This window comes from Triticum aestivum, chromosome 1D (genome assembly GCF_018294505.1).
Source record: "Triticum aestivum cultivar Chinese Spring chromosome 1D, IWGSC CS RefSeq v2.1, whole genome shotgun sequence".
Classification (NCBI taxonomy): domain Eukaryota; kingdom Viridiplantae; phylum Streptophyta; class Magnoliopsida; order Poales; family Poaceae; genus Triticum; species Triticum aestivum.
Genome location: NC_057796.1, coordinates 187,839,800 through 187,911,888, shown reverse-complemented (window position 1 = coordinate 187,911,888; position 72,089 = coordinate 187,839,800). Strand labels below are relative to the sequence as shown.

Here is a 72,089-nt window from a genome sequence, read left to right as displayed (position 1 = left end):
AACTTTTTTCAATCTTCATCTCTATTTAGGCACTAACACATGGAGAAAAAGGTATAACCAATCGATGGTTCAAGAAGCACCGGGATTTTCTCAGATCTCACGACATTCGTTTGAATACAGTAACACTGCAAGGATATGCATCCAACAATGCAAACACTAGCTTTGTCACATTCTTCATGTTGAATGCGAGGGCACTATTGTCCGTGAGGATTAATTTTTTCAACAAGAAATTTCTTACGGCTGCAGGTGTTGAACAACATAAAAAGAAGTTTCCTGTGGACCTAAGGGCTTCTGATCGTGCTCGGCTTCTATTTACAATAGCTTGTCATCCTGGACTAGTAGAATCTCTGGCCGTTGATCTTAATTTTATGGATCAGACCGATCCATTTGATTGTGACTGCCGAAAACTTTGGTTGAGTTAGATGTCATTGTCCTGTTCAATCTGGATTTTGTCTAAACCTGATGAGCAATTAACCCTCGTGCTTTTGTACTGTTTGTTAGCTGGAGTTAGATATTGTAGCCCTTCTCAAGTCGGCTTTGACCCATATTTTCTTTCATACTGGGCTAATGGCTTTCCATTTCTTTAATTAAGAGATAAATATTATAAGCATTCACAACATAGGTAAAGAACATCACTCTCGTGGGATCCTTCAGATCTTTGTTCATTACAGAACCGCAAGTTTTTAGTGCCCACCAGCACCCACAAACTTATTTTCAGCTTGCACACCAAGGGTTGTAATTCTTAATAAGAAAATTTGCATGGTAGTCACAGATTTGGATTTATCATTTGGGACCCACGAGGAAAAAGCCTATCCAGGGCGGTGCCGACTCGATAGTAAACATTGAGAAACCTGGTTTCAAAATTACTGTAAATCCAAAACTCGCCTCAAAATCATGAAACTTGGCATGGTGTTATGTCATAGCACCAACATGTTGTGGTAAAAAATTAGTCCAGTTTGGGACAAGTTTTGGTACAATCTTCTTACAAACCAAAGCCATTCTAATTATTGTGGTAATTTCTAGCTTATTTCTCTTTTTATTGGTTAACTCGTCAAATACTTTTTATATATAATAGATGTGTGTGTCCGTCTAGTGCACACACGTTGATCTATCTAACTGTTTCAGTTTGTTGTGGCTAATCGCAAATAGTTCATCCATGTGAAGTGTATGCCATCAATCGCAGACACTTTGATCTGGCTGACCCGTTTCTGTTATGTTGCATAGTCGCAAACAGTTAATCCTTCTGAAGCGTATGCCCTCAATCACACACACCTTGATCTGGCTATCCGTTTCTTTTGTCTTGACTAATCACAAACAGTTCATCCGAGTGAACTGTATGCTCTATATCGCACACGCCTTCATCACGCTACCCATTTCTTTTGTTTCGCCTCATCGCAACAGTTCATTGGACTGAACCGTATGCCCTGGATCGCACACGCAACTAAAATCTGAACCATGTTTGATGGCTCCGCCATCGCAAATGTTTGGCACCTTTTTTGACGGTTCTTTTACACCACCGTTTGCGATTATTGCATCACACACACTTTCGTCGAAGGGTCTCTGATCGTAGTGTCGTGTTAGCAGCATCCTGCAGTACTGCAAGGGGAGCCAAAGAATATTTGAAGGTATTAGCAGCTGAGTTGTCAATTCAACCACACCTGGAGATTAATTATCTGCAGCAAAGTGATCAGTAGCAAAGTAGTTTGATAGTTTTGATAGTAGTGACAACAGCAATAGTAACAGTAATAGTGATAGCGGTAATTTTGTAGCAAGTGTAAAAGTGATGATAGTAGTAGTAACTTAGCAGCAATAATATAAAATAAATTCGTAGGCATTGGATCGGTGACTTGTTGGATGATATTCATCATGTGACAGTTATAACCTAGGGCGATACGGCACTAGCTCCAGTTCATCGATATAATGTAGGCATTATTCCGTAAATAGTCATACATGCTTTATTAAAAGAACTTGTATGACATCTTTTGTCCTACCCTCCCGTGGCAGCGGGGTCCATATTGGAAACTAAGGGATATTAAGGCCTCCTTTTAATAGAGAACAGGAACAAAGCATTAACACATAGTGCATACATGAACTCCTCAAACTACGGTCATCACCGGGAGTGGGCCCGGCTGTTGTCACTCCGGGGTTGTCGGATCATAACACGTAGTAGGTGACTATAACTTGCAAGATCAGATCTAAAACATGGATATAATGATGAATTCATAAACGGTTCTGATATGAGTTCATGGCACCCGGGCCCAAAGTGACAAGCATTAAGCATAGCAAAGTCATAGCAACATCAATCTAAGAACATAGTGGATACTAGGGATCAAGCCCTAACAAAACTAACTCGATTACATGATGAATCTCATCCAACTCCTCACCGACCAGCGAGCCTACAAAGGAATTACTCACTCCTAGTGGGGAGCATCATGGAATTGGCAATGGAGATGGGTTAGTGATGACGAAGAACGAAGATCCCCCTCTCCGGAGCCCCAAACGGACTCTAGATATGCTCTCCTGAGGAAGAACAGGGCTTGGTGGCGGCTCTGTCTCATGGATCGCGATAATTCTTTCTCCCTGATTTTTTTCTCCGAAAATAGGAATTTATAGCGTCGGTTTCAGGGTCAGCGGGGCCACCAGGTGGGTACAACCCACCTGGGCGTGCCAGGAGAGGGGGTGCACCCTGGTGGGTTGTGCCCACCTAGGGGCCCCTCTCCGGTAGGTCTTGGCTGCAGAAATTATTATTTATTATATAAAAATTCATCGTGAAGTTTCATTCCGTTTCGAGAACTTTTATTTCTGCACAAAAACAACACCATGGTAGTTCTGCTGAAAACAGCGTCAGTCTGGGGTTAGTTTCATTCAAATCATGCAAATTAGAGTCCAAAACAATAGGAAAAGTGTGAGAAAAAGTAGATACGTTGGAGACGTATCAACTCCCCCAAGCTTAAACCTTTGCTTGTCCTCAAGCAATTCAGTTGATAAACTGAAAGTGAGAAAGAAAAACTTTTACGAACTGTTTTGCTCTTGTTTGCATAAATAAGATTAAACAGCACCCAGGTTTTCAGCCAGCATTATAACTAACCATGTCGACAATAACTCTTAAAGATTATAATGACTCATATCAATGACATAATCAGCTAGTGAGCAATAATAAGATATCTCAAACGGCAACAAGTTGTCAAAACAACCATGATATAATATGACAATAGTGGTATCTCGGTAGCCCTTTCTGAGACCACAAAACATAAATGCAGAGCACCTCCACAGTTCAAGCAGCGGCTAAACATTGTAATTCATGGTAGAAAAGATCCAGTCATGATGCACCCAACATTAGCTACACACAATGCATAAATCATGACAGCTGTGCTCTACTCAGTTTCTGGCGCTTGTTTTAGAAGGTGGTGACACAACATAAAATTAAATAGATAGTCCCTTCATAGAGGGAAGTAGTGATTTGCAGAGGTGCCAGAGCTCAATTTTTAAAACAGAGATAAATGATATTTTGAGACATGCACCCTTCTCATTCACTTCACGACCATCAGTTATCAACATCTTCCATGCTAAGCACGCTAGTGGCAGTTCCCAAGCGATAAAAGTAAAGGTTTTGACTCCATTGGGAGTTTTTGTTTGATTATTTCAGAGATGAACTCTTTTTCATGTTTGCAGTTTGGGACTGGGCATCCCTATTACCGCCCTTTTCTCGTGCAGTGGCGAGTGAATAAACACTCGGCCTGAGAATAACCCGCTTAGCATGGAAGATACCGACCACCTCCTGCCGCTCCATGAACGATCCAGGCACACAAAACGGGTAAATTTTTAGAAGTTTTTAGAGGTGGCACATGCAAATTTACTTAGGACGGTAGGGTAATACCGTATATAGGTAAGTATGGTGGACTCATCTGGAATAACTTTGGGTTCAAGGTTTTTGATGTACTAGCAGAATTCCCACTTAGTACGGGCGAAAGCTAGCAATTTAGATTGAGAAGCGGCCAGCTAGAGAGCAACAACGATCATAACCATGCATTATGCGTAAGTAACATTGGACACTAGCATGAGTAGGATATGAACACCATGAACATAAATATCATAGAGGCTATGTTGGTTTTGATTCAACTACATGCATGAACATGTGCCAAGTCAAGCCACTCGAACATTCAGAGGAGGATACCATATCATCATTCTACATCACAATCATTTTAACGCTGTGTTGATATCCAAGATAAATCATTATCAACTCCCAGCTACTTATGCATGGCATGAGAAACTATAATCTCTAATTGTCATTGCAAACATGTTTAATCATAATGGGCTGAAGCATGGATACTAGGTTAAACATATTTACATAGACAGAACAAGTCGAGTTCATACCAGTTACTCTCTGCCACGGCCAGCTCATCAAATGTCATCATTATTGCCTTTCACTTGCACGACCGAACGATATGAAAATAATAATAGTGCAAGAGTGCCATGGACTAAGCTGGAATATGCAAACATTTTATTCAATAGGAGAAGACAAGGTAAAATGGGCTCTTTATTAGTTCAACAACTATTCATATGAGAGCCACTCAACATTTTCATCGTGGTCTTCTCCTTGGTATAACTCAAATAAAAAGAAAAGAAATTTAGAGAAACACACTGAAATATTTTTGGAGTTTTTGGTTTTCTTCAACAAGCAAATAAAAAGCAAAAATGAGAAAAACTATTTACACGGGAAAGCTCCCAACAAGCAAAAGAAGAATAAGGAAATCTTTTTGGGTTTTCTATTTAGTACTACTACTAAGCATGCATAGAAAGTAAATTACTACAACTAATTTTTTGGTTTTTCTAAAGTTTTTCAAACACACAAGAAGAAAGCAAGAAAATAAATCTAAGCATGGATGATACAATGAAAAAGTGTGAGCACCGACAAATGGAATAAATGAACATGAATGTAAAGTCGGTGGAAACACGTACTCCCCCAAGCTTAGGCTTTTGGCCTAGCTTGGTAGTCGATCAGTAGCCTGGAGGGTAGTAGTCGGCGTGGTAGCTCACGGAGGCTCTTGGTGCGGACGCCTCGGCCCGCCGTGTTGCCTCTACTGCTGCGTTGTGAGCTCGGGCCTCGCTCTCAAGAACAAAATATATTCCCTTGATGTGATAATCAAAAAGAGCAGGCGCAGGCAAATATGTTTGCACAGCAGATGTTTGGTTAAACAAAAGACTATAAGTGAAGTTATTAGCCCTTCCCTTGAGAATCTTATGGTCTTTTAAGGTGTTAAAATCTAAATGTTGTGTGGGTAGGATAGGATCAAAGGGCGGAGGTGAAGCACCCAGCCCTTGTGCTAAACACGTGGCATAAATTCCACCATAGAACCAGCCACTATTAGCGTTGTGTTGAAGTCTGCGTACAACAATGGCTGCAAGGTTATAATTCCTTTCACCAGTGAGAGCGGTGCGAATGAGGCTCAAGTCTAGCGCACAAAGTATGCTACAGTCTTGCTTGCCTACTATGCATTTCCCGTTAAATAATGCAAAATACTGAATTGTGGGAAAGTGAATGCTCTTTATTCTTCCTTGTCTCACACCCCTATTTTCACAGTAACAAAGGCTAGTCAAGAAAGACTCGAACTCGGCCGTGGGTGGCTCATCAAGAGAGCCCCAAAATGGAAGTTTGCAGTTATGAGCAAAATTCTCTAGTGACATGGTAAATGGACTATCATAAAGCATAAACGGCACCCTAGACTCACGGGGAAAGAATTTGAACTCTTTGACAAATGATTCAGTGAGAAGTTGGCGTTGTTCACACTTATCTAAAAGGTAGGGACCGAGACCGGCATTGTGAACATATTGCTCAAATTTCTCCTTAATGCCCACACACATCATATATTCATCGCAAGGCCATAAGCATGTTTTGGTGGTGGCATCTCGTGTGGAACTTTCACTTGGTTCAACATAAGACCGGCAAGCAGAACTGTCACTAGAGGATGCTCCCGAGGATCGTCTCCTCGAAGAACTCCTTCCAAATAGGTTCATCATGTCCGCGTACAATTTTCAAGCAACAATCCCCCGAAACAGTTTCGGAAATGGAGCTTCGAGCAAAGAGATCAAAATCTGCGGGTTTGAGCTCAAAACACGGGAGAGAGAGCAAAGGAGATTTTTTTTCTGGAGATAAGTGATGATGTGGGCTAAAGAGATAAGTGAGGGGGCCCACATGGGGACCACAACCCACCAGGGCGTGCCTGGGGGTCCTGGCGCGCCGAGGTGGGCTGTGCTCACCTGGTGCACCTCCCTCTGGTATTATTTGCGCCAGAAATTCATAAATATTCGGAAAAATTCGTATTAAATTTTCAGGGCATTCTGAGAACTTTTATTTTTGGGTCATTTTTTATTGCATGGGAAATTCAAAAAACAGACAAAACATAGCATTTTATTTTATTTAACTAATAAAAACAGAAAACAAAAAGTAACGACAGAAGGTAGTGCTTACTAAATTCATCAACTTCATACCGCTCAAAAATGATTCATTAATAAGGTTGATCAGGTCTTATTAACAACCACTTTCGATTAGCATGAAACCGAAGAACTTTCATAAATCACTAAGTTACCTCAATGGGGATGTGAATGTCCCCAACAATAAGCATTTCATATTTCTTTTTGACAGTAGGTAGAGGTATTTGAAAACTTCCAATAGTGATTGTCGGAGATTTTTTCAATAACATTAATACCATTCACTTGGAATTGTTTCTTCGGAAAGTGCACCGTATGCTCATTACCATTGATATGAAAAGTGACCTTGCTTTTATTGCAATCAATGACAACCCCTGTAGTATTCAAGAAGGGTCTACCAAGGATAATCGACATGTTGTCGTCCTCAGGCATCTCAAGTATAACAAAGTCAGTCAAAATAGTAACATTAGCAATAACAACGGGCACATCCTCACATATACCGATAGGTATGGCAGTTGATTTATCAGCCATTTGCAAAGATATTTCAGTAGGTGTGAGTTTATTCAAGTCAAGTCTTTTATATAAAGGCAAAGGCATAACAGTAACACCAGCTCCTAAATCACACAAAGCAGTTTTCACATAATTCTTTTTGATAGAGCAAGGTATAGTTGGTATTCCCGGATCTCCAAGTTTTTTAGGTACTCCATCTTTGAAAGTATAATTAGCAAGCATAGTGGAGATTTCAACTTCTGGTATTTTTCTCTTATTTGCGATGATGCCTTTCATATACTTTGCATAAGGAGGCATTTTCACGATATCAGTCAAGCGAGTACGCAAAAAGACTGGCCTCAGCATTTCAGCAAAGCATTCGAATTATTCATCATCTTTCTTTTTAGTTGACTTGGGTGGAAAAGGCATAGGTTTTTGAACCCACGGTTCTCTTTCTTTACCGTGTTTTCTAGAAACAAAATCTCTTTTATCATACCTTTTATTCTTAGGTTGTGGGTTATCAAGATCAACAGGTGGTTCTATCTCAACATCATTATCTGGTTCTTTACCATTGTTTGGTTGAGTGTCTTCATGAACCTCATCATTATCACTAGGTGAGTGTTCATTACCGGACTGAGTTTCAGCATCTGAGATGGAAGTTTCATTTTCATTATCAGGAGGTTTTTCTATTTCAGGTTCACTAGAAGTATGCAAAGTCCTATCATTTTTTTTTCTTTCTAGAAGGACTAGGTGCACTAGTGTTAGCTCTTTGTGAATCTTGTTCAATCCTTTTTGGGTGTCCCTCAGGATAAAGTGGTTCCTGAGTCATTTTACCTCCTCTAGTTGCAACTCTAACAGCAAAGTCATGCATATTATGATCCATTTCATCAAGCAATTCTCTTTGTGATTTAGCAACTTGTTTTAACTGAGTTTGAACCATAGAAGCATGTTTTCCAACACCTCTAACATCATTTGAGATTCTAAATAACAAGTCACTCAAGCGAGCCATCATATCAGAATTATATTTCAATTGTTTCATAACATTTGCATTGAAGTGATCTTGTTTTCTAATGTAGTTTTCAAACTCATAAAGGCATTGACTAGGATGCATATTGTGAGAGTTATCATTATCATTGAACTTCATAAGAGAATTTACCTCTACCACCTTAGGCAGTGGTGGTGTATTAAGCCCATGTATTTCCTCAATAGGAGGCAAATTTTTAACATCCTCAGCTTTAATACCTTTTTCCTTCAAAGATTTCTTTGCCTCTTGCATATCTTCAGGACTGAGATATAATATACCCCTGTTCTTCGGAGTGGGTTTAGGCGGTGGTTCAGGAATAGTCCAATCATCATAATTTTTCAAGATATTATTCAATAATTCTTCAGCTTGTCCAACAGTTCGTTCCCTAAAAACACAACCAGCACAACTATCTAGGAAGTCCCTAGAAGCATCGGTTTGTCCATTATAGAAGATATCAAGTATTTCATTTTTATTAAGAGGATGATCAGGCAAAGCATTAAGAAACTGGAAAAGCCTCCCCCAAGCTTGTGGGAGACTCTCTTCTTTAGTTTGCACAAAGTTAAATATTTCCTGTAAGGCAGCATGTTTCTTATGAGCAGGAAAATATTTTTCAGAGAAGTAATAAATCATATCTTGGGGACTACGCACACAACCAGGAGCAAGAGTATTGTGCCAAGCTTTAGCATCACCCTTTAATGAGAAAGGAAATAATTTGAGAATAAAGTAATAGCGAGTTTTCTCATCATGAGTAAAAAGGGTGGCTATATCATTCAACTTAGTAAGATATGCCACAACAGTTTCAGTTTCATAACCATGGAAAGGATCAGATTCAACCAAAGTAATTAACTCTGGGTCGACAGAGAATTCATAATCCTTATCATCAATAAAGATAGGTGAAGTAGCAAACTTAGGATCACATTTCATTCTAGCATTCAGAGATTTTTCTTTGTACTCCCTCCGTCCGGGAAAAGTTGTCTCTGTGGTCATTTTACAAAAAAAAACTCCGTAAAGTCCCGACACAACCCGCACTCCCCGCTCGTCACCCCCGAGCTCGAGCTCCCCTGCTCGTCTCCCCCGCGTCAGAGCTCCCATCCTCTGCTCCCCCGCGCCGGAGCTCCCCCCTCTACTCCCCCGCACAGCTCTCCCGTGTCTCGCCGGAGCTCCCCCGCCCCACACCGCCATCGCGTTGCTTCCCCCTCCTCGCTCCTCTCCTCGTTCCCCATGGTAGACCACAGCGAGGAGAAGGCTTGATTTTTTCGATCTGCTCTCTAATGGCGGCATCCTTCCCCGAGGGCGGCAAGCCAGAGCTAGCCCTGCGTGTCGTCGACCACCTCCTCACTGGCTGGACGGCGTCGACCAGGATGCCGGTCCCATCTACATCTGCTCAGATCAACTCCACGGTCACACCAAGAATCGGTCTTGGCTAAACTCAGCCTTCTCCAAGCGTGCGCCACCGGGGACTTCTCCAAGCGCACGCCACCGGGGACTTCTCCAAGCGCACGCCACCACTCGCCTCCCGCCACTTCGCTGACCACGTCTTCACCGTCGGCATCGGCGGCCCTGTTCGCACCATGTACGCCAGTTTTTCTCCTACTTGCTCTCATGTTTCACTGTGTAGGCTCTAGATTGCTCTAGGGTGAAATGGTGTAGATGTTGTTGATCTTTAACAAAAAATGTGTGGATTACAGTAGATTGCTCTTGATTACTGGATCTGAATTTGCCTGTGATGTAGATTGCTCTTGATTACTGAATCTGAATTTGCGTGTGCTGTAGATTGCTGAATCTGAAATTACCCAAGGGTTACAGTAGTGTAGCTTCTTTTTGGAGTAAAGGAAACTTTAGTAAGATTTGTTACTGTAAAACCTAAAACCTGAAACCTGTAGGATGTGTAGTACCCTAAAATTGCAATTAACTGAAAAATAGTTAACTGCAACTATTTCTAGGATTTAAAAAATTGAGACCTTTTAGATCTCTGGGGGCTTTGGGATGCCCATGTGACGAATTAATATTTTCTCTGGTACATGAGGGCTCAGCAGTTAGCTTAGTGCATTTTGATCTAGTGTGTAGCTGCTGCTGATGCTGAGGTTAGAATATGTAATTTCAGCGTCTAGCTAGCTGCTGATGAGGAATGAACAGGCGGTGGTGCTTCAAAGTTGGTGCCTGCCACTGTGGCCTAATCACTGTCAAAACTGTCATGACTGAATTTTACTCCGTCTGTCTCCAAACTGTCAAAACTGAATTTCGCTCACTAAAATTTGAAAGTGGAGTATTGTCCAAACTGTATTCACCGTCTAAATTTTATTGATGTCAAATTTTATTTATGTGTCAAGTTGGACATCAACTTGACTAAGCATCAACTTGACAGTTCACTTAATGTCCTCTGGTGCTATACTCCAAGTTTTTACTCCACAAGTCTGTTGAAGCGGGCATGTCTTTGTGAATCTTGCTGTGTACTCCAAGTAGATGGTGGATTGCCTGGATATTAGTACTTGTAGCATTCTAAGTTTATAACCACTCTAGATTTACAAGTGTTTACTGAAGATGACAAGTGTTTATTTAGTTCTAAATTTGGAGTAACTAGTAGACCAACAATATTCATCTTTTACCGTTTATGAAGAAGAAACCTAGCTAATTCAAATAATTCCAATTTTAGGGACATGTTTTTATCAACTCTTAGTTAAGGGATTGTGGCAGTTTTTAGTTTGGAATAGTGCACAAAAGAACAATAGATTATGCACTATTGTGCACTAATAGAAGCATAGTGAACAGAAGAAGAACAGCCACAATCCCTTTGGAGTATATGTGCTGCTTGAAGGTGCATAATTCAAATAATTTCCCTCAGTTGGAGTTTTGTGCTACTTGAATTGTTTCTACAGGTGTCAGTGTACAAAAGTAGGGGCTCTCCTTTTGACCCCTTTACTTGTGCACGGGCAGTCAGAGCCGCGCGCCACGACCACATTTGGCAGGGCAGAGGAGGGAAGCCGGAGAGAAACCGAAGCACAAGATGAACAAGACGACGCCAAGACCAGAGGCACAAAAGAACAAGAGGGCGAGGTGGACTCCCCCGGCAAGACCCTTGCCGGGGCAGCCTCCACGGCCCCGGCAAGAACCTTGCCGGGGCAGCCTCCATGGCCCCGGCAAGAACCTTGTCGGGGCAGCTTGCCCAACACCAGCAGAGCGAGCCACCCTTGAGCCCAAGGGTTCCAAGCGTCGTTAACAACTACATTGAAACCAGGGCTCGGGAGGCACCTCTTTGGTGGCATGCAGATCTTTGTCAAGATCATCAATACATGATATCAGATGAGGACCAAAAGACGGCGTCCCTCGGCGGGATCCTAGCCGAGGAAATCCACAAGACCCCCGGCAAGCGCCTTGCCGGGGACGACTGCAACGCCACGGTGAGACCCTTGCCGGGCCCCCCGGCAAGACCCTTGCCAAGGGCATCAGCAGGGCCACGGCCAGGCCCGCACCAGCCAAGGTTCCACCGCTGTCCCCAAGCAGCTGCTAGCTCAACCAGCTGGGCAGGCACCTGCCTGGTGACGGGCGGCCTCTACACCGAACCAGCAAGCACCTGTGTGGTGGCATGCAGATCTTCGTGAAGGCCCTGCCACCGCGCCACCTCAGCAGCATGCCTGCCTACATGGCGCTGCACGCATCGCTGGCCTGGGCACGTGTCGAGGCGAGGCGAGGCGGCGACGGACGGGACGGGCCTCGTTCCCGTCCCCGATAAAGCTAATGGACACCTAAGTAGCGCATTTAATGCACTTTGTCCCGTAATGCCGAGCGATAAGCTCGTGCACTGTAGACCTTTCCACCTCCTGTGTGCCACTGTGGCGACCCCTTTTTCCTATAAAAGGAGGCCCGAGGCGACCAGGAGAAGGATTCGGCTCTTTGGAACGACGCAGCCACCATAGCTAGTTCAAGAGCTCAAGAACACTCAGAAAATACACACCAAAGCAGGACTAGGGTATTACGCATCCTCGCGGCCCGAACCTGGGTAAACGATCTTTGTGCTAGCTCCTAAACCTGCTCTTCTCACAACCCCGCGCCCGCCAACCGTAGAAGGGGTTCCAGTGATCCCAAAGGTGTCGTTTTCCACCGACATCTTTGGCGCGCCAGGTAGGGGGTGCAGTTGTGAGAATCTGGTCTAGCAGTTAGCCTAGTAGTTCTTCATCGCCATGACTCCCAAGAAGAAGACGATCACGGTGATCGGCTCGTCGGGAGCCGAACGGCCCGTGCCAGTGCGGGCGAGCAGCGGGCCAGTCGCGGACAGAACCCGAGCCGCGGCCTGCAAGCACTGGCATCGCTCTGGCAGTCAGAGCCTGGCGAGCGGCGTCGCTCGTGCGCCAGACGACGGGCCGCACACCACCAAATCCAAAGACAGGGCTGGGCCCCCCTCAGGCGGCATGGGGCCCTCCACGGGTGTCGCCGTGCCACCTACGGGCGGCGCAGCGACCTCCAAGACGCCCACGCCGGCGCCCATGGCGCGTTCTTCCCAAGGTGTGCGCGACGAGCAGCGCCACCACGCTGGAGACCCCGGACGCCGCCGTGGGAAGAGTCTTGTGCATCATCTGCGGGACGAAGGAGGCCAGCATGCCCACCGAAGTGCTAGCAAAAATGGCACGCAGCCGCTGGGCCGTGATAGAGCTCCTTCTAACGTGGTTAGAAGTCGAAGCGCGCCACGATCCACGCAGCTTTCGCCGCCACCCACGCCAGCAGAAGCTTTGGCACGCGCGCAGCTACTCCTCGACTTCCCTCCTGCTGCGGAGAAGCTCGACGAATGGAGGGCCACCATCCGGAGCCTTGTCGGCATCGCCAATCAAGACGAGCCACGGCCAGCGGGGCCATTGGGCCGGCGCTCCATCGAACCACCGCATGCCAGCGGTGGAGGGGCCGGGGGTGCTATGGCCACGGTGCACTCTCCTCCTCCACGCCAGCCACCGCGGGTGTCGATCCGTCGTGATGACGCTTGTGATAACATTTCCATAGTGTCGTCCGACCCACGGACCCACCGTGACCAGCGCCAAGTTCTTCGGGAGCAAGCCCATGAAGACGCTCGAACCACCATCGAGCGCCGGCGCGATACACGCCACCAGTCAGACATGCGGGCGGGGCCCACTATGGACCACCCAACACCGGGAGGCTCCGGCAGCCTACCTTACGAGGTGGGTTGCCCGGCCTTTACCCGTGAGCTGCAGCAGTTCTAGTGGCCGTCCCACCGTACGTTCAACCCCGACATCGGCGAGAAGTACAACGGCAAGACCCACCCGTCGGAGTTCCTCGGCATCTACACCATCGCGATGCAAGCCGCTGGGGCTTGCCAATTACTTCCCGTTGGCCCTGAAACCCAATGTCATGTCTTGGTTGATGCACTTGCCGGCGGATTCCATTTCTTCTTGGTCGGACCTGTGTCATGAGTTCGTTGGTGCCTTCACCGGAGGCCACCAAGCTCATGGCCAGGCGAGTGATTTGCATATCATTCCCTAGAAGGAAGGTGAAAACCTGCGCAAGTACATACAGAGGTTCAGCCGAGTGCAATACAACATCCCAGATGTTCACCCTGCCGCCGAGATCAGCGCATTCCATCAGAATGCAACCGCATGATGCGTGAAGAGCTGGCGATGAACAAGGTCAAGGATGTGGCCAAACTTTACATTCTGGCCGATAGATGCGCTCGGGCAGAAGAGGGGAGGAAGTACCCCGGCAAAGACGCCGGCGCGGAAACCGACTCTACCGACGAAGACACTGCCGCCCCGACGAAGAAGGGTCGGCGTCGCAACAGGAAGTGCAAGGGCAGGACCGTGCTTGCCGTCGAGGGATCCGACGACATTGGCGCCACCAAGAAGGCCAAGGCAGACGACCCCGGCACGGAGATTGCCGGGTGCGCCGCTTGCAGGGCCTTGGCGGCTGCCGACAAGCCGGGGGGCTCTGACAAGCAGTACTGCAAGATCCACCGCACCAAGGGCCACGACCTCCAGAACTGCCGACAAGTCGAGCTGCTTGCTGAGAAGCAAAAGGCCGAGTATGAGAGGCGGGACAAGGAGAAGGGTCAGGATGGAGCCGAGGGATCCGGCAAGAAGCATGGTGGCCAAGGAGGTCGCCGCGGCAAGGATAACCAGTAGGAGAGGCCCGCCCGGGGCCGCGACAAGAAGCAGGAAGACGATGATCATGACGAGGACAACGAGTCCGGTGAGCATGAGTTCCAGAAGGCTACGGAGGCCATGTGCGTCGATGGTGGCGCCTCGCTGCATACTTCTCACCGCCAGCTCAAGCAGTGGGCGCGTGAGATCACAGCGGCAGAGCCCTCGTTCGACGCTCAGAAGCCACTGAAATGGTCCAGCACGCCCCTCATCTTTGACACCGAGGACCACCCTGACCGCACAACTACTGTCGGGTGTTTGCCGTTGTTGGTCTCGCCAATGATACGCAACCTCAAGGTGAACAAGATGCTGGTTGACGGCGGGGCCGGTCTGAACTTGATCTCACCCGTTGTGATCAAAAGGCTGCAAATTCCTAATGGAGACCTCGAGGAAACGAGCACGTTTCAAGGGGTCAACCCGGGAAGGAGCCAGCCGAAGGGGAAGGTCACATTGCCTGTGACGTTTGGAGGCGAGTTGAACTACAGGACGGAGAGGATTGTCTTCGATGTAGCCGAGATCCCCTTGCCCTACAACGGGACCCTCGGCCGCCCGGCACTAGCCAAGTTCATGGCGGCGTCGCACTACGCCTACAACACGCTGAAGATGCCTGGGCCGATGACCATCATCATCGTCCCCTCCGACAAGAAGGACGCGCTGATCTGCGCTGACCTACTCTACCGGGAAGCAGTTGCAGCAGCTGCCACCAAGGCACTTGCTCCTGCCGCTGAAGCCCCGAGAGGGAAGAAGAAGACCGGCAAGACCTCTCGCACCCACTCCGGCAAGTGCACCTCTTCGGGGTGTTGTGCTACCGTCGAGGACGTGCCAGAGAGCTCCACCGGCAAGAGCAAGAAATCCAGAGCTGCGCCACCAGAGACCAAGAAGGTGTCCATCAAGGAGGATGGCACGGGAGGAGCTTTCACCATAAGCTCCACCCTCGACAGCAAATAGGAAAGCGCGCTCGTCACTTTCCTGCGGGCGAATGTCAATGTGTTTGCATGGCAAGCATCTGACATCCCCAGCGTTCCCAGGGAAGTGATTGAGCATCATCTTGCTGCCTGCCCCCATGCGCGACCAGTCAAGCAGAAGGTCAGGAAGGAAGCTTTGGAACGGCAGGAGTTCATCACAGAGGAGATCAGGAAGTTGGAAGCAGCAGGCTTGGTGAGAGGAGTGCTCCATCCGACGTGGTTGGCCAATCCGGTGGTGGTGCGCAAGGCAAACGGGAAGTGGAGGCTGTGTATTGACTACACAGATATCAATAAGGCTTGTCCTAAGGACCCCTTCCCATTGCCGCGCATCGACCAAATTGTTGACTCCACGGTCGGGTGTGATCTGTTATCATTCCTCGACGCCTACTCGGGCTACCACCAGAGCTTCATGACAAGAGAAGACGAAGAGAAGACGGCATTCATCACCCCATGTGGTACATATTGCTTTTTACAGATGCCTTTCGGGTTGAAGAGTGCTGGCTCGACGTTCGCAAGGGCGGTCCAAATTGGTTTTGAGCCCCGGCTACATAGAAATGTGGAAGCTTACATGGATGACATAGTGGTCAAAACCAAGAACAAGGCAACTCTTGTACAAGACTTAGAAGAGACGTTTGCCAACCTGCGCAAGATCAACCTCAAGCTGAACCCTGAGAAGTGTGTCTTCAACGTTCCGTCCGGCAAACTTCTCGGGTTCTTTGTGTTGCAGCGTGGGATCGAGGCGAACCCAGACAAGATCAAGGCTATCGAGCAGATTGAGGCGCCCAAGCGGATTAAGGATGTGCGTCGGCTCACTGGCTGCATTGCCGCCATGAGCCGATTCATCTCCAAGTCTGCCGAGCACGCCCTTCCCTTTTTCAAGATTTTGAAAAAGGCGGGCCCAATGGAGTGGACCCAGGAGGCCGAAGCAGCACTGCAGGATCTGAAGAAATACCTCTCTTCTACACCAGTACTGGTGGCACCTAAACCACAAGAGCCGTTGCTGTTGTATCTGGCGGTGACGAATCAAGTGGTCAGCGCCGCGCTGGCGGCGCAGAGGGAGGTCGACGAAGAGGCAGTGGCGACGGTAGGACCGGCGGATGGCAAGTCAGAGATTCCCCCGGCAGGGCCTGGTGCCAGCAAGGCAAGGCCCCCGGCAGAATCTGACACCATCGGGACAGGGCCCCCGCAGCCAAGTAAAGTGGTGTAGAAGAAGAAGATGATGCAGCACCCGATTTACTTTGTCAGCTCCCTCTAGCAGGGGCTAGGTCAAGGTACTCCGGTGTGCAGAAATTGCTCTCCGGCCTCCTTATGGCCTCGAGGAAGCTGCGTCATTACTTCCAAGCCCACGAGATCACTGTCGTCACCCGCCTCCCGTTGCAACGGATACTGCACAACCCAGATGCAACCGGAAGGATTGTGGAGTGGACCCTGGAGTTATCAAGCTTTGGGTTGAAGTTTGAAAGTACTTCGACAATCCAGAGCAGAGTATTGGCGGAGTTCATTGTAGAATGGACCTCAACGCCTGACGAGGAAATTCAGGAGACCACTCTCCCCGGCAAGGAAACGGCTCGCGACTGGATTATGTACTTTGACGGGGCTTTCTCGCTGCAAGGCGCCGGTGCTGGTGTGCTGCTCGTCGCACCCACCGGAGAGCACCTCAAGTATGTAATCTAGACGCATTTTCCCAGGAAGATGTCCACCAACAACACTGCTGAGTACGAGGGGTTGCTTGCTGGTCTCAGGATCGCGGCAGACCTCGGGGTTAAAAAGCTCATCGTCAGGGGTGATTCGCAGCTTGTCGTCAGACAAGTCAACAAAGATTATCAGAGCCCGTTGATGGAGGCCTACGTAGATGAGGTGAGGAAGCTGGAGGAGCGCTTTGACGGTATACAAGCGGAGCATGTTCCCCGAGCGGAGAACGACATCGCCGATTACTTGTCAAAGCGCGCTGCATTCAAGCTACTTGTGGAACCAGGTACCTTTTTACTTCGGTTAACTCAACCATCCGTCGAACCATCAACGGAGTAGAACAAATAGAGGAAATCATGCCCCGGCAAGTACTTTCCTGCTGAGCCCCCGGGGGCCACAGGCAAGGGTGTTGCCGTGGATTCTGAGCCTGCCGAGGAGCGACTGACTCCGGCAGGCCGTCAAGCCCTGGCCGTACAGACGGCCGCTCCCATGGTAGAAGAAATGCCTTTGGTCCTTGCCGTCGAGCCCCAGGCTCCGGCATGGGCACAGCATACCGTCCGATTCCTCCAAACAGGGGAGCTTCCTGAGGAGCAGGAAGAAGCGGAGAAAGTAGCCCGTCGGTCTGCTATGTATCAGTTCGTCGATGACGTCCTGTACAGGAAGAGACCGAACGGTGTGAAATTGAAGTGCATTCCCCGGGAGGAAGGACTGGAGCTGTTGGTGGAGATACACGGAGGCATATGTGGCTCCCACATAGGGTCGAGGGCCCTTGCCGGCAAGGCGTTCCGGCTGGGTTTCTTCTGGCCCACTGCCCTCCAGGATGCAACGGCACTAGTAACCAAGTGTGAAGCGTGTCGGTTCCATTCGAAGAAGCTTCATCAACCAGCTCAAGCCCTTCAAACAATTCCTCTCTCCTGGCCATTCTCGGTTTGGGGGCTCGACATCCTGGGCCCTTTCCCCCGCACTGTCGGGGGCTTCGAGTACTTGTACGTTGCAATCGACAAGTTCACAAAGTGGCCGGAGGTGGAAGCAGTGAGGAAGGTGACAACATAGTCAGCCGTCAAGTTCTTCAAGGGGCTAGTTTGTCGTTTTGGTGTACCAAACAGAGTCATCACCAACAACGGCACACAGTTCACAAGCCACACCTTCATGCAATACATCCAAGACCTCGGCAGCAAGGTTTGTTTTGCTTCCGTGGCACATCCACGGAGCAACGGCCAGGCGGAGAGGGCAAATGCTGAAGTGTTGCGAGGCCTGAGGACAAAGACTTTTGACAGGCTGCACAAGAGCGAAAGGCGCTGGATTGATGAGTTGCCGGCGGTCTTTGGTCGATCAAGACGACGCCAAATCGAGCCACCGGCCAGACACCCTTTGCCCTGGTATACGGGGCAGAAGCAGTTCTCCCCACAGAACTCATATACGGGTCACCTCGAGTGCTCGCTTACGATGAGCTTGAGCAAGAGCAATTGCGGCAAGATGATGCAACGCTCCTTGAGGAAGATCGTCTTCGGGCGGCTGTGAGAGCAGCATGCTACCAGCAAGCCTTGCGCCGCTACCATAGCCGCAAGGTTCATGCCCGAAGCTTTGAGGAAGGCGACCTTGTTCTTCAGCGCATTCAATCGGCCAAGAATTCCAACAAGTTGACGCCGAAGTGGGAAGGCCCTTATCGGGTAATACGAGTCACCAGGCCCGGCGCAGTCCGCCTGGAGATCGAAGATGCTGTCCCAGTGAGCAACTCCTGGAACATCAAACATCTTCGCAAGTTTTACCCATAAGGCGCGGTTGCCGGGCCTCCCGGCAAGCCACCTTTTGTACAAGCTTTGCCGGCAAGGCATGTAACCCTCTGTACAAAACCAGGCGCAGACCCTGAGCATAAATAAATGAAGCGCTGGCGCCCTAAGTTATAGCATGCATGCTAGGTTAAGTATCTCCCTCGGTTAGGGTTGATAGTCCTTAGCGGCGACTAACCCCTATCCTAGAGGTCGAGTGTGCGTCTTTCTGTCCTCTTTGGTTCGTAGGGCACGTGGACACTTCTGCTGAGCCGCTTGGGAGAAAGAGAATGGACCGGCGCTCCGGCCCCGGCAAGCCAAGACTGCCGGGGGCTGAGGACACAAGGATCCAACCATGGCAACCAAGGTTGCCGGGGGCTGCGGATTTAGATAAGTCTTTCATCGCCTGTTATGCATTTCCGTATGGAACTGGGACACGTGAAACCTCGTTTATATTCTTAAACCACCGTGCTACCCTTTTCCTGTACCCAAGAGCTATCCCCTGGGTCGGAACTTGGTCGTAGTCGCGGTGGCAAGAAAGTGAACGAGGGGCCTAACTCTACTTCGCCCTGCCTCCGCCAAGAGCGTGAGAATGGTCGACTGAAGTGGGGGAACGGCAAGGCCTGTTGCCGGGCGACAATGTTTATCTTAAAAATAACAAGGATTCGTTCCTTGGCATGGGCCTCGCTCACGCACAAAGAACCCGGCAAGCACCCTTTTTCATTAAAAACGTCCCATACATGTACAGTTCGTACGGAATAAAAAACATGAGCAAGGGGATTACAAGTTTTAAACCTAACAAGTGCCCGCAGGCTTACAAACTAAAAAAAGATAAGATGCCCGTAATCCCTTTCTTGTCCCTCTCCTCAGAAGATGGAACAAGGTAGCAGGAGGGCAAAAGGAGCACCTAGGCGAGGTGCGAGAAGCGGAAGGCACCAAGAGAGTATCCCGGTGCCAGGAGAGGAGATGGAAGATGAGGCAGCGGCCCGACAATACGCGACGAAGGCGTCGGTGCCCGCGTACTCCGACTTGACGGCCGCTGCCCGCCTTCTCCGGCCCTCCTACGCCAGCTGCCCAAGGAGGCGATGGGGAACGCGCCGATGGAGAGCTTGACGAGGAAGGCCCTCGGCAGGGCGCGTGGCCAAGGAAGGGCCGACACGGTCAGTCGGGGTCGGTGTCCCGCTGCTCGACACCCTCGTCGCCACTGTCGCTATCCTCCTCGTCACTCCTGCTCGAGAAGGAATCTTCATTGTCGGAGGAGCTCTCCATGCAGCACTTCAGGCGAGTTCCAAGATCTCCAAAGACCTTGACGGAGAGCAGGCCGTTCTCCATTAACTTGAAGTAGAGAACGAGCCCCGCCGTCAGGCTGTGGACGCGAGCAAACGTCTTCCATCCGCGACGGAGGTACATGACGTGAGGAGCGGGGAAGTCGACATCGACCCGCGTGCCGCCGTTCCTGCAGCCCCTCATGTGCAACCTGAGGGTCTAGGGTGGATCGAGCTCCATCTCCCGAGCAAATGGGGTAGGGAGACGGAGGCGGCGACACGGTGGCCGGCGCAGCCTGATGAAGAATTCGCGGGGCTGATCCCCGACGTGGCCCTTCATCAGGGGAGGCATCGCTGGCGGGGGCGAGGCCGGTGCGCCGCCCCGTCCACCTCTTCCCCGAGCACCACAGCGACCTCGGCCTTGCCCCCTCCCCCTTTCTCTCGTGGCTGGCTCCACCGCCGCGAGCTCTTGGGAAGGAGGGACGCGCTGTCGGGCAGCGACCCTCGCTGCCACCATTGAAGGACTAGCGCCCCCTCTCGCCATGGCAGATGGAAGAAAGGAGCGGAGGTAGAAAGAGATGGACAATGGAAGAGTGTGGGGGTGCCATCCCCCTCCCCCTTCTTATAAAGGGGCGGGGTCGAGGCTCGGCCGCCTCACTCGACCAGTCCGGTCATCGGGAGTGCAGGGAATTAGGACCGACCCGCTGCCCCAATCAGCGACGGCCCGGTTTCCCGCCTCCACCGCCTGCCACCTGCATGAAGGACACATGGCGAGCAAGCAGAATCGAAGGGACGGGTGAGGTGACCGTTCCCCAACCCCGTGATCATGGGGCACGGGCGCCTTGAAGACCGTGACCCGAGTCCGCTCAGTAAATGAGCCGCGCCTCTGTGCCTCCCTCTTCTTATGGGGAAGGCGCGAGCTGCCTCTTTACTGTGACGTGACGCATGCGTGCGGGAACCGCCCCACGCATGACCCCCACGTCATGCACGATCCTCCATGTCGCGCGTTCAACGCGAGTCGTGGGGAAGCGCGGCGACCGAACAGTTAATACGGTAAAAATCCCGCCCCACCTGCCCGCGCACCGTTCTGGGCCTGGCCCAACAACGCGTCGCGCTTATGTGTGGCCCAGGCCCGGGGGCTCCTATCGTGTACAAAAGTAGGGGCTCTCCTTTTGACCCCTTTACTTGTGCACGGGCAGTCAGAGCCACGCGCCACGACCACATTTGGCAGGGCAGAGGAGGGAAGCTGGAGAGAAACCGAAGCACAAGATGAACAAGGCGACGCCAAGACCAGAGACACAAAAGAACAAGAGGGCAGGGTGGACTCCCCCGGCAAGACCCTTGCCGGGGCAGCCTCCACGGCCCCGGCAAGAGCCTTGCTGGGGCAGCTTGCCCAACACCAGTAGAGCGAGCCACCCTTGAGCCCAAGGGTTCCAAGCGCTGTCAACAACTACATTGAAACCAGGGCTCGGGAGGCACCTCTGTGGTGGCATGCAGATCTTTGTCAAGATCATGAATACATGAGATCAGATGAGGACCAGAAGACGGCGACCCTCGGTGGGATCCTAGCCGAGGAAATCCACAAGACCCCCGGCAAGCACCTTGCCGGGGACGACTGCAACGCCACGGCGAGACCCTTGCCGGGCCCCCCGGCAAGACCCTTGCCGAAGGCATCGGCAGGGCCACGGCCAGGCCCGCACCAGCCAAGGTTTCACCGCCATCCCCAAGCAGCTGCTAGCTCAACCAACTGGGCAGGCACCTGCGTGGCGACGGGCGGCCTCTACACCGACCCAGCAAGCACCTGCGTGGTGGCATGCAGATCTTCGTGAAGGCCCTGCCACCGCGCCACCTCAGCAGCCTGCCTACCTACATGGCGCTGCATGCATCGCTGGCCTAGGCGCGTGTCGAGGCGAGGCGAGGCGGCGACGGATGGGCGGGCCTCGTTCCCGTCCCCGATAAAGCTAATGGACACCTAAGTAGCGCATTTAATGCGCTTTGTCCTGTAATGCCGAGCGATAAGCTCGCGCACTATAGACCTTTCCACCTCCTGTGTGCCACTGTGGCGACCCCTTTTTCCCATAAAAGGAGGCCCGAGGCAACCAGGAGAAGGATTCGGCTCTTTGGAATGACGCAGCCGCCATAGCTAGTTCGAGAGCTCAAGAACACTCTGAAAATACACACCAAAGTAGGACTAGGGTATTACGCATCCTCGCAGCCCGAACCTGGGTAAACGATCTTTGTGCTAGCTCCTAAACCTGCTCTTCTCACAACCCCGCGCCCGCCGACCGTAGAAGGGGCTCCAGTGATCCCATAGGTGTCGTTTTCCACCGACAACAGGAATATTTAGGCATGTTTGGACTGAAATTGGACTATTGGATAGTTGTAAACTTTAGGCATGTTTGCAATTGGACAAATGGTGTATAAATCTAAATAGATCCAAATAAATTCAAATGATTCAAATAAATCCAAATAAATCCAAATACTTATATCCTTTCTTTTCCTATCCTTTCTCATTTAACACATGACACAATACATACACATGACACAATAGTGCATGTATGACACTGAATGGTGGACTAACATCTTTTACATCTCTGTTTTGGTCAAAACTGAATGTTGATTGCTTGCATCATCTACTCTAAATGATTTTATACTGACAACTTCAGCATCTATAGATTTTGTGTTGTGGCAGCAGCTAAAAACCCTACATCTTGTCTCTTTGCTTTTTAAAGCTGTTGTTTCATTTGTTACTGAACCTTGTGAAGTTTTAAACAAAATGATTACTAGTCCATCTAGGAATCATAAAAGTTTTGCTGCTATATGAAGTGGTGCTGCTATATGACCATGCTGGAATATGCATTTATATAAACTGACTGATGGCTCAACATATTCTTAACTTTGTACTGTATTTATCTAGAGATGGGAGTATATCACCATGTTCTGACTTTGTTACTCTTGCACTCACCTACGCTGCTCTTGCACTGATTTCAGTTCCCTATCTCAGTTGTTCTGTTGCATGACCATGTATAGATGGAAGTTGTTCCCTCTGGTCCAAATGGGTGAGCGAGCCATCCATCGAATTGCTCGCAAAAATTTGCATACTCCATGTGTGTTCACTGAATTTTCAGTGCACTCATGGAAGCATGCATTTTCCAATCAATTAACAGTGACAACTGATTCCTTTGGTCTATCCTTAAAAAAATCAGATGCATTGTTTAGATCCAATTTTGTGATTTGGGGAACTATAAATATTATGATTACCAACTTTATGTGTCAAGTTTGACATCAACTTGACTGAATATCAAGTTGACAGATCAAAAGCTGACAGAAATTGACAGGTTTTGAGCATCAAGAGATCTGAATGCAGTTAACTTGTGTTGAAAAGTTAACTGGATTTTTTTGTTTCAATAGTGCACCATTTCAGCTTGACAACTCAACTCAACTACCTCAACACAATTCAGCAATTATCTTGCAGGTTCAGGAATTATCTTTGTAGGTTCTCCAGACACAACAATAATCTTCATACTCACACCAAGAGTTGAACAGCAGCAGTAGCAGAGGCGGGCAGGGCAGACTCACCAGCACGAGTACGAGCAGAGTCAGGGCAAGGCAAAGGAAAGAAGCATCATCAGAGGTCCTCATCGGCGTCGCCCACCAGCAGTAGCAACATCAGAGGCGGGAGTGGCCGGAATTGTCCATGGCATCGGCGGCCGAAGCGGACGAAGTCAGAGGCGCAGGTTTGTGGCCGTGGGCGGCGAAGGTGGTTGCGCAGGTGGGCGACCGCGGGCGGCGCTGGTGGGTGACCGCGTGCGGCGAGATTCAACGGGGCCGGCGACGCAGCTCGAGGCGGGCGTCGGCGCAGGTTGCCTTCGCGGCGGGTGATACGTCTCCAACGTATCTATAATTTTTGATTGCTCCATGCTATATTATCTTCTATTTTGGACATTATTGGGCTTTATTATTGACTTTTATATTATTTTTGGGACTAACCTATTAACCGGAGGCCCAGCCCAGAATTGTTGTTTTTTGCCTATTTCAGAGTTTCGCAGAAAAAGAATATCAAACGGAGTCCAAACGGAATGAAACCTTCGGGAACGTGATTTTTGGAACGAACAAGATCCAGGAGACTTGGACCCTACGTCAAGCAACCAACAGGGAAGCCACGAGGTAGGGGGCGCACCTGCCCCCCCCCAGGGCGCGCCATCCACCCTCGTGGGCCCCCTGTTGCTCCACCGACGTACTTCTTCCTCCTATATATACCTACGTACCCCCAAACGATCAGATACGGAGCCAAAAACCTAATTCCACCGCCGCAACCTTCTGTACCCACGAGATCCCATCTTGGGGCCTGTTCCGGAGCTCCGCCGGAGGGGGCATCCATCACGGAGGGCTTCTACATCAACACCATAGCCCCTCCGATGAAGTGTGAGTAGTTTACCTCAGACCTTCGGGTCCATAGTTATTAGCTAGATGGCTTCTTCTCTCTTTTTGGATCTCAATACAATGTTCTCCCCCTCTCTCGTGGAGATCTATTCAATGTAATCTTCTTTTGCGGTGTGTTTGTTGAGACCGATGAATTCTGGGTTTATGATCAAGTTTATCTATGAACAATATTTGAATCTTCTCTGAATTCTTTTATGTATGATTGGTTATCTTTGCAAGTCTCTTTGAATTATCAGTTTGGTTTGGCCTACTAGATTGATCTTTCTTGCAATGGGAGAAGTGCTTAGCTTTGGGTTCAATCTTGCGGTGTCCTTTCCCAGTGACAGTAGGGGCAGCAAGGCACGTATTGTATTGTTGCCATCGAGGATAACAAGATGGGGTTTTTAACATCTTGCATGAATTTATCCCTCTACATCATGTCATCTTGCTTAAGGCGTTACTCTGTTCTTATGAACTTAATACTCTAGATGCATGCTGGATAGCGGTCGATGTGTGGAGTAATAGTAGTAGATGCAGGCAGGAGTCGGTCTACTTGTCTCGGACGTGATGCCTATATACATGATCATACCTAGATATTCTCATAACTATGCTCAATTCTGTCAATTGCTCAACAGTAATTTGTTCACCCACCGTAAAATACTTATGCTCTTGAGAGAAGCCACTAGTGAAACCTATGGCCCCCGGGTCTTTCTTCATCATATTAATCTTCCAACACTTCGTTATTTCCTTTGCTTTTTACTTTGATTTTATTTTACTTTGCATCTTTATCATAAAAATACCAAAAATACTATCCTATCATATCTATCAGATCTCACTCTCGTAAGTGACCGTGAAGGGATTGACAACCCCTTATCGCGTTGGTTGCGAGGATTTATTTGTTTTGTGTAGGTGCAAGGGACTCGCGCGTAGCCTCCTACCGGATTGATAACTTGATTCTCAAAAACTAAGGGAAATACTTATGCTACTTTGCTGCATCACCCTTTCCTCTTCAAGGGAAAACCAACGCAGTGCTCAAGAGGTAGCAAGAAGGATTTCTGGCGTCGTTGCCTCTCGTTTACATTATTCTCAAAAACTGAGGGAAATACTTATTCTATACCAAGAAGGATTCTCAAAAACAGAGGGAAATACTTATGCTACTTTGCAGGCAGAAGTCAACATACCAAGTACCCATCACAAACCCTTATCTCCCGCATTACATTATTTGCCATTTGCCTCTCGTTTTCCTCTCCCCCACTTCACCCTTGCCGTTTTATTCGCCCTCTCTTTTTCGTTCGCCTCTTTTCCATTTGCTTGTCGTTATGGCTAGTCCTTTATCTTCTCCGTTGTCTCCTGAAAATGAAGTTCTCAATTTTAAACAAAGGGAGGGAGAAAATCTAAAAGATGCTTGGTATATAATTTGCAATGCTCAAAATAGATCTACCAGGAAGCAATCTACTTCCGTTCTTCTCCGCAATTTTTATGTAGGCGCTAATCCTTGGTATAGATATATTCTTGATACCATTACCGGAGGGAATTTCTTGGGTAGTCATACTTTTGACTCTTACAATGCTATGATCGATTTATTTGGCTGACCACCTCTTTTGGTTAACGGAACTATGTTAACATTGGAGCATGTAATGCAAAGACTTGAAATTATTGAAAATAAAGTTGCTACCATAGAGTTAATTGAAAATCTGGATAAAAGATCCACAACTAAATTACCCAATATGGATCTAAGGTAGGAGTCACTTTGAAAAATATTAAGGAGAAGGAACCCATGGTTAATGAAAGAATAAATCAAGATTCCACTAGAATCGATAAACTTGAGGGTATCATTACCAACTTGGGAACCGCTTTTTCTTCCGTAAAGAATACTCCAAGTCCTTCAACTAAAATTGCCAAGCTTATGTATGTTCCTAAAAACAAGGGTGAATCCTCTAGTAAGGAAATTGCGGATCTTAAATCTATAAGTATTCATCCCAATCTTTTTACTATCATTAAGGAACCATTTGCTACAAATGATATTTTCGATCTTGTTCCTAAAAGTTTGATAATTACTAAAAAGAAAGAAATTTCTAAGGATGATAGATGTCTAATTGAAGAATTGCCTACCAAAGATGGCAATACCTAGATCTATCCTTGCTTTTATGCCTAGCTAGGGGCGTTAAACGATAGCGCTTGTTGGGAGGCAACCCAATTTTATTTTCATTTATTTTTGCTTTTTGCTTCTATTTAGGAATAAATATTTGTTCTAGCCTCTGGTTAGATGTGTTTTTATGTTTTAATTAGTGTTTGTGCCAAGTTAAACCTATAGGATCTTCTTGGATGATAGTTATTTGATCTTGCAGAAATTTCCAGAAACTTTCTGTTCACGAAAATAATTGTTAAAAATCACCAGAACGTGATAAAATATTGATTCCAATTTCTGCTGATCAATAAACAAATTGTCTAGGTCGTCCTATTTTGGCTGATTTTTTGGAGTTCCAGAAGTTTGCGTTAGTTACAGATTACTACAGACAGTTCTGTTTTTGACAGATTCTGTTTTTCGTGTGTTGTTTGCTTATTTTGATGAATCTATGGCTAGTAAAATAGTTTATAAACCATAGAGAAGTTGGAATGCAGTAGGTTTAACACCAATATAAATAAAGAATGAGTTCATTACAGTACCTTGAAGTGGTCTTTTGTTTTCTTTCGCTAACGGAGCTCACGAGATTTTCTGTTAAGTTCTGTGTTGTGAAGTTTTCAAGTTTTGGGTGAAAGATTTGATGGATTATGGAACAAGGAGTGGCAAGAGCCTAAGCTTGGGGATGCCCATGGCACCCCCAAGATAATCTAAGGACACCAAAAAGCCAAAGCTTGGGGATGCCCCAGAAGGCATCCCCTCTTTCGTCTACTTCCATCGGTAACTTTACTTGGAGCTATATTTTTATTCACCACATGATATGTGTTTTGCTTGGAGCGTCTTGTATGATTTGAGTCTTTGCTTTTTAGTTTACCACAATCATCCTTGCTGTACACACCTTTTGAGAGAGACACACATGATTTGGAAATTATTAGAATACTCTATGTGCTTCACTTATATCTTTTGAGTTATATAGTTTTGCTCTAGTACTTCACTTATATCTTTTAGAGCACGGTGGTGGATTTGTTTTATAGAAACTATTGATCTCTCATGCTTCACTTAGATTATTTTTAGAGTCTTAAATAGCATGGTAATTTGCTTAAACAATCTTAATATGCTGTGTATTCAAGATTAGTAAAAACTTTCTTATGTGTGTTTTGAATACTAAGAGAAGTTTGATGCTTGATGATTGTTTTGACATATGGAGGTAGTGATATTAAAGTTGTGCTAGTTGAGTAGTTGTGAATTTGAGAAATGCTTGTGTTGAAGGTTGCAAGTCCCGTAGCATGCACGTATGGTAAACGTTATGTAACAAATTTGAAACATGAGGTGTTCTTCGATTGTCCTCCTTATGAGTGGCGGTCGGGGACGAGCGATGGTCTTTTCCTACCAATCTATCCCCCTAGGAGCATGCGCGTAATACTTGGTTTTTGATGACTTGTAGATTTTTGCAATAAGTATGTGACTTCTTTATGACTAATGTTGAGTCCATGGATTATACGCACTCTCACTTTTCCATCATTGCTAGCCTCTTTGGTACCGTGCATTGCCCTTTCTCACATTGAGAGTTGGTGCAAACTTCGCCGGTGCATCCAAACCCCGTGATATGATACGCTCTTTCACACATAAACCTCCTTATATCTTCCTCAAAACAGCCACCATACCTACCTATTATGGCATTTCCATAGCCATTCCGAGATATATTGCCATGCAACTTTCCACCATTCTGTTTATCATGACACGTTCATCATTGTCATATTGCTTAGCATGATCATGTAGTTGACATAGTATTTGTGGCAAAGCCACCGTTCATAATTCTTTCATACATGTCACTCTTGGTTCATTGCATATCCCGGTACACCGCCGGAGGCATTCATATAGAGTCATACTTTGTTCTAGTATCGAGTTGTAATCATTGAGTTGTAAATAAATAGAAGTGTTATGATCATCATTTAATAGAGCATTGTCCCAAAAAAAGGCCAAATAAAAAAAAGGGGCCCCAAAAAAGAGAAATAAAAAGGGGCAATGCTACTATCCTTTTTTCCACACTTGTGCTTCAAAGTAGCACCATAATCTTCATGATAGAAAGTCTCTTGTTTTCTCACTTTCATATACTAGTGGGAATTTTTCATTATAAGAACTTGGCTTGTATATTCCAACAATGGGCTTCCTCAAGTGCCCTAGGTCTTCGTGAGCAAGCAAGTTGGATGCACACCCACTTAGTTTCTTTTGTTGAGCTTTCATACATTTATAGCTCTAGTGCATCCGTTGCATGGCAATCCCTACTCCTTGCATTAACATCAATCGATGGGCATCTCCATAGCTCATTGATTAGCCTCGTTGATGTGAGACTTTCTCCTTTTTTGTCTTCTCCACATAACCCCCATCATTATACTCTATTCCACCCATAGTGCTATATCCATGGCTCACGCTCACGTATTGCGTGAAGGTTTATAAAGTTTGAGATTACTAAAGTATGAAACAATTGCTTGGCTTGTCATCGGGGTTGTGCATGATGAGAGCATTCTTGTGTGACAGAGATGGAGCATGACTAAACTATATGATTTTGTAGGGATGAACTTTCTTTGGCCATGTTATTTTGAGAAGACATAATTGCTTAGTTAGTATGCTTGAAGTATTATTATTTCTATGTCAATATGAACTTTTATCTTGAATCTCTCGAATCTGAATATTCATACCACAATTAAGAAGAATTACATTGAAATTATGCCTAGTAGCACTCCGCATCAAAAATTCTGTTTTTATCATTTACCTACTCGAGGACGAGCAGCAATTAAGCTTGGGGATGCTAGATACGTCTCCAACGTATCTATATTTTTTGATTGCTCCATGCTATATTATCTTCTGTTTTGGACATTATTGGGCTTTATTATTCACTTTTATATTATTTTTGGGACTAACCTATTAACCGGAGGCCCAGCCCAGAATTGTTGTTTTTTGCCTATTTCAGAGTTTCGCAGAAAAAGAATATCAAACGGAGTCCAAACGGAATGAAACCTTTGGGAACGTGATTTTTGGAACGAACAAGATCCAGGAGACTTGGACCCTAAGTCAAGCAACCAACAGGGAAGCCACGAGGTAGGGGGCGCGCCTACCCCCCGCCCCCAGGGCACGCCCTCCACCCTCGTGGGCCCCCTGTTGCTCCACCGATGTACTTCTTCCTCCTATATATACCTATGTACCCCCAAACGATCAGATACGGAGCCAAAAACCTAATTCCACCGCCGCAACCTTCTGTACCCACGAGATCCCATCTTGGGGCCTGTTCCGGAGCTCCGCCGGAGGGGGCATCCATCACGGAGGGCTTCTACATCAACACCATAGCCCCTCCGATGAAGTGTGAGTAGTTTACCTCAGACCTTCGGGTCCATAGTTATTAGCTAGATGGCTTCTTCTCTCTTTTTGGATCTCAATACAATGTTCTCCCCCTCTCTCGTGGAGATCTATTCGATGTAATCTTCTTTTGCGGTGTGTTTCTTGAGACCGATGAATTCTGGGTTTATGATCAAGTTTATCTATGAACAATATTTGAATCTTCTCTGAATTCTTTTATGTATGGTTGGTTATCTTTGCAAGTCCCTTTGAATTATCAGTTTGGTTTGGCCTACTAGATTGATCTTTCTTGCAATGGGAGAACTGCTTAGCTTTGGGTTCAATCTTGCGGTGTCCTTTCCCAGTGACAGTAGGGGCAGCAAGGCACGTATTGTATTGTTGCCATCAAGGATAACAAGATGGGGTTTTTATCATATTGCATGAATTTATCCCTCTACATCATGTCATCTTGCTTAAGGCATTACTCTGTTCTTATGAACTTAATACTCTAGATGCATGCTGGATAGCGGTCGATGTGTGGAGTAATAGTAGTAGATGCAGGCAGGAGTCGGTCTACTTGTCTCGGACGTGATGCCTATATACATGATCATACCTAGATATTCTCATAACTATGCTCAATTCTGTCAATTGCTCAACAGTAATTTGTTCACCCACCGTAAAATACTTATGCTCTTGAGAGAAGCCACTAGTGAAACCTATGGCCCCCGGGTCTATCTTCATCATATTAATCTTCCAACACTTAGTTATTTCCTTTGCTTTTTTACTTTGCTTTTATTTTACTTTGCGTCTTTATCATAAAAATACCAAAAATATTATCCTATCATATCTATCAGATCTCACTCTCGTAAGTGACCGTGAAGGGATTGACAACCCCTTATCGCGTTGGTTGCGAGGATTTATTTGTTTTGTGTAGGTGCGAGGGACTCGCGCGTAGCCTCCTACTGGATTGATACCTTGGTTCTCAAAAACTGAGGGAAATACTTACGCTACTTTGCTGCATCACACTTTCCTCTTCAAGGGAAAACCAACGCAGTGCTCAAGAGGTAGCAGCAGGCGCCGCAGGTGGGAAGCCTCGGCGCAGGTCCAGGCGGGCGGCGGCGCTGGTATTGGTCGCGCGCTAGGCGGCGCTGGTGTTGGTCACGGCGTAGGTCCAGGCGGGCGGCGACGAAGGTGGGAAGCCGATGATGGCTGCGAGGCACGGGCTACGGGGAGCACGAAGGAAGAAGATGGAGTTATTCGTGACGGGTTTAAAACTCTGAGGTTTTTTTGCAAAAAATTAAATACATTGTGTCGTGGACAACTTTTCCTGGACGGAGGGAGAACTTGTGTAATAGCTAGTTCTAGCAGGTGTTTCAGGAGATTCAGTTTCAAGTTCATCATCAGATTCAACAACATCATGTTGTATAACTCTAGCAATTTGTTTATCAAGAAATTCACCAAGTGGCACATCATCATTATCAAGCAAGGTACTAGCATCATCATAAGCATCATTCATAGTAGAAGTAGAATCATCAATAACTTGCGACATATTAGAATTAATAGCATGTGGTGGTGTTGCAAGTTTACTCACAACAGAAGGTGAATCTAAAGAAGAACTGGATGGCAGTTCCTTATCTCCCCTCGTCTTTGAGGGAAACATCTTAGTCTTTGGATCCTTCAGATTCTTCATAATTATAATATGATAATAATCCCAAGTGACTCAACAAATATAGCTATGCTCCCCGGCAACGGCGCCAGAAAAAGGTCTTGATAACCCACAAGTATAGGGGATCGCAACAGTTTTCGAGGGTAGAGTGTTTAACCCAAATTTATTGATTCGACACAAGGGGAGCTAAAGAATATTTGAAGGTATTAGCAGCTGAGTTGTCAATTCAACCACACCTGGAGATTAATTATCTGCAGCAAAGTGATCAGTAGCAAAGTAGTTTGATAGTTTTGATAGTAGTGACAGCAGCAATAGTAAAAGTGATAGTGATAGCGGTAATTTTGTAGCAAGTGTAATAGTGATGATAGCAGTAATAACTTAGCAGCAACAATATAAGATAAATTCATAGGCATTGGATCGGTGACTTGTTGGATGATATTCATCATGTGACAGTTATAACCTAGGGCAATACGGCACTAGCTCTAGTTCATCGATATAATGTAGGCATGTACTCCATAAATAGTCATACGTGCTTTACTAAAAGAACTTGCATGACATCTTTTGTCCTACCCTCCCGTGGCAGTGGGGTCCATATTGGAAACTAAGGGATATTAGGGCCTCCTTTTAATAGAGAACCGGAACAAAGCATTAACACATAGTGAAAACATGAACTCCTCAAACTACGGTCATCATCGGGAGTGGGCCCGGTTGTTGTCACTCCGGGGTTGCCGGATCATAACACGTAGTAGGTGACTATAACTTGGAAGATCGGATCTAAAACATGGATATAATGATGAATTCATAAACGGTTTAGATCTGAGTTCATGGCACCTGGGCCCAAAGTGACAAGCATTAAGCATAGCAAAGTCATAGCAACATCAATCTAAGAACATAGTGGATACTAGGGATCAAGCCCTAACAAAACTAACTCGATTACATGATGAATCTCATCCAACTCCTCACCGACCAGCGAGCCTACAAAGGAATTACTCACTCCCGGTGGGGAGCATCATGGAATTGGCGATGGAGATGGGTTGGTGATGACGAAGAACGAAGATCCTCCTCTCCGGAGCCCCAAACGGACCCCAGATCTGCCCTCCCAAGGAAGAACAAGGCTTGGCGGCGGCTCCATCTCGTGGATCGCGATAATTCTTTCTCCCTGATTTTTTCTCCGAAAATAGGAATTTATAGCGTCGGTTTCAGGGTCAGCGGGGCCACCAGGTGGGTACAACCCACCTGTGCGCGCTACGAGAGGGGGCGCGCCCTGGTGGGTTGTGCCCACCCAGGGGCCCCTCTCCGGTAGGTCTTGGCTCCATAAATTCTTATTTATTATATAAAAGTTCCTCGTGAAGTTTCGTTCCATTCCGAGAACTTTTATTTCTGCACAAAAACAACACCATGGTAGTTCTGCTGAAAACAGCGTTAGTCTGGGGTTAGTTTCATTCAAATCATGCAAATTAGAGTCCAAAACAAGAGGAAAAGTGTGAGAAAAGGTAGATACGTTGGAGACGTATCAGTGTGCGATGCGCTATAAAATATCTTGGCGCACCCTCTTGTATGGCTTACGCCAGAATCTTCGTCGTCTACGGTCCACCTCTTGCGCTTCAACCACACTTCGCACCAGTTTCTCGCGGCACCAAGCAAAAAAAATTGGCAACCGCAGAAATATCTAGCTCCCCGCCCTCTCCCCTGACCAAAAGCCACATTTCCCCTGTTCCGCCTTCCTTTCCAGGTTCAAACCTTCATGCTTACTTACAGCGCCGCCACCTCATCGGCGACCCTTCTTCTTGTTGTGTGGCCTTGTCGATATAGTCAGGTAATCCACGCCCCATCCCCATCCTCCTCCTCCTTCTCCATCCCACATGCCCCGACCGACGACGCGACGCCTTCCGCCCAAATCACTGCCCCGTCCTCCAAATAAGCGCCGCCAACAGCCATTTTGCATGCAGTATAGCGAGGAGCTCAGGAGCATCTAGCAGCGGAGAAGCAAATCATGGCCGCACACGCGGATGAGGTCATGATGGCCGCCATGCATGCCGACCGCCAGATCTTGGAGGAGCACCTCGCCTTCGAGGCCACTATCAAAGCCGCCACGTGGTTGGCTACTTTAAAATACAGTTCCTGGTGTTTTCTCGAGGCCATCGCCAGTGCCTTCTAGTGAATTGTCCTATGTAATGTTAATATGCAATTTGATCTTCTAAAATGTAATGTTCAGTTAACAGTTTGGTCCAACAATTGCTACATTCCCTAGTAGTTATCAAGCATTCTTGGTTTGGTTAACTGTCTTATCTTCTAGTATATGTTTTATTCTTGAATGTGGTGCTCAGTTAACTGTTTGTTTCATTTGTTCTGTTGTCCAATTAATTGTTTGGTTCAATTCTGCAATCAGATGTTCATTTGTTGTGGGTGCAATTTGTATTGTTATGCATGTGAGAAATAAATCAAATTTGGTTGTACTAAATACATGAGAAACATATACAATTGCTCTATTTCCAAGTTGTTTAACAATGTTTGTGTTATCCTTGGGTCTTGGTAGTGTTGCAGAGGTCTTTGGCGTTGGTGTGTAGCGGCTTGGTTGCTCTGTGATATGCCTCATCGCCATTGGCATGAGGTTGGTCTAGGTCGAGCATGTATCGTAGTACGCATGGTGGGTGTGTTTTGTGGATGCGGTTGCTAATCCTTGTGATTGGCGTTGTAATGACTGAAATGCTTGTATGCGGCTTCTTTGCCTCTTCTTCTATCAATATATGATACGCATGCTTGTGTGTATTGTAGAAAAAAGTTGTTTAGCATGCTTGGTTTGGTTAACTGGATTTTCCATGCGTCTCGAGTTAATCTGTTGGATCTGCAATTTGTTTATTTTTCATTAACATATTCTACTGACAGTATCCCACTCTCAGATAACCTGATCAAGATCTTCCTATTATGTGTTGTAGGGAAACAATGGGAGGCAATGAGATTTACCATCGAGGTTTGCACATGCATGGTCCTTTGGCTCATATCACATTATTGTGTAGTTGCAGGAATCATTCTAATATTTAGGTTTTTAACAATTTGGTCTTGCACATGTAGGCCCTGCTGTCAGAGGTTTAGACCCACTATTCGACCCATTTTGCATATGGGGAAATGAGATGTCCATGAATATCAGTCAAGTCAAGAAACTCAGAAAGATTATTAGGATAAAGAAACTTGCTACGAATAACAGCAAGATCTTTGTTTGCACAATTAAGAAGACATCAGTCAACTATAGGTTGGTACTAACTCTTTTACCTTGTTTTTTCCCGTGCCAATGTCATCACTGGCAAGTGGGTCTTCCGACACAAGACTAGCCCCGACGGCTCTCTCGAGCGGTACAAGGCGCGTTGGGTGGTGCGCGATTTTCGCCAGCGTGCCGGCGTGGACTTCACTGACACCTTTGCCCCAGTTGTCAAACCGGGCACGATTCACGCTGTCCTCCAGCTTGTTGTTTCTCACGCCTGGCCAGTCCACCAGCTCGATGTGTCTAATGCTTTCTTGCATGTCCATCTCGACTAGCAGGTGTTCTGTCAGCAGCCTACTGGTTTCATCGACACCGACTATCCGTACCACGTGTGCTTGCTCTCCCGTTCTCTCTACGGGTTGAAGCAGGCGCCTCGGGCCTGGTACCAGCGGATCGCGGCCTTCCTTCAGCAGCAGGGGTTCCGGTCCACACGGTCCGATGCCTCCCTGTTTGTTCATCACCAGGGTCCCGCTACCACGTACCTCCTCTTGTACATCGATGACATTATCCTGACTGCCTCCTTGCCAGCGCTCCTTCAGCAGATCACAGCTTGCCTCGGCACCGAGTTCGCCCTCAAGGATTTGGGGGCTCTCCACTACTTCCTCGGCATCGAGGTTGTGCGCCGGGCCACTGGCTTCTTCCTGCACCAGCAGAAGTACGCCTACGAGCTTCTGGAGCGAGCGGGCATGCTTAACTGCAAGCCTGCTCCTACGCCTGTCGACACGAAGGCTAAGGTGTCCGCCGTCGAGGGCTCTCCGGCGTCCGACGCTCCCTTCTATCGCTCCATCATCGGTGCACTTCAGTATCTCACACTGACGCGTCCGAACATTCAGTACGCTGTCCAGCAGGTGTGCCTTCATATGCATGCTCCTCCTGATACTCATTGGGCTCTGGTGAAACGTATCCTTCAGTACATATGTGGCACCACAGCTATGGGTCTCACCCTGACGGCATCACCTGACACCATCCTTGTCGCCTACTCCAACGCCGACTGGGTTGGGTGTCCCGACACTCGATGCTCCACTTCCGGCTACTGCGTCTACCTTGGGCCCTCTCTAATTTTGTGGTCATCTAAATGACAACCCACGGTCTCACGATCGAGCGCCAAGTCCGAGTACAGGGCTGCGGCCAATGCCGTCGCAGAGTGCTCTTGGCTACGACAGCTACTTCAGGAGTTGCTATGCGAGGTTACCAAGGCGGCGCTTGTTTACTGTGACAACGTCTCCGCGATGTATCTCGCTGCCAACCCTGTCCATCACCGACGGATGAAGCATATTGAGCTCAACATTCACTTCGTCAGGGAGCACGTCGCACTTAGTCGTGTTTGAGTTCTCCATGTGCCCACCAATCAGCAGTTCGCCGATGTCATGACGAAGGGACTACCCACCTCGACGTTTGAGGGCTTTCGGTCCAGTCTCTGCGTCGCTGGCGACGCTTTGACTGCGGGGGGTGTTGAACATGTGTACATGTACGTAGGTCTAGGTTTTGTATGCCGCACCTGTAGTGTCTCTCTCCCTCCGTATTTATTTGTATCTTGGGAGACAAGACACCGGTCGCACCCCTTGTACCTATATATATGTGCCTAGTGCATGATCAATCATTATCGATGCACCAAACCATTCTCTACAATGAGATATGGCAGATGAATGTCAAAATGCTTTCCATAATGGAAATTTAACCGAGGACGTGTATATGATACAGCCCGAGGGTTTTGTCCATCCAAAGAATTCTAGCATGGTATGCAAGCTTCAAAGATCCATTTATGGATTGAGGCAAGCATCTCAGAATTGGAACATTCATTTTAATGAAGCGGTCAAAGAGTTTGGCTTCTTCAAGAACGACTGTGATCATTATGTGTTCAAGAAGGTCAGTGGGAGCTCAGTCGCATTTCTGATCTTATATGTGGATGACATATTGCTGATTGGAAATGATGTTCAAATGCTTGAATCTATCAAGGACTCATTGAAAAATAGTTTTTTGATGAAGGACTTAGGAGAAGCAGCTTATATTTTGGGAAGCAAGATCTGTAGAGATAGATCGAGAAGGCTTATTGGATTAAGCCAGAGTATGTATATTGATAAGGTGTTGAAGCAGTTCAACATGCAAGATGCCAAGAGGGGTTTCTTGCCCATGTCGCGTGGCATTAGTCTTAGCAAGACTCAGAGTCCGTCGACTCCTGATGAGCAAAGACGCATGGATAGTATTCCGTATGCTTCGGCTATCGGGTCCATCATGTATGTTGTGGTATGTACTCGTCCCGATGTTAACTTTGCTCTAAGCATAGTGGCAAATACCATGCTAATCCAGGTGAGAGTCACTGGACAGCGGTTAAGAATATCCTTAAGTACTTGAGAAGAACTAAGGACATATTCCTGGTTTATGGAGGTGAGGATGAGCTCGTTCTAAAGAGTTACACCGATGCTAGTTTCCAAACTGATAGGGATGATAGTCAATTGCAATCTGGGTTTGTGTTCATTTTGAATGGAGGGGCAGTGAGCTAGAGGAGTTCCAAGCAAGATACGGTAGCTAATTTTACAATAGCGGCCGAGTATGTTGCAGCTTCTGAAGCTGCAAAAGAAGGTGTTTGGGTGAATAATTTTATTTCTAATCTTCGTGTGTGTTCAGAGCTCGTCCAATCCAATGGACCTCTATTGTGATAATAGTGGTGCTATCGCACAAGTCAAGGAACCACAGAGCCATCATAAAACCCAACACATACTCAGGCGTTTGAACCTTATTCGTGACATTGTCGAGAGAGGTGATGTAAACATATGCAAGGTACACACGGACGCAAATGTTGTTGATCCATTGACAAGGCCTCTCCCACAACCAAAGTATGAGGTGCATGTGACGTCCATGGGCATACGATGCCTAAATGATTGACTCTACTGCAAGTGGGAGACTGTTGGAGATATGCCCTAGAGGCAGATATGTGATGATGGTATTTCCCTATGTATTCATGAGTCTTTTGTATTATCCTTGAACATCATCAATGATATGTATCAATGGTATGTAACTTGTTTGTGGAACTATGTATTCTATGATGATCGTTCTAATGGTCCCTAGTTGATAAGGTTATGTGAACACATACCCTTGGCTAGTATACGACTCTGTTGATGACTATGTTTCACAAGTCATGTGCATGTAGATGCTAAACTAATAGTATGGCCTCGGGGATGGAGATCACCGAGTCAGACAGACCCACTTTGAGATGCAGTGATATATTGACACCTGTTAGTATCAAGTACAATGTCTATGCCATGTCCTAGACCTAAGGTCCTCGCATGTTCTCGGGATGAGGATCGGCTCAAGTAGGGTCTATCAAACGCTACTCCATAACTGGGTAGTTATAAAGGTAGCTTTCGGGTGAGTCGTGAGACATGCCGCGAGACATGGCTGACCAAGATGGGGTTTGCCCCTCCTATTTGGAGAGATATTCTCTGGGCCCTCTCGAGTGATCAGATTCAGAAAGCATGGCCATGCGACTTGGGTTAAGTGTTAACCCAGTTCGGGAATTTGTACTCGGCTTGAGCTTGACAAGATATATCGTGAGGCAAAAGGAATGTTGCATATGACACATTGTCGAGGTTCGTCAAACGAATTTATGCACACATGGGAGTTGGCACGTTCTGCTAGGAGCCACTACCAACAATCGACTCTGGTCATGTCCATGTGTACGTAAACCTATGGGGTTGCACACTTAAGGGGCTGCAGTCCATTGGGATTGAATCCGAGTGGAAAATGGATGTAGACTCTTTATGGTCTCAAGTGTTGAGCCCACCCTGGAGGTCTATATAAAGGGGAGTGGGCGCACCACTTAGGGTTGATCATTTCCCACCCCGGACAGCCGCCGCCACAACTCCCAACGCCCATGTCGCGCGACCGGACCTAGCAGTCTGCCGCCCGACGCTACTCCCCATACGTGTGGATACCTTAGAGGCATCGCATCTGCAGTGCTTGGACGAACCGTTCGAGGTAACCGCGAAGTGCCGTTCGCGGGAGATCACCGTTCACGGGACTTCGCTATTCGCGGGAGATCGACGATGCGAGGAGGAGATGCCTCGGGAGATCGACTACACGCATCCGCTGCGGTGACTGTGCGTCTAGTGGTAAACCCGATCCCGTGATCCATTTCCAGCAGCATGATCTTGTGTGCGCGGTAGAATTTTTTTATTTGGCACTAGAGTGGCGTACTGTGTGTTACAACAAGTAGTTTGGAAGTGTTTAAAGCAGAACACTGTTGCGGTTTCTATGACGGAAGCAAATATTGCGGCTTCCAAAGCTTCGAAGGAGGCGGTCTGGGTCAAGAAGTTTCTTGTAGAATTTGGTGTGGTCCAGGTGCAATGAACCCAATGGCACTATATTGTGATAATGGTGGTGTCGTTTCTCAAGCAAAGTAACCAAGATCCCACATGAAGACTAGACATATCGAACGCAAGTATCACATTATCCGACAGTATGTCGACAAGGGTTTTGTGGAAGTACTCAAGATTCACACGGATTTGAATGTGCCAGACCCGATGACGAAGCCTCTACCACGAACAAAGCATGAGCAACACCGGATAGCCATGGGTGTTAAGAAACTATGTAACTAGATCATTGACTCTAGTGCAAGTGAGAATCTGTTGGAAATATGCCATAGAGGTAATAATACAATATTATTATATTTCCATATTCATAATTAAGAGTTTATATTCTATGAACGGTTATGATCCTGGAATGTGAGATTCAGTGGAAAACTCATATGCATGTGTGGAATGATAAACCGTAAAATAAGATTCCTAGTCTCGCCTCTAATACTAGCTCAAGTGTTATTTGTGATCATGTTTTCCGGATCTTAGGATATAGATGAGTGTAACGATAGTCCTAAAACAACTTTTATAATATGACGTTAGAAGAACGATCGTATTGAATCGACCCAAACTTGTTTATTTTACTTTGAGATACAATTGTCACAAGTCAATTTCTATAACACGGAGAGTTTACGTGTGATTTAGTTCCTTTGACCATGAGAGTATCGTAGTCACTTCTTACTGTACGATGGACTTTGGGGTTGCTCAAACATCATCTGTAACATGTTGATCATAATGACAACTTACAGGTTCATCGAAAAGTTTGACAATGGACTAGATACCTCAAGAGTGGGATTTGCTCATACGACGATGGAGATATTCTTATGGCTCTCTTGGTGTGACGGCATCCATCATCGTCTAGCCAGACATACGTGACTAGGTCACAGAGACACTGGAACATGTCAACGAGAAAGAAGAACAAAAACTAGTAACAAAGAGACCGATATAATGAGCATGTGTATGACTCAAGAGGATACCGATATATTTCACCTCGGGTTTTGTGAAGTATTGGAAGCAAAGGGAATAGCACATGATAACCAAAGGTTCGCTCGAATGTCATTCATGTACTCATAGGGATCGATATGGATGTCCATGGTTCCGCTATCGGTCATTGAAAGAAAAGGTGTTTTTATTCATGTATATGTTTTACCGAAGCTACAGGTTCACAACCTTAAGGTAATCACGATCTGCCCAGTGTTAGTAGGACATGAGTAATGAGGAAATATTTACAAAATAGTTTCATTAATATTCGAAATAGTTTCGAGAGGAACTGGAAGCGTTCTAGGGTCACCGGAAGGGTTTCGGGGTTTACCGGGTAATATCGATAAATAATGGAGTATATAGGTGAAAAATGTTTTCGGAGTTGTTAAGATAATAATAAAAGGATCTAATAATAGCTAGGAGGCTTTTATATTTAATCAAATATCAATGGGTCGTAAAAGGCCAAGTGGGGGAAAGGATATTTGGCCACATGGGCCCAATAGGAGGTGGTGTCCCCTTCCCTCTTGGAGAAGGAAGGGGAGGACGAATTGGAGCGGGAATCCCTCTCCTAGGCTGGCGCAAGGGGGAGGGAAACCTTCCCCCCTTGTGTGGCGCCCCCTCCTCTCCTTCCGACCTATATAAACTTGAGGACTTGGCCCTTGCCGATACAAGTTTTTTAGCCTTCTCTAGTTCTCTAGTTCTAGTTCTAGTTGATCCAATTAGAGCTAGATCTAGATCCTCTCTAATCCTCATAATTAGAAGCCCAGTGTGGTTCTAATCTCCTCCTTCTAATTCTCCGGCAACGATTAGCTCTGGACAGCGAAGCGCTGCCGGATCGTGAAGACCGTACACTTGCAATCTATGGAGAGTTCATGCTTTAGGTCTTCCATTCAAGGGATCATTCGTGAACAGTTCGAGGGACTTCAAGTATGATCTACGATGACTCTTCTTCTTCCTCTACAACTCGGAGTTGGTAACGATCCGATCTAAACCGTGATTGCATCTTCATGGTGTTCCTGGTTGATTGTAGGGCGGATTTTTTTCTACTACGTTTCCCAACAAATTATTCATGCCAAACTTACAGTAATCAGAAGAGTACTCCAGAATTTACAACAATTTACAATAACATCCATGTTGGTGCAATCTACAGCAATCAGAAGACTTCCACTGTTCATTTGTTCAACAATTATTCACACGTTGTCAAAAACTTGTTGTACATCTTGTTGTCAGAATTATTCATGTAGCTTGTTGGTTCTACAATGTTAAGTGGTTTTACAATGCTCACTGAATTTGCAGATTTTACGATACTCCATGTAGCTTGCTGGTTTTCACATTTTAACTCAATGCAAGATGAATTTAAACTGAGGAATTGAATTCAAACTGAATTGTATAAGAACTTTGTACTCCAATGTCAGAAAGTGGAGTACAATGACAGAAACAACTTTGCTTGGATGTAAACTACTTCACCGCAGCAAACCTAGCAGGAACACTTTAACTGAATTTAACAACATTTTAACCCGCAGCGGCATTTTAACATGGAAGCATGGAAACAAGAAGTAAACCTATCATATCCACTATTAAAATGGTAGTAAATTTGCTTAACTTAAAGTTTAACAGTAAAGTTAACTTAAGGTTCGAACATGCATCAAGACAGTACTGTTAAATTCACTTTAAACTTGACACAGGTATTTACATTAAATTGTGTATCGTACAGAAATTAGATGCCTTTAGTGTTTTTATTTTTCAATTAATCATGAGTTTATATCCTGTAACATGGATCAAATTAATCATCCTGTAAATGTTGACATGCTCAAATCAGTTTTCAGTGATGAGTAGTGTAACTGAATTTAAACAATGTTTAAAGAAATAAGAGTAAGTTGACTGAACTTTGCTCTGGATTTTCAGTTAACAGATACGTCAAATCAATTTTCAGTTTTGTTAACTGAATTTTCAGTTTAAAGTTACTCAAATCTTCAGAAATTCTCTAACCAGTTTTCTGAATTTTCAGTTAATAGTTTTCAGTTAACTATTAGCTAAATTTTCAGTATTGTTTTCAGTTAACTGTTACTCAAATGAGCTATAGAAAACGGTTTAACAGAGAAAGTTTTCAGTTAATTGCTACCTCTTGGCCGTGGGAGGGTGAAGGGGGCCGCAACGAGGCGCATGAAGGCGGAGAGGGCCGCAACGAGGCGCATGAAGGCGGAGAGGGCCGCAACGAGGCGCATGAAGGCGGAGGGGGCCGCAACGAGGCACGAGGAGCACAGCAATGACCAGCCGAAGAAGAGAGAGCAGACTGCCGACCGGGGCAGAGAGTGAGCCGAGAGAAATGAAGGTGGAATGTGGGTTGATTAGTAAAAACGTAAAGGTTTTTTTTTTTGCATAAAGGCCACTCGCGTCACTTAATTCGAGATGGAGGGAGTATGAAATAGGATAAGCGCCTGCTATGCGTCAACCGACTGATATCCACGGGAAATCAGTCGGGTGGACGGGCGTCCGATTGTTCTGCACTACACACACTATAGCCATCCGATTTGGTCAACGCACTGAGCAGTGATGTCGCTACTTTGTTCTCCCACGTTGTCGTAACACATCAATGCGCGAGTGCGTTGGTGGTGCAGATCATAGCACAACCAGCGCTCTCCTCGAAAGCACTACCGGTGCCACCGCGTCTAGCCGCTGCTACTTCGCCGCTCAAGCGAACCATATGACTCCGGCGAGTAGTCGTGCCCGACCAACTCGTAGCAAAACGCGGGCGAGCTCGCCACGACCAAGCAAGCTGCAACGCAGCATCAATGTGATTCCAGGGAATAGCCGCGCCCGACCGGCCAGCTCTTAGCAAAACATCGAAGTACGACCCTTGCGATATCTGCAGCGGTGGTCGCTAGCCTTGTACTTCCTCTGTAAAGAAATATAAGAGTTTTTAGATTACTAAAGTAGTGATCTAAACGCTTTTATATTTTTTTATGGAGGGAGTAGCTTGCAACACGACAATGGCCAAAGAGCCAACGCAGCAACGCGGCCGCGGCCTGGCGAAGATCCATGGCAGCACCACATGTCTCGCAGGCGTGCACAACAACGATTGGACATCAGTTGGCTGCCTTGTAGGACCCTGGCACAACAACGATTGGACATCAGTTGGCTGCCTTGTGGGACCCTGGCGGCGGCACCTTGATGCGTCGTCGGCGTGTCTCGCAACTCGACATCACAGCAGTAGTTTGTGCTCCGACGAGGCCCTGCAGCATGCATCCTCGGTGGCGTTCCTTTGAAACATTGGTCGTCGCCCCCTCGTGCCCTTGCAGCAGCGGTGACCAGCAAACTCCGGCTTGCAACGGCTGGGCTGTTTTGCATCAGGGGCAGCAGGCAGCAACAAGGGATCCGGGCTTGAGGTGGTGACATCGGTCTGTAGCAGGGGGCGGCAACGGTGGCGAAGAATTGAGAGGCAGAGAGACGAGGGGAGGGACGGTCGATCCAGGAGGCCTTGCTCCCAGTTTTACAACCAGACTGCAAAAGGCGCTAGACTCATTGACAGATTCACGCGATCTGACGCCACTCAGAAAGACTAAAGCTTAATTCGATTCAAGCCATGCGAGCAGCACTAAATCAACGAGCTGACGACTTAGTTCCTAATATCACCTACAATAGGACGAGAAAAGGATGATTTATATGAGATATGATCGTTCCACCAGCTTTAAGTGAGCATCTCAAGAAAATATCCACAACCGTCCCAACTGTACCATTTTTACAGTGACATGAGTTATGGTAAACAAACCAACTGGGTGAAGCAAGCCTCAACAGGAAAACACGACACATGATCATAGTGCCAAACTCGCCACAGCACCAGCCTTTTGTCACCTTCCCTTCCTTATGTTAAGACAAGTAGATACAGCAGGCACCTAAAATATCATCTTTACCATGAAATTCAAAAATCAAACTCTCCTGAAGCCTGCAAACAGTAACGCAGAGTCAGCAAGAAGAGCATTGCATCAAGTGAAGAGCACTGAAGAATTATAACTTATTGCTTACAAAGTCCAGGTGTGTGACCAAGTAGCAAGAAACAACAGTTCAATTGCTCAATCATGTTTGTATCACGACAGATCCAAAGATCAGGAAATCATACATTCACAAGTTTGACCAAAACATTATGATACCCACCTTGTTGAATAGAACATCTCTGCCATTCAAATGCATGATTCCATCCTTCAAAGTGCACTTCCAGCGATTCTTTGTCCTTGTTACCTAGTAAACCAGCAAAAGAGATAAGACATAAGGGCCTGAAACTAGAGGTAAAGCAGATACTGTTGAGCCAACATTATCTAAATAAAAAGGAAGCAGTATTACTTTGTCGAATTGTGCCAGGACAAGGTGCTGCGTGTTAGGTTCCTCATCGCCATCCTGTAAGTCATCTATCTCGTCATCGTCATCATCATCTTCATTAAGAGGAGGTTCATCATCATCATCATCATCACCACCCGCCGTATCGTTTCTTGGCTTTGGTGTTGCAACAGCAGGTGTGGGAGTTCGATATTCCGCTAAGACATCAAAATATGATTATGATAAGAACACTCGACACATAAAAAAATTTACGTGTTAAGGTTCAGACCGATGTCCACAATTCATGAGAAACTTACAAGACTCCCCAGGGGTATTGTAGTCTTCGGTTGGAACTCCTGGGAAGAAAAACTGCTGAAACATAAAAGAATCATGTTTAGTCAAAGAATCTGAAGGTGCAAGATAGACTGGTCGAGGTCTAGAGTTATATACATCGTTATAATCATCTTGTATCCCGTCCCGTTGAGGAAGAACTGGTGGTATTGTGCTTTCTTCGATAGAAAGTGTCTTTGTTACTGATTCTTGCTTGTTCATGATGGAATTCCACACCTGTTGTGCGTTATCCTAAATAAAGAGCCAAAAAAGGAGGATGAACTTCCGAAAACGAACACAAATAGAAACTCAGTATTAGCACTAAGTTCATTGATGTGTTAGCGTTGACAATACGTCAGCGTCCAGTATTAGCACTAAGCAATAGGGAGCTTTTGCAGGAAACTCCAAGACATTTAGAAAAAGTAGAGAAATCTGAAATCCAAATTTGAACTTTTGTGCTAAAATAGTAAATACAGAGTGTCCGGTGATGTACTAATATATTAGCGTAAAGATGGATGAAGTGCGGGCCTGCATGCCAAAAATTGCCAGCTTAGATACTATCCTTTGATCCTTCAGTGGTTACAATACATAACATATATCAACCAGATTAGTTGCAATTCTCTTTAAAATTAAGTTCATCATGTCATTTTCATAATTTAGCAGGCACTTCAAGAAAAACATTCGTGCAACATCCTAGTAAAACACTGAGCATATCAATATGTGAAGTGATTGGGAACTTGATCTAGGACCAAAAAATATTAGGTTTACAGATGATGAACTAGCACATAACAAAAATTATTAAACAGCCAACTTATGAGGTATTGCTATATTATTCAGGTGGCAACTAGATGACATATTGATATAAATCTAGACTATTCAAATCAAATTAGTTAATAGACAGAGGTAGTACCAAGTTGAGGAAAATGAAATTGCTGTCATCGATATAGCATTGGATTGGGGGTTTTGTGAGCTTAGGTATTTGGTACAAATTGAAGTAAATACTAAAGCTCACACAAAAGAATGTTCCCAACTCAAACAGGCCCACAGGTAACAAACTCAATGAACCTAGTCCATAATCATAATAATACCAGTTGTCAATTAACTAAGGCCCCGTTTGGATACAAAGTATTTCTGAAATACTATGTTTTTTATACAAAGCTCTAGTATTAAATACTTTTAGGCCCTGCTTGATAACAAAGTATTTTCTAAGTATACTGAGAATACTATACATAGTTTGGCTACCCCCAAAAACCTAGGTACTAATACTAGAAGTATTTCCAAAAATCGGGGTATTTCCTCTTTCTAAAATAAAGAATCCCAACAAGCAAAAAAAACGAGCATGTCACACGTTATTTTCTTTGCTAGCTACTCGCAACAACTCAGCCTTCGTCCCATGTTGACACCACCGACCTCTCATCTCTAGAGATGTTACTGTTGGCAGCCATGGAGAAACTAAGAGACAGCAGCCGAGAGAACAAAGATGAGCCCATTGTCCTTTATCCTCCCTCCTCCTGCCTCCGTGCCGTTCCCCCTCGTGCATGTCCATTCGCTCAGCTCCGTCCATGGTGTGGTGGCGGCTCAGCGCAGCTATTTGTAGGACTACGCGGTAGGCCCAGCACCCCATGGTGCAACTCCACCTGGGACGCCATATGATGCCTCCGTGCCAGCCGAGACGAATGGAACCACCTTGCTCACCAAAAAATCAAGCAGCAAGAATACAATCTTATTCAGTCGCGCGAATTTATCATTGCCGCCCTTCCACATACGAGATAGTCAGGTTGCTTACGTCCCAAGAGCAAGCGCATGCGGCTGTCAGATACAATGCAGGGTGTCGAGCTTGGTCATGCGCTTCTATATGATGCCTCCGTGCCAGCCGAGACGAATGGAACCACCTTGCTCACCAAAAATCAAGCAGCAAGAATACAATCCTATTCAGTAGCGCGAATTTATTATTGCCGCCCTTCCACATACGGGATAGTCAGGTTGCTTACGTCCCAAGAGCAAGCGCATGCGGCTGTCAGATCCAATGCAGGGAGTCGAGATTGGTCATGCGGTTCTAGTCACGCGCAGCTCCTGATGCCCCTGGACGGTGACGCGGAAAAAGGCCAAGCCGTTCCCGTTCCCATCCACAGACAGCTTCGCCACCTGTTGTGCTGCCAGCTACGCCATCAGGTTCTAGCTCCTCGCGCTGGCATGTTGTGGTAGTTCGACTGCATCCTCCCCTTTGGAGAGTGTAACACCGAGCTTGTGCATGGCGCATCCAGTTTAGCCGTTTAGTAAGTGCATGGTTGTACTAGTTTGTTCATGCCGGTGCTTTGTGCATGGCCGTTTAGCAGTTTACAATGCCTAGCTAGCTAGCAACACGCACGTTTGCAACTGCTTCAAACAGCTGTTAGCTAATTTTACGTTTTTCCATACACACTCTTACAAAAAGGCCCACAGTATTCACAATAATCCAAAATACCCTGTTATGTCAAAACCGTGATGTTTTGTACCTACAGGCTAAATTACTGTAGTTTTTCTATACTTTGTTTTTTTCAATACTTTGCTATCAAAACATAGCCTAGTGTTTCTATACTTTGTAGTTTTTCAATACTTTGCTATCAAAAACATAGCCTAGTTTGGTAACACAGTTTTTTCAAAGCCATAGTAATTCGAAACCCAAGGTTTCCAATGTGTGGGCAATGAATACTACGATAAAAACCTTTGTTTTTCTCAGTTTTGGCATAACCACCCGATGTCATAGTAATTCGAAACCTAAAGTTTCCAATGTGTGCGCAATGAATACCTTAGGCCTTAGCTTTGACTTGCTGCACCTAACTCAGCTACACTCAAGGAACTGATGTGCGTGTAGAAACGGCCGCCCCATGCATGCAGCTATGCCATGCACTTCAAGTTCTCTCCTAGCCGGGGCAAAATCATTTGTGCATGTAGGTGCACCTATGGACACATAGAATCACTCCGCTAGCTAGCCTTTAGCCTGATGCGTATGAGTGTGCTCCAACGATCAATCGATCTACTCCATGGGCAAGCTTCGTTTGAGTCATGTGCTACTCCCGTAATCAGCAGCCCGCCACCTGATAGAAGTGTGTAAGGCCGTTGGATAGTAGCGTGTGCTGTCATCCCAACCGACAGCAGTGTCCGTAGAAAAACTAATCACCTAAAAATGAAACGCCTAATAACAGGAGATGGATTACACTTCATTTAACAGATAGATTGACAGACAGAGGAGACGGCAATCGCATCTGAGATCTTCTGATCTGGACATAGAAGGCAACGTCAACAGGCTGAGCGCTCTGCCCCACGATTTTTCTCGGTTTGGTTTAGAGAAAAGAGGCCCGGGCCTCTTTTTCAGATACCACAAAAATACTATGGTACAAGAGAAACCTGGGTATCTTCAACTACAGCATTTAATATACTCCCTCCATCCAAATATATAGGGCCTAATACAGTTTTCGAGGTTGCCTTTTGACTATGGGTTAGTAATGTTATATGACATGCATGTTACACAAACCATACTGTTATATTCGTATGTGAAAGAAGTTTCTAATGATATAATTTTTATATCATACATCTCATATATTACTAATCTTATCGATGGCCAAAGGCAACATTGAAAAATGAATTAGGCGCTATATTTCTGGGTGGAGGGAATAAAAGTTTTTTCACAAAACCATGCTATTCACAAAAAACTGCAAAAATGCTTTGCGTCATGTTGGCCTCTCACGCCCATTGTGTCTCTTCTGGGCTTAGGTCATAAGGCATGGTTAACCATGCACTCTCGTGATGTTTCATGGTACTAATTAATTCATTTCTTTCCTAACTATAGCATGTACCATAGTTATGAGATATGTCGATTTCTGTTCTTTGCAGTCACAGCCAGTCTATGCACAGGGTCAAAATTGGTTCCATGGCCTTGTATGCATATATGCATCGAATCGACAGAATGAGTTGTGTGCGTCTCTTGCCTCGGTTGGTTACACAGATTCGATGCTGATTACAAACAAGATACTTTGATCAAGATATGTAACCATGAATTGTGATACTAGTGTTCTTTTAATATACCGGTGTTAACACACAAGCTAAGCCAAATTGTGCACGTTATCACATGAAATTATTTGAATTCCTTTCAACGGTTAGTTGTTAACATAATATATAAAACAAAACATAACACTCTACTTAATACAACAATTGCCAAACACCTATTGGTTTTTTCATAGTGTAAATTACTGTAGTGTCTCTATACCGTGGCATTCCATGCCTGCATGTTATAATATTGTGGTTTTCGGATAATGTTGTTTCTAAACCACCTTCCATCCAAACAAACTCTAATATTATAGTAACACAAATAAAACAGTCCCTCTATCATCAAATATCCACCCCACACGCTCATAGTAATTAAGAAGTGAAAAAAATATTATAAAGAATTTTGAACAGTACCTTTGACCCCACAAATTCGGCAACCTGGTCTGCACATCCATCCTGTTGTGGCACAAATGAACCAGAAGGAAGCTGACCAGGATATTCATCCCTCTTCCGTTTTCCAGAAGACATCATCAGAAAATCCTACAAATTGAAATGAACTACGCATAAATGCATATAGCATATATAGTAAAAATCAGGATTCTGATAATACTATTTTATTATGGATTCAACACTTCTGTCATTAGCTGATAATCAGGCAACTTGGATTACAACGATTCAGCAAAGATAAAATTCATGGTCTAAAGATGCAATCAATCCATAACTAGTTTCACACGTTTGTGTGATAACTGCATGTAGTTGATATGTATTTTTACATGTGTACACCATTTCAATGTTCTTGCTAAAGAAATGTTGAGCTTCAGATTGCATATATGATGGAGGTACATTTGAGAACACATAACTTGCAACAAAACAAGTGAAACTTCATTTCATTACAAATAGAGCCGTCAAAATTGCTCTGCCAAATAACAACATGCAGACTGACGCCAGTATACAAAGCATTATGAAAAATCCTATGGATCTTCGTTTCACCATATGCCAAGCTAAATCCACTTTGTTTACATTTGCCTATCACAACCCAAAGGTCAGGAACAATAAAAGCAGCAACATAGAAAATAGATGCTTTACTACTTGACTATGAGATTGTTCTTGCTTAACCAATATGACATCAACAAGACATGGTGCCATCAGAGTAATGTGCTTATGTATGCAATGAAATAGTTTTATGGTGCAATTATTTCAAATATACTGTTGTACAAATGATGTAGGTGAAGAAGCTAGTAAAAGATATAGTTGGTATTGTGGAAGGATCCTCAGCCAAATATTCCTAAATATCATTCAGACAGAGCAATAAGCACAAGTTCTATTGTTCCTTCCAGACTGAAAAAGCCAACACAATTGTCACATAGCTAGTAACCGATGTGTCCTTTTTTTGGCGGAAGTTATTAATGTGCTGAGAACTCCAGATACGTGGGTTACTAGCTACCTAAGCAGCACTGATACAGAGATACAGACACAGGGATACAACTACGGTGACACGGGATACGGCATTTTTTGAAAACAGCAATTCAGGGATACGTCAAGGTATATTAAGTATTTAGAAAAATAGACATCATGCAATAAATATTTAAAGATAATTTTTAGATGAGAGATTTTTTTAGTTATATGTTGTCGCATTTCTATTGATGAAAGACTTTGAGCAGTCCACTCAGAGCCCATGTAGCTCTCTGGCCTCCGATGCCCATGTACCTTCTTGCATCGGCAGCTTCCATCACCGTCTCTAAGTCTGCCCAAATCTTCTTCCTCGCTGACCGCTGCAGTCCCCATCTTTCTCCCTGCCCGGAGCTTCTCCCTCATCGGTCGCCTTGCCATCTTCCTCCGCACGGTTGCCATCGGCAGGAGAGTTGGGCAGTGGCATGGTCGCTGGAGGCTGGCTGCGAGTCCCCACCATGTCCACGCCGTATCTAGGCCATAGCCCGATTTAATTTCGTTTTTTAATTCAAAAAAGATAGGATACTGCGGGATACGCGTATCACGTGTCCCCCCTGTATCAGGACGGACAATCGGCAGTTTTGGCCTTCTTTCTTTTCACACAGGCAACAATTGGGAATAAAACAGACCATTGCTTTGTAGCTAACTACGGTATAGAATAGTAACCCAATAGAAAAAATCAGCAGGACCGATGTCTCTGAAAACAGAACAGATATTAATAACTGGTGAAAAGGAAGAAAAGAAATTACAACAGTGCTGTAAGCTCATTCTTCACCTTAGTCAGTGGCTGAGGTTGCATCATCCGGTCTGGGTCCTCACGGCTCTCCTCGTAAGCTGTACATCAATTAAAATTGTCCAAACCATCATTGCTTTCCTCGATCAACATTGCTCCAACCAGACAAAGCTGAAGGCATGCCGAGAACAAGAAGGGGCATAACACAGGCACATACCAACGTTCACATCAACCCCCAGTGGTCTCTGATTCATCCAGGGCGATGGAGGTTGCTGCAAAACAAACTTCCAAACATCAATCTCAACTAAAACAAACAAAATCACCTCCACACACAAACCAGAAAAGGTACAAATTCACTTTACCATGTAAGGGCTTGGACGGCCAGTTTTTGGATCAGACCCATTCATCCCCATCCCGTTTCTCATGTCACTGATCGGCGATGGGGCATAGTCCGACGGCCCCGTGGGTATGTTATACATCCCTGTATCAATCCCTGGAAGTGGTGTCTGGATCGGGGTCTGCAGCGGCGTCTGCAACCAAATACAACCAACCCCATCAACACCCTGCATGTCGACCACATAGATCGCGGCCAATTTGGAGGGATAATCGAGGGATTTTGCCTCACCGGTGGGAACAGCATGTCGGCGGTTGGGGTGGCGTACTCCTCGGACGTGGCCTCGTAGGGCACGTTGAGGTCGTGCACGGGTGGGGTCGCGCCGGCACCAGGAGCGCCTCCAGCGGAAGCGGGGGGAGCCCTGTTGCGGTCGATGTTCCCTGAGATTGCGCCACAGTGCAGCATCTTCATTTCCCAGAGCTAGGGTTTTCAGCCGGATCGGAAAGGCAACCGTCAAATCGCACAAATTAACCAGCAATTCGACAGGTATTAGTACAAGGGGCTCGGCAAATCGGCAGAACTTACAGCCTGGAGCTCGTTGAGGACGGCATCACCAACGCCGTAGGTAATGAAGTCCTCACGAACCTTGGCGACCACGTCGTCGATGACGGAGATGTAGACGGTGGACACGTTGCCGCTGGCCATGGCGGCGGCGGTGCCTAGGCTTAGGGTTTGCGTGGGAGGTAACGATGGCGAGGCGGGCTGCAGCTCGGAGAGAGGGGAAACGGGGAGGAGGAGGCGGACGAGACGGAAGGGGAATTAAGGAGAGAATATAAATAGGTTTGCATCCGGTGGCGTCACGTGGCCGGGGTATTTGTAGCCCCTCTCCGCCACTGGCTGTGCCAATGCACCGCCTCGGGGAGTTTCGGAAAAGGACACATGTTCGTTCGTGGTCCGTTGTGACTCGCCCTTCGCATGAACAATGGAAGCATCACCAAACAGCTGCCTCACCCTGGCACATCTACAAACTGAGGTGAAACCATCGTATGATTGCTCGATGCTCAATGCAAGCAGCAGTAATATGGACCCCTTCTCTCTTATCTCCTTGCTTTTCTATTCCAATCTTTTACATACAAATCTCACAGCACCTACCTAGCAATCCAGTTCTCTCTCATCCTTTTTCCTGATTTCCTTCTTTTCTCCACCAAGCGGCTACTTCTTCTGCAGGATGCACCTGGCACCTGCGAGGCTACGCCTTTGCCTCCACCTGGCATCTGAATCTACATGGACCTACGGGGCATCTGTCCATATAGGAGTGTTGGCCATGCCCTAACAGCCTGTTTGGCGGTTTGAGAAAAAGGGCATGGGAATTCTTAAGGCCTTGTTGGGCGCTAGTGTTTTTTCTCCCCCAAACGGCTTGGGGATTGGAGGGGATTTGGTGATCCGCTCCGACTCTACCAAATCCCCTCAATTCCCTAGTAATTCTCCACCTCGATAATTTCTTGTGTTAGGTAAGAAGTGAAAGCCCGGGAGTATAAATTATAGCAGCAGCACAACATCCGTACCAGCAGCAAATTACAGCACAACATCCGTACCCGTCAGTATGGACTGGTTCCACCTCACCCCTCCCCTCCCCTTTGTCTAGGGTTTCAACCATTGTTGTGATTGCTTGGACAAAGTTCTTGCTAATATGCTTGCTTGGGGCTATGAAGATTACAAAATTTGGTTGTGTTGTTGCTGTTATGCTGTAATTTGCTATTGGTACGGATGTTGTGTTGCTGCTGTAATTTATACTTCTGGGCTTTCACTTCTTACCTAACACAAGAAATTATTGGGGTGGGGGATTACTAGAGAATTGAGGGGATTTGGTGGAGCGGAGGGGGATCACCAAATCCCCTCCAATCCCCAAGCCGCTTGGGGGAGAAAAAACACTAGTGTCGAACGAGGCCTTAGGGGGAATTGGCTGAGACTAGCCACAATGTGGAGTAACTTAGACTAGTAACATGCATATGTTACTGGTCTATCTTACTACCTCTACAGTGGGAAGTAACATATGTGTGGTGTCATGCAACAATTCATTTATTAGGTTATAAACTTGTCTTGTTTTATTATGTGTGATGTGACTCATACTATGAGTAACTAGATATGTTACCGCATGCCTCTCTTTCTTCATTAATTACTTGTCACATCATCTGTTTTGTCTAGATTTGTGTGATGTTACCACTTATGTTACTCCCACTGTGGGTATTCTAAGAAATGAGACATGCGAAGTGGACTATTTGTCCTAATCCCACGTTTGGTGTGGGGTGGGAATTAGTCTTGGAAATTTGACAGAAAATTACACTCCTCTGTTTGGTTCAGGGTGTAGGAATGGGAGTTGTTCATGACACGCTTGAGTATGTGTGAAGCTGAACAGGCCTTTTGTTAAGGTTTGCAATGCAACATCTGATAAAATAAAATAATGTGCAATACATAAAGCCAAGAAATTCAAAAACTGTGCAGACTAACTAAGAAACACAGTGTACGTCATCCCTACATGTGCTGATGAATATTCTTTTCTCACAGCATTAGCATGAACCAAACATTCAACATATTTCTACTACACTTTATTGGAGCAGACAATACAAATAAATTGCCAAGTATCAAATATTGTTATTGACGAGTTTAAAAGCAAGCGAGTAGTCCCGAGCTAAAAAATCAAACTACCAATCTAGAACTGTAAATCTGGATATTCACTTATTTTTTGGCCGCCTCGAGCTCTTGGCGAACAAACACCACTTTGTAATAATCACGTAATTGGATAGAAAGTTTGGTTTTTCAACATCCCCACCAACGACACGAAGAACCATGACAACCTCTTCCATATTGAGACCTTTAAGATTTTGGAGAATATGAAGTAACTTGGTTCTGCCGATGTTTGCTCATGAGCTTCCGCTTCATGCATAAATGCCCTTTGTAAACCATTCATGGTTTTAGCATTCTCCTGCTCTGCTTCCAAGAACTTTGCAATTGTATTTGTGGCACCCCGGCTCAGAGCAACCGGTTTACCTTGCATTGCCAGCCCAGAGATCAAGTATTCTAGCAATACACCGCAACTTGGTACAGAAAACAATCGCTTTATTGATATCTAGCGGATACGTAAGTTCGATGGGTACATGATGAAACGAGGCCAAGCGGCACACACGGTGCGCCTGAACTTATGTACATTATTTAGTAGATAGAACATGGGCCTCGATGAAACATCTACGCGGCAGCGGAACGACGACGTAGTGGAACTCCATCTCACAGGGACACTGCTAGGACACGACCTAGATCGCGACTAACGGTACAATTTCAACTCCTGGTATAGCTCCTCCTGAAACTGGCATGAGACGCCATGTGAGTACTTTGAATGTACTCGCAAGCTCACAGCAAGCAAAGCATATATGGCAAAGAATAGCAAGACATTTATCAAGTTGTAAATGCATGAACAAGATGAGATACATGAAGTGCTCGTGGTGCAAAACTCACGGTCCCTCGGGCCAACTTACCATCTCGAGTTATGTCATAACCCACATTATCAACTTACCATCATGATCCTCACTAGATCACTTTCAGAACCAACATCATGGTCAATACGAGATCACCAACTTCTGGATGTGCCATCTCAGAATATTTAGTGTGTAGGTTAGTTATTACTTTTAACCCATGGTGTGACCTAATACGAACTGTGTCCATAACTGAGGACGTGGCTGTCGATAGACTATACACTCTGCAGAGGTTAGTACATTGTACCCACTGTTGGGGAACGTAGCAATAATTCAAAATTTTCCTACGTGTCACCAAATCAATCTAGGAGATACTAGCAACGAGAGAGAGAGGGAGGTGTATCTTCATACCCTTGAAGATCGCAATGCGGAAGCGTAACAGGAACGCGGTTGGTGGAGTCGTACACGCAGCGATTCAGATCGTGGTCGATTCCGATCTAAGCGCCGAACAACGGCGCCTCCGCGTTCAACAAACGTACAGCCCGGGGACGTCTCCTCCTTCTTGATCCAGCAAGGGGAGAGGAGAAGTTGAGGGATAACTCCGACAGCACGACGGCGTGGTGGTGCCGGAGCTCGTGGTTCTCCGGCAGGGCTTCGTCAAGCGCTACGGAGGAGGAGGAGGTGTAGGAGAGGGGGAGGGGCTGCGCTAGGGGAAGGGTGCGGCTGCCCTCTCTCTCCCTCACTATATATAGGGGGAAGGGGGGAGGAGGAGGCGCCCTAGTGTTTCCCTAGGGTAGGGGCGGCGGCCACAGGGGAAACCCTAGATGGGTTTGGGCGCCCCCACCCCTAGGAAACTTGCCCCCCAAGCCGGGAGGGGTGGCTGCCCTAGGGGAGGCGCCCCCACCTCTCCAAGTTACGTGAGATGGGGTGGGAGGGGCGCTCAGCCCCTTAGTGGCTGATGTGCCCCCTCCCCTTGGCCCATAAGGCCCCCCAACGCTTGCCGGGGCCTCCGAAACCCCTTTCGGACACGCTGGTCGTCACCCGGTACCCCCGGAACAATTCCGGACTCCAATACCCTTCGTCCAATATATCGATCTTCACCTCCGGACCATTCCGGAACTCCTCGTCACGTCCGGGATCTCATCCGGGACTCCGAACAACCTTCGGTAACCACATACTATTTCCCATAACAACTCTAGCGTCACCGAACCTTAAGTGTGTAGACCCTACGGGTTCGGGAACCATGCAGACATGTCCGAGACATCTCTCCGGCCAATAACCAACAGCGGGATCTGGATACCCATGTTGGCTCCCACATGTTCCGTGATGATCTCATCGGATGAACCACGATGTCGGGGATTCAATCAATCCCGTATACAATTCCCTTTGTCCATCGGTATGTTACTTGCCCGAGATTCGATCGTCGGTATCCCAATACCTCAGTCAATCTCGTTACCGGCAAGTCACTTTACTCGTTCCATGATGCATGATCCCGTGACCAACTCCTTAATCACATTGAGCTCATTATGATGATGCATTACTGAGTGGGCCCAGAGATACCTCTCCGTCATACGGAGTGACAAATCCCAGTCTCGATTCGTGCCAACACAACAGACACTTTCGGAGATACCTGTAATGCACCTTTATAGCCACCCAGTTACGTTGTGACGTTTGGTACACCCAAAGCGTTCCTACGGTATCCGGGAGTTGCACAATCTCATGGTCTAAGGAAATGATACTTGACATTAGAAAAGCTTTAGCAAACGAACTTCACGATCTTGTGCTACGCTTAAGATTGGGTCTTGTCCATCACATCATTCTCCTAATGATGTGATCCCGTTATCAATGACATCCAATGTCCATGGTCAGGAAACCATGACCATCTATTGATCTACGAGCTGGTCAACTAGAGGCTTACTAGGGACATATTACAATCTATATATTCACACATGTATTGCGGTTTCCGGTAATACAATTATAGCATGAACAATAGACAATTATCATGAACAAGGAAATATAATAATAACCATTTTATTATTGCCTCTAGGGCATATTTCCAACAGTCTCCCACTTGCACTAGAGTCAATAATCTAGTTCACATCGTTATGTGATTAACACTCATAGTTCACATCGCCATGTGACTAACACCCAAGAGTTTACTAGAGTCAATAATCTAGTTCACATCACCATGTGATTAACACTCAATGAGTTCTAGGGTTTGATCATGTTATGCTTACGAGAGAAGTGTCAGTCAATGGGTCTGCAACATTCAGATCCGTGTGTTCTTCGCAAATCTCGATTTCATATTGTAGATGTTGCTACTATGCCCCACTTGGAGCTATTCCAAATGGTTGCTCCACTATACGTATCCGGTTTGCTACTAAGAGTCATCCGGACAGGTGTTAAAGCTTGCATCGACGTAACCCTTTACGTCGAACTCTATCACCTCCATAAACGAGAAACATTTCCTTATTCCTAAGGACAATTTTGACCGCTGTCCAATGATCCACTCCTGGATCACTCTTGTACCCCCTTGCCAGACACGTGGCAAGGCACATCGCGGTACACAGCATGGCATATCGTATAGAGCCTATGGCTAAGGCATAGGGACGACTTTCGTCCTTTCTCTTTCTTCTGCCGTGGTCGAGCTTCAAGTCTTAACTTCACACCTCACAACTCAGGCAAGAACTCCTTCTTTGACTGATCCATCTTGAACTCCTTCAAGATCATGTCAAGGTATGTGCTCTGTGAAAGTCTTATCAGGCGTCTTGATCTATCTCTATAGATCTTGATACCCAGCATGTAAGCAGTTTTACACAGGTCTTCCTTTGAAAAACTCCATTCAAACAACCCTTTATGCTTTCTAGAAATTCTACATCATTTCCGATCAACAATATGTCATCCATATATACCTATCAGAAATGTTGTAGTGCTCCCACTCACTTTCTTTCAAATACAAGTTTCTTGCAAACTTTGTATAAACCCAAATGCTTTGATCGCCTCATCAAAGCGTATGTTCCAACTCCGAGATGCTTGCTCCAGTCCATAGAAGGATCGCTGGAGTTTGCATACCTTTTAGCATCCTTAGGATTGACAAAAACCTTTTGGTTGTATCACATACAACCTTTCCCCATGGAAACCGTCAAGGAAAATTTGTTTTGACATCCATCTGCCTGATTTCGTAAATGAAAATGCAGCAACTGCTAACATAGTTCTAACAGACTTTAGCATCGCTATGATTGAGAGAGTCCCATCATAGTCAACTCCTTGAACTTGTCGGAAACTTCTTTTAGACAAGTCGAGCTTCACAAATGGTGACATTACCATCAGCATCTGTCTTCTTCTTAAAGATCCATTTATTCTCAATGGCTTGCCGTTCATCGGGCAAGTCCACCAAAGTCCATACTTTGTTCTCATACATGGATCCTATCTCGGATTTCATGGCTTCTAGCCATTTGTTGGAATCCGGGCTCACCATCGCTTCTTCATAGCTCATAGGTTCATCGTTGTCCAACAACATGACCTTTAAGACAGGGTTACCACTGAGAAGTTGTACACACCCTTGTCGACCTACAAGGTTCGATAGTAATTTGATCTGAAGCTTCATGATCATCATCATTAGCTTTCTCTTCAACTGACGTAGTTGCCACAGAAACATCTTTCTGTGCTGCGCTACTCTCTGGTTGAAGTGAAGGTTCAACAACCTCATCAAGTTCTATCTTCCTCCCACTCAATTCTTTCGAGAGAAACTTTTCCTCGAGAAAGGACCCGATTCTAGAAACAGTCCCTTTTGCTTCCGGTTCTGAGACAGGAGGTATACCCAACTGTTTTTGGGTGTCCTATGAAGATGCATTTATCTGCTTTGGGTTGGAGCTTATCAGCCTGAAACTTTTTCACATAAGCGTCGCAACCCCAAACTTTTAAGAAACGACAGCTTAGGTTTCTCTAAACCATAGTTCATTCGGTGTCGTCTCAACGGAATTGCGTGGTGCCCTATTTAAAGTGAATGCGGTTGTCTCTAATGCCTAACCCATAAATGATAGTGGTAATTCGATAAGAGACATCATGGTATGCACCATATCCAATAGGGTGCAGTTATGATGTTCAGACACACCATCACACTATGGTGTTCCAGGCGGTATTAGTTGTGAAACAATTTCCACAATGTCTTAATTGTGTGCCAAACTCGTAACTCAGATATTCATCTCTATGATCATATCATAGACATTTTATCCTCTTGTTACGATGATCTTCAACTTCACTCTGAAATTACTTGAACCTTTCAATAATTCAGACTTGTGTTTCATCAAGTAAATATACTCATCATCTACTCAAATCATCTGTGAAGTAAGAACATAACGATATCCACAGCGTGCCTCAGCACTCATTGGACTGCACACATCAAAATGTATTACATCCAACAAGTTGCTTTCTTGTCCCATCTTACTGAAAACGAGGCCTTTCAGTCATCTTGCCCATGTGGTATGATTTGCATGTCTCAAGTGATTCAAAATCAAGTGAGTCCAAATGATCCATCTGTATGGAGTTTCTTCATGCATATATACCAATAGACATGGTTCGCATGTCTCAAACTTTTCAAAAACGAGTGGGTCCAAAGATCCATCAACATGGAGCTTCTTCATGCGTTTTATACCAATATGACTCAAATGGCAGTGCCACAAGTATGTGGTACTATCATTACTATCATTATCAACTCTACATCTTTTGGCATCAATGTTATGAACATGTGTATAACTACGACCGGGATTCAATAAACCATTCACATTGGGTGCATGACCATAGAAGGTATTATTCATGTAAACAGAATAACCATTATTCTCTGACTTAAATGAATAACCGTATTGCAATAAACATGATCTAATCATGTTCATGCTCAATGCAGACACCAATGCAAACAACATTTATCTATGTTCAACACTAATCCCGAAGGTAGAGGGAGCGTGCGATGGTGATCACATCAACTTTGGAAACACTTCCAACACACATCATCACCTCGCCCTTAGCTATTCTCCGTTAATTCCGTAGCTTTTGTTTCGAGTTACCATTATTAGCAACTGAACCGGTATCTAATACCCAGGTGCTACTAGGAGTACTAGTAAGGTACACATCAATAACACACATATATCGAATATACTTTTGTTGAAGTTGACAGCCTTCTTATCTACCAAGTATTTGAGGCAGTTCCGCTACCAGTGACCGTTCCCCTAATAGAAGCACTTTGTCTCGGGTTTGGGTTCTTGGGTTTCTTCACTGGAGCGGCAACTGGCTTGCCATTCAAGAAGTTTCCCTTCTTGCCCTTGCCCTTCTTTAAAACCAGTGCTCTTGTTAACCATCAACACTTGATGCTCCTTCTTGATTTCTACCTTTACGGCCTTAAGCAGGATGAACAGCTCCGGGATTATCTTCCCTTGCATGTTATAGTTCATCACGAAACTCTAGTAGCTTGGTGATAGCGACTGGAGAACTTTTGTCAATCACTCTCTTATCTGGAAGATTAACTCCCACTTGATTCAAGTGATTGAAGTACCCAGACATTCTGAGCACATGCTCACTGGCTGAGCTATTCTCCTCCATCTTGTAGGCAAAGGTCTTGTCAGAGGTCTCAACCTCTCAACATGGGCATGAGCCTGAAATTTCAGCTCTTCGAACATCTCATATGTTCTATGGCGTTCAAAACGCTTTTGGAGCCCCGACTCTAAGCCATAAAGCATGGCGCACTAAACTATCAGGTAGTCATCAGAACGTGTCTACCAGATGTTCACAACATCCACAGACGACGTCAGAGGGATTGGCACACCGAGCGGTGCATCAAGGACAGAAGCCTTATGTGTAGCAGTGAGGACAATCCTCAGACTACGGCCCTAGTCCGCACAATTGCTTACAATATCTTTCAACTTAGTCTTTCTCTAGGAATGTATTAAAACAAAGAGCTAAAGCGCGAGCTATTAATCCACAACATAATTTGCAAAGAAAATTTAGACTATGTTCATTATAATTAAGTTCATCTAATCAAATTATTCAATGAACTCCCACTCAGATAGACATCCCTCTAGTCATCTAAGTGATACATGATCCGAATCGACTAGGCCGTGTCCGATCATCACGTGAGACGGACTAGTTATCAACGGTGAACATCTCCATGTTGATCGTATCTACTATACGACTCATGTTCGACCTTTCGGTCTCTCGTGTTCTGAGGCCATGTCTGTACATGCTAGGCTCGTCAAGTCAACCTAAGTGTTTTGCATGTGTAAATGTGGCTTACACCCGTTGTATTCGAACGTTAGAATCTATCACACCCGATCATCACGTGGTGCTTCAAAACAACGAGCCTTCGCAACGGTGCACAGTTAGGGGGAACACTTTCTTGAAATTTTAGAGAGGGATCATCTTATTTATGCTACCGTCGTTCTAAGCAAATAAGATGTAAACATGAGAAACATCACATGCAAATCATAAAGTGACATGATATGGCTAATATCATCTTGCGCCTTTGATCTCCATCTTCGAGGCGCGGTATGAACACCATCGTCACCAGCATGACACCATGATCTCCATCATCATGATCTCCATCATCGTGTCTTCATTAAGTTGCCTCGCCAACTATTACTTCTACTACTATGGCTAACGGTTAGCAATGAAGTAAAGTAATTACATGGTGTTCTCATTGACACGCAGGTCATAAATAAATTAAGACAACTCCTATGGCTCCTGTCGGTTGTCATACTCATCGACATGCAAGTCGTGATTCCTATTACAAGAACATGATCAATCTCATACATCACATATATCATTCATCACATCCTTTTGGCCATATCACATCACATAGCAAACCCTGCAAAAACAAGTTAGACGTCCTCTAATTGTTGTTGCATGTTTTACGTGCCTGCTATGGGTTTCTAGCAAGAACGTTTCTTACCTACGCAAAACCACAACGGTGATATGCCAATTGCTATTTACCCTTCATAAGGACCCTTTTCATCGAATCCGATCCGACTAAAGTGGGAGAGACAGACACCCGCCAGCCACCTTATGCATCAAGTGCATGTCAGTCGGTGGAACCAGTCTCATGTAAGCGTACGTGTAAGGTCGGTCCGGGCCGCTTCATCCCACAATGCCGCCGGATCAAGATAAGACGAGTAACGGTAAGCAAATTGAACAAATCATCGCCCACAACTGCTTTGTGTTCTACTCGTGCATATAATCTACGCATAAATCTGGCTCATGATGCCACTGTTGGGGAACGTAGCAATAATTCAAAATTTTCCTACGTGTCACCAGATCAATCTAGGAGATACTAGCAACAAGAGAGAGGGAGGTGTATCTTCATACCCTTGAAGATCGCAATGCGGAAGCGTTACAGGAACGCGGTTGGTGGAGTCGTACACGCAGCGATTCAGATCGCGGTCGATTCCGATCTAAGCGCCGAACAACGGCGCCTCCGCGTTCAACACACGTATAGCCCGGGGACGTCTCCTCCTTCTTGATCCAGCAAGGGGAGAGGAGAAGTTGAGGGATAACTCCGACAGCACGATGGTGTGGTGGTGCTGGAGCTCGTGGTTCTCCGGCAGGGCTTCGCCAAGCGCTACGGAGGAGGAGGAGGTGTAGGAGAGGGGGAGGGGCTGCGCCAGGGGAAGGGTGCGGCTGCTCTCTCTCTCCCTCACTATATATAGGGGGAAGGGGGGAGGAGGAGGCGCCCTAGTGTTTCCCTAGGGTAGGGGCGGCGGCCACAGGGGAAACCCTAGATGGGTTTGGGCGCCCCCACCCCTAGGAAACTTGCCCCCCAAGCCGAGAGGGGTGGCTGCCCTAGGGGAGGCGCCCCCACCTCTCCAAGTTACGTGAGATGGGGTGGGAGGGGCGCTCAGCCCCTTAGTGGGCTGATGTGCCCCCTCCCCTTGGCCCATAAGGCCCCCCAACGCTTGCCGGGGCCTTCGAAACCCCTTTCGGACACGCTGGTCGTCACCTGGTACCCCTGGAACAATTCCGGACTCCAATACCCTTCGTCCAATATATCGATCTTCACCTCCGGACCATTCCGGAACTCCTCGTCATGTCCGGGATCTCATCCGGGACTCCGAACAACCTTCGGTAACCACATACTATTTCCCATAACAACTCTAGCGTCACCGAACCTTAAGTGTGTAGACCCTACGGGTTCGGGAACCATGCAGACATGTCCGAGACATCTCTTCGGCCAATAACCAACAGCGGGATCTGGATACCCATGTTGGCTCCCACATGTTCCACGATGATCTCATCGGATGAACCACGATGTCGGGGATTCAATCAATCCCGTATACAATTCCCTTTGTCCATCGGTATGTTACTTGCCCGAGATTCGATCGTCGGTATCCCAATACCTCGTTCAATCTCGTTACCGGCAAGTCACTTTACTCGTTCCATGATGCATGATCCCGTGACCAACTCCTTAGTCACATTGAGCTCATTATGATGATGCATTACCGAGTGGGCCCAGAGATACCTCTCCGTCATACGGAGTGACAAATCCCAGTCTCGATTCGTGCCAACCCAACAAACACTTTCGGAGATACCTGTAATGCACCTTTATAGCCACCCAGTTACGTTGTGACGTTTGGTACACCCAAAGCATTCCTACGGTATCCGGGAGTTGCACAATCTCATGGTCTAAGGAAATGATACTTGACATTAGAAAAGCTTTAGCAAACGAACTTCACAATCTTGTGCTACGCTTAAGATTGGGTCTTGTCCATCACATCATTCTCCTAATGATGTGATCCCGTTATAAATGACATCCAATGTCCATGGTCAGGAAACCATGACCATCTATTGATCAACGAGCTAGTCAACTAGAGGCTTACTAGGGACATATTACAATCTATGTATTCACACATGTATTACCGTTTCCGGTTAATACAATTATAGCATGAACAATAGACAATTATCATGAACAAGGAAATATAATAATAACCATTTTATTATTGCCTCTAGGGCATATTTCCAACACCCACACCACAGAATTCATGGCCTCGTGCTCCCATTTGGGTGGACCAACGACATTCCGACAAAACCAATCTATTGCATGACACTCTCCCGGCCACTCCGACAAACTCCCCTTTGGGCTAAGTCATGGGTGGCCCTGGATGCCCACTCTGGACATTTGCCACCTTCATGGCTGGCCACCGTCGTGGCAAAACAGAAACGGTCCCAAATGGGGACAATGGTACCATACAACTTTGGGAACAAAAGGTTATGGTTGCCTAACGGGCCAGGGCAGCGCGAGCACACAACCTTCCCTAGCTGGAGGTGATACGTCTCCAACGTATCTATAATTTATGAAGTATTCATGCCATGTTTACAACAATTTTATATGGTTTTGGTATGATTTGCATGGAACTAACCCGGACTGATGTTGTTTTCAGCAGAACTACCGTGGTGTTGTTTTTTGTGCACAAATGAAAGTTCTCCAAATGATCTGAAACTTTTTGACGATTTTTTGGAACAAAAGAGACCCCCGAAGCTTCGTGGAAGGACCAGAAGGTGAAGGAGTAGGGCACAAGACACCGGGGCGCGCCTGGGCCCTTGTCCGTGCCCCGGTGGGTTGTGCTCACCTCGAGGCCCATCTTAGCATGGAACCAATGCCAAAAAATCATATAAATAGAGAAACCATCAGGGGTTACCCTAGATCAGAAGTTCCGCCGCCGCAAGGCTCTGTAGCGACCGAAAACCAATCTAGACCCTTTCCGGCACCCTGCAGGAGGGGGGAATCATCTCCGGTGGCCATCTTCATCATCCCGGCGGCCACCATGATGAAGAGGGAGTAGTCCACCCTCGTGGCTGAGGGTTTGTACCAGTAGCTATGTGTTTAATCTCTCTCTATTTCGTGTTCTTGAGATGTCACGATCTTGATGTATCGCGGGCTTTGTTAATATAGTCGGATCATATGGTGTTTTCCCATCTCTATCTTGTTGTGATGAATTGAGTTTTTCCCATTGAGATTTCGTTGTTATTGGATTGAATACTTTTATGGATTTGAGAACACTTGATATATGTCTTGCAATTAAATACTCGTGGTGACAATGGGGTATCGTATTGATTCACTTGATATATGTTTTGGCACTCAACTCACGGATTCCCGAGGTGACATTGGGGTAATCTATGCATAGGGGTTGATGCACGTTCTTGTCTTTGTTTCTCCGGTAGAAATCTTGGGGCACTCTTTGAGGTTCTTTGTGATGGATTGAGTATTATGAATCTGAATTTGCTTTGGTGTTATTTTAGTACAAACTCTTGATAGATCGATCGAAAAGAATAACTTGGTGTTATTTTAGTACACACTCTTGATAGATCGATTGGAAAGAATAACTTGGTGTTATTTTAGTATGAACTCTTGGATAGATCGATCGGAAAGAATAGCTACAAACAATTTATTCGTATGTTCTCCACTAGATAGGAACTTTGGAGTGATTCTTCATCACACTTTGAAGGGTGGTTATATGATCCAATTATATTAGCATTGTTGAGAGACTACACTAGCGAAAGTACGGACCCTAGGCCTCATTTTCAAGCATTGCAATACAGTTTTTGTGCCCGTTTACTATTTGCTACCTTGCTGTTTGTATTTATTCAGATTATAAAAATATATTTCTACCATCCATATTACACTTTTATCACCATCTCTTCGCCGAACTAGTGCACCTATACAATTTGCCATTGTATTGGGTGTGTTGGGGACACAAGAGATTTCTTGTATTTGGTTGCAGGGTCATTTGAGAGAGACCATCTTTATCCTACACCTCTCATGGATTGATAAACCTTGGGTCATCGACTTGAGGGAAAATTGCTCCTGTCCTACAAAACTCTGCGCTTGGAGGCCCAACACGTGTCTACAAGAATAAAGTTGCGTAGTAGACATCAAGCTCTTTTCTGGCGCCGTTGCCGGGGAGGTGAGTGCTTGAAGGTATATCTTTAGATCTTGCAATTGAATCTTTTAGTTTCTTGTTTTATCACTAGTTTGGTTTATAAAAGAAAACTACATAAAAAATGGAATTGAGGTTGCATCATATTATTGATCATCTTTATAATATCTTTCTTGAAAATGATGGATCGGAAAATTGTGCTCAATTGTTAGAAGAAGAAGTTAATAAAATGTTTGGCACAAAATATTTTAATGGTGAGCATGATTGCAATGTTGTTAGTATGAATTCTTTGAATATCCATGATGCTAATGATATGCAAAACCATAAGCTTGGGGATGCTATGTTTGATGAAGATGATGTTTTTATTCCCCCAAGTTTTGATGATTTTTTTTATGATGAAAGCGTGCCTCCTATTTGTGATGATTATATTGATGAAAGTTGATTTGGAGAGGTCATGACTTTATTTAATGATGATTCCACTATGTTGGAAGAAGTCACAATTGATAATGACAACAAAGTTCCTATCTATGATGATTATGGTGATGACATGTATGCTATAAAGAATAATGATAACCATGAAACTTGTCATCATGATTTTAATTTTCAATCCCATGATAGTTATTTTGTTGAGTTTGCTCCCACTACTATTCATGACAATAAATTTGCTTATGTGGAGAGTAATAAAATTTCTATGCTTGTGGATCATGAAAAGAATGCTTTATGTGATAGTTATATTGTTGAATTCATTCATGATGCTATCGAAAATTATTATGAGAGTGGAACATATGCATCTACATATCTCAATAATATCAAGTTTCCTCTCTATGTGTTGAAGTTTTCGAAGTTATGCATGTTTTGCCTTCCTATGCTAGTTGATTCTTGCTCCCATAAATTGTTTGCTCGCAAAATCCCTATGCATAGGAAGTGGGTTAGACTTAAATGTGCTTGCCACGTGCTTCATGATGCTCTTGTTATGTTTCAATCCTTGTCTTTTATGCGAGCATCATTGAACTCGTCATGCCTAGCTAAAAGGCATTAAAGAAAAGCGCTTGTTGGGAGACAACCCAACACTTTTACCTACTGTTTTTGTGTGTTCACATGATTAGGCTACTGTAGTAATCATGTTTTATTGCTTTTGTTTCAATAAAGTGACAAGTAAGACCTTTGGGATGGCTTACGGTGATAGTTGTCTTGATCTTGCTGAAAAACAGAAACTTTTGCGCTCAGGAAAACAATTCTAATTTTTAACAGAAGCATGATAAAATGCTGATTCTTTCTGCAGAATATTAATAGACAAATTACCCAGGTTTTCCTATTTTTTCAGAATTTTTGGAGTAGCAGAAGTATGGTTGGAGTACAGATTACTACAGACTGTTTTGTTTTTGACAGATTCTGTTTTCAATGCATAGTTTGCTTGTTTTCTAGTTTCTATGGCTTATATTGCTCAATATAAATTTTGGAAATGATATGCTATAGTAGGCATTGTGTGGAAACAATTATGAATCTTGTCTTTGACAGTACCAAAGTGAAATGGTTTGCTCTTTATCATACTAACCTATCTCACAAAGTTTCGTTAAGTTTTGTGTGATTGAAGTTTTCCAGTTTTGGTTAGATGTCGATATGAGGAGAATAAGGAGTGACAAGACCCTAATCTTGGGGATGCCTAAGGCACCCCAGGTGATATTCAAGGAAGATCCAAGCAACTAAGCTTGGGGATGCCTCGGAAGGCATCCCCTCTTTCGTCTCCAATAATATTGGTAACCTCACTTGGAGCTATATTTTTATTCGTCACATGATATGTGTTTTGCTTGGGGTGTCAATTTATTTTGTTAAGATTTGCTTGTTGTTATTTATAATATTGTTTTGCATCTTTTATTTCCATAAAAGTGGCATTGATAGCCTTTACTGTGCCTATTTTACAAGTCTACATGTTGCTGTTTGAAAACAGAAAGTTTACCGCTATTGCAAAAATTCCCTAGAAAAGTCAGACTGTGATAAAGTGTTGAAACTTTTTGCAAAATAAGCTCTGGTAAATTTTCTACAGTGTGGTAGAATTTAATAATGTTTGGAGTTGAATAAGTATTGATACTCTTGCATTCTTTACAGACTGTACTGTTTTGGCAGATTGCTGTTATGTTTGCATTGTTTGCATACGTTTGCTTGTTTAATGATTCTATTTGAGGATAGGAGTATTAAATATGCAGAGGCATTTAGTATGCAATGTTGAATAATAATTTTAGTGATTTTCTATAGTAGAGAATGATAAGGTTTTTGCATTGGTTTATACTAACTTATCTCACGAGTTCTTGTTGAGTTTTGTGTGTATGAAGCTTTTGAGATTTAGGAAAACAGTGATATAAAAGGAATTAAGGAGACACAAAAGCTCAAGATTGGGGATGCCCAAGGCATCCCAAGATAATATTTCAAGAAGTCTCAAGCATCTAAGCTTGGAGATGCCCCGGTAGGCATCCCACCTTTCTTCTTCAATAATTATCGGTTAGTATCGGTTGGGCCTAAGTTTTTGCTTCTTCACATGATGTGTGCCATTCTTAGAATGTAATTTTATTTTGTTTTGCTTGATGTTTTAATAAAGTACTTAGGTCTGAAAGTTTTTAAATAAAATAGAGTCCTCAAATAGTTGCCAGGGAGGCTAAATAAGCGGCACTCACATCCCGTCAACGAATCTCTTTTCTATGGAATTTCTCTAGTGCTTCACTTATATATTTTTGAGCACGGTGTGCTTTAATATTTTTGAAAAATTCTCTCTTGCTTCACTTAAATTAATTTGAGAGAAAGAAATATTATGCCCATGATCTTCACTTATATCTTTTCAGAGTAGCTTGTCATTTACTCTTGTGCTTCACTTATATCCTATGAGTAAATTGTTGAATGAATTGAATGTAATGAAGTTGAAATTATAGCATGCATAGTGGTAGCTTCACATTGGGTTTAGAAAGTGAAATCTTTTGAGGCTTGAGAATCACAATATTGGTCATACAAGCAATTCACGAATAATTAGTACTCCCTCCGTCCCATAATTCTTGTCGCGGGCGCAGTTCATTGATGATTTTGCAAAAAAGCCCTCGTAGTTTTAAAACAATATGAAATAAGTCCCTCCCCCCGTCTTCTTCCTCCGTCATCGCCAGGGGCCGGCGCTGCCCAGCTGCGCGATTTGCCGCACAACAGGAAGTGCTCCGCCGCCGTCGCCACGTACCTGATCCACCTCCGCCGCCGCCGCCGTTGCCAAGTACCTGTTGCACCGCCGCCGCCCAGACCTGCGCCGCCGCGATTACCTGCGGGCGTCATCGGAACCTCCCGGCAGGTCCTCCTCGAGCTCGCGTGCATCCTCTTCGAGCTCCCGCACATCCTCCTTAAGCTCATGCACGTCCTCCTTGAGCTCTCGCGCATCCTACTCGAGCCCCACGCGTGCGCCCCCGCAATTCCTCCCGGCCGCAATTCCTCACGGGCATCATCGGAACCCGCCTCAACGATCAGGCGGACTAGGAGCTCACATGCTTCCTCCTTGATCTGCCGTGCGTGCTCCTCAATCTCCCGCGCGAGCCCGTGCTGCTCCTTCTCCCCTGCCCGCGCGCCCATGCGTCTGCTTCTACCCTGCCGCCGGTGGAGCTCCTCTGCCAATACTGCTGCTCGTTTGCTGCTGCTCGTCCGCCCATACTGTTGCTCATTTGCTGCTGCTCATCTACCCATACCGCTGCTCGTTTGCCCATACTGCTGCTGCTCGTTTGCTCATACTACTGCTGCTCCTCTGTGATGGGGAACACAGTAATTGAAAAAAATCCTACGCACACGCAAGATCATGGTGATGCATAGCAACGAGAGGGGAGAGTGTAGTCCACGTACCCTCGTAGACCATAAGCGGGAAGCGTTATGACAACGCGGTTGATTAGTCGTACGTCTTCACGATCAGACTGATCCTAGTACCGAAAGTACGGCACCTCCGTGATCTGCACACGTTCAGCTCGGTGACGTCCCTCGTACTCTTGATCCAGTTGAGGCCGAGGGAGAGTTCCATCAGCACGACGGCGTGGTGATGTTATGATGAAGTTACCAGCGAAGGGCTTCGCCTAAGCACTACGACAATATGACCGAGGTGTGTAACTGTGGAGGGGGGCACCGCACACGGCTGAGAGATTGTCTGTTGTGCCTTTGGGGTGTCCCCTGCCCACGTATATAAAGGAGGGGGGAGGAGGAGGCCGACCCTAGAGGGGGCGCGCCAAGTGTGGGGAGTCCTAGTAGGATTCCCCTTTTTCTTTCCGGAGTAGGAGAGAACAAAGAGGGAAAGAGAGAGGGAGTAGGAAAGGGCAAGGGGGGGCGCCGCCCCCTTTCCCCTAGTCCAATTCGGACCCATAGGGGGGCACGTGCCTCCTTCCCTTTGGCCTGCCTCCTCTATTCCCGTATGGCCCAATACTTCTCCCGGCGAGTTCCCGTAACTCTCCGGTACTCCAAAAAATATTCGAATCACTCGGAACTTTCCGATGTCCGAATATAGCCTTCCAATATATCGATCTTTACCTCTCGACCATTTCGAGACTCCTCATCTTTTCCCGATCTCATCCGGGACTCCGAACAAACTTCGGTCATCAAATCACATAACTCATGATACAAATCGTCATCGAACGTTAAGCGTGCGGACCCTACATGTTCGAGAACTATGTAGACATGACCGAGACACATCTCCGGTCAATAACCAATAGCGGAACCTGGATGCTCATATCAGCTCCTACATATTCTACGAAGATCTTTATCGGTCAAACCGCATAACAACATACCTTGTTCCCTTTGTCATCGGTATGTTACTTGCCTGAGATTCGATCATCGGTATCTCAATACCTAGTTCAATCTCGTTACCGGCAAGTCTCTTTACTCATTCCGTAATGCATCATCCCGCAACTAACTCATTAGTCACATTGCTTGCAAGGCTTATAGTGATGTGCATTACCGAGAGGGCCCAGAGATACCTCTCTGACAATCGGAGTGACAAATCCTAATCTCGATCTATGCCAACTCAACAAACACCATCAGAGACACCCGTAGAGCACCTTTATAATCACCCAGTTACGTTGTGACGTTTGGTAGCACACTAAGTGTTCCTCCGGTATTCGGGAGTTGCATAATCTCATAGTCATAGGAACATGTATAAGTCATGAAGAAAGCAATAACAAATAAACTAAACGATCAAGTGCTAGGCTAACGGAATGGGTCAAGTCAATCACATCATTCTCTAATGATGTGATCCCGTTAATCAAATGACAACTCATGTATATGGCCAGGGAACTTAATCATCTTTGATTCAACGAGCTAGTCAAGTAGAGGCATACTAGTGACACTGTTTGTCTATGTATTCACACATGTACTAAGTTTCTGGTTAATACAATTCTAGCATGAATAATAAATATTTATCATGATATAAGGAAATAAATAATAACTTTATTATTGCCTCTAGGGCATATTTTCTTCAGTCTCCCAGTTGCACTAGAGTCAATAATCTAGTTTACATCGCCATGTGATTTAACACCAATAGTTCACATCACCATGTGATTAACACCCATAGTTCACATCGCCATGTGACCAACACTCAAAGGGTTTACTAGAGTCAGTAATCTAGTTCACATCGCCATGTGATTAACACTCAAAGAGTACTAAGGTGTGATCATGTTTTGCTTGTGAGAGAAGTTTAGTCAACGGGCCTGCCAAATTCAGATCCTTATGTATCTTGCAAATTTCTATGTCTACAATGCTCTGCACGGAGCTACTTTAGCTAATTGCTCCCACTTTCAATATGTATCCGGATTGTGACTTAGAGTCATCCAGATCGGTGTCAAAAGCTTGCATCGACGTAACTCTTTAGGACGAACTCTTTATCACCTCCATAACCGAGAAATATTTCCTTAGTCCTCTAAGGTTATTTTTGACCGATGTCCAGTGATCTACTCCTAGATCAAAATTGTACTTCCTTGCCAAACTCAGGGCAGGGTATACAATAGGTCTGGTACACAGCATGGCATACTTTATAGAACCCATGGCTGAGGCATAGGGAATGACTTTCATTCTCTCTCTATCTTATGTCGTGGTCGGGCTTTGAGTCTTACTCAACTTCACACCTTGCAACACACGCAAGAACTCTTTCTTTGACTGTTCCATTTTGAACTACTTCAAAAATTTGTCAAGGTATGTACTCATTGAAAAAACTTATCAAGTGTCTTGATCTATCTCTATATATCTTGGTGCTCAATATGTAAGCAGCTTCACCGAGGTCTTTCTTTGAAAAACTCCTTTATGCTTTCCAGAAAATTCTACATCATTTCCGATCGACAATATGTCATTTACATATACTTATCAGAAAGGTTGTAGTGCTCCCACTCACTTTCTTGTAAATACAGGCTTCTCCAAAAGTCTGTATAAAACCATATGCTTTGATCACACTATCAAAGCGTATATTCCAACTCCGAGAGGCTTGCACCAGTCCATAAATGGATTGCTGGAGCTTGCACACTTTGTTAGCACCTTTTGGATCGACAAAACCTTCTTGTTGTATCATATACAACTCTTCTTTAAGATATCCATTAAGGAATGTAGTTTTGACATCCATTTGCC

General features: G+C 45.5%; 1 pseudogene across 1 annotated transcript; it reads right to left on the bottom strand.

Moving 5' to 3' along the window:
- Positions 1 to 43,576: 43,576 nt before the first annotated feature.
- On the bottom strand, positions 43,577 to 51,951 carry LOC123180902 (transcription initiation factor IIA subunit 1-like; annotated as a pseudogene). Its single transcript, XR_006491382.1, has 11 exons — positions 51,674 to 51,951; positions 51,380 to 51,568; positions 51,117 to 51,284; positions 50,972 to 51,026; positions 50,797 to 50,855; positions 48,987 to 49,112; positions 44,667 to 44,798; positions 44,534 to 44,588; positions 44,244 to 44,434; positions 44,058 to 44,141; positions 43,577 to 43,848 (listed from the first exon to the last, which is right to left on the bottom strand). The product of XR_006491382.1 is annotated as a transcription initiation factor IIA subunit 1-like (transcript).
- Between the last annotated feature and the right edge of the window lie 20,138 nt (positions 51,952 to 72,089).